The following is a 59,511-nucleotide window of genomic DNA, read 5'->3' on the forward strand; positions in this document are numbered from 1 at the left end:
TGGTATAGAAACGAGTTTGTGCAACTTCCAGTAGAAATTTCAGCTTTACTTCCTTAAATTGCCAGACCCTGGGGCTCAGCAGTGCTTCAGCCCCCTCTGTGCATGTGGATAAACTACAGGTACCTGCCCCCAAGGTTTCCCAGAGCCCACCAGTCTACCCTGGTAGTGAGCGGCGCAGAGGAAGAGGCAACAGCTGGGTTCATGAGAGCACCCACCCTAATGGAGCCCTTCCTAGTGCCAGGGACGAGGGGCCAGCACAGGGGGAGAGGGGCTGCAATGGTGGGCCTTCGCTTTGGGCATCACTCAGCAATGGGGCTCTGCTCTGTGATGGTTCAGGCTTCCTCCACAAGCATCCTGTTTACAGAGCTCCTCCCTCCCTGCCATTCCCACAGGACGTCTCCTCAGCCCACAGCAGTCCTCTGCCGGGGTCTGCTCTCCACACCCCACCTTTCAGCACCCAGCCCTTGTCTGCAGCGGTGGACACCCTCTCAGGCTGGGTGGGCAGGGCTGGGGTCAGTACCCTGTGCACAGGTCTCACTCTGTCCTGCTGCCACAGACTGTTGCCATGTTCTCTTTCCACAGAGAATGAGGCCCCCCTTCTGTCCCAGCTGGGTTCACACAAGCCCCAGTGAGGGGCTTCCCCGGATTTGGAGACTCTCCTCTCTTCAGATCCCCCCAGGGTTTCAGGCTCCATCCCACTTCCTTTCCTGTTCTTTTTTCTTCTTTCTCTTGTCCTACCTGGCTCAGCAGGAATCTTTCTTGTCCTTTTAGATTTCCAAAGGCCTCTGCTAGTGTCCAGCTGGGCTCTGTCAGAAGTGTTCCATTTCTGATGTATGCTTGATGCGTTTGTGGAGAGAGATGAGTTTATGGAGAGAGATGAAGTCCACCTCTGCCTAATCCTCTGGCATCTTGATCCTCCCATCTCTATTTTATTTTTAAGCTAGTGCAGGATTCATCAATTTTCTCTAAATCTTTAAGGATATTCACTGAGAATAGTAGGTAAGAAAACTTATTATTTGGTATCTTTCAGCTATGTCTCCTCAAGACATCCAGGATTTGATGCCAAAGAAACCAAGGGTAGAAGATTTGTTCCCAAAAACAAACCTAGGAAAATATGAAAGATTTCACCTCAGAAACTTGCAATTAATGAAAGACTCAGAACATACAAGGGCATGTGAAAGACAGAGAGGATGTTTACATGGACATAAAGAAATTGAGACAGTTACACATAATGCAGACATTACTGCAGAAAGAAATGAGCTACATAAGTCAAACTGGGAGAAACATCCAGTTCAGTCTTCAACATCTGCTGAGAAGTGTAAATTTTTCATAAAAAATTTACATCGTTTTTTGAAACATAATTGTTCTCTGAAAGGAAATGTGAAAAATCTGGAAGGTCCTCCAGTCTCTACTGTAAGTACTCATTCAAACCACTCTGAGCATAGGCTTCAATTAAACATATATTTAAATATGTCTGAAAACCAGAAATTTAAAAATGATAGGGAAAACTCACAATATAATCAATTTTTTAATCAAACATCAGGTCTTCCTCTAAATAAGAGTACTCATAGTGGAGAGAAAACTTACAATTGTAGTGAATACGGTAAAGTTTCTAATCAGTCTTCAAATCTTATTCAACAGCAGAGGATTCAGAATCCACAGAAACATTACAAGTGTAATAAATGTGGGAAAGTCTTTGGTAACTCATCCAATCTAAGTAAACATAGGAAAACCCATTCAAGAAGGAAACCTTTCAAGTACACAGAATGTGCCAAAGCCTTTAATCCGAGTTCAAATCTTAGTCAACATCGGCAAATCCCTACTGGTAGGAAACCTTATAAATGTAAGGAATGTGGCAAAGTGTTTATCTGTTTCTCAAATCTTAGTCAACATCAGCAAATTCATATTGGGGAGAAACCTTATAAATGTGCAATGTGTGGCAAAGCCTTTAATCAGAACTCAAATCTTACTCGACACCAGCGAATTCATACTGGAGAGAAACCTTATAAATGTAAGGATTGTGGCAAAGCCTTTAGCCGGCGCTATGGTCTTACTCAACACCAGCGAATTCATACTGGAGAGAGACCTTATAAATGTAAAGAATGTGGAAAAGCCTTCAATAAAAACTCAAATCTTACTCAACACAAGAGAATTCATACTGGAGTGAAACCTTATAAATGTAAGGATTGTGGCAAAGCCTTTAGCCAGCGCTATGGCTTTACTCAACATCAGTTAATTCATACTGGAGAGAAACCTTATAAATGTAAAGAATGTGGAAAAGAGTTTAGTCAATACTCAACTCTTACTAAACACCAGCGCATTCATACTGGAGAGAAACCTTATAAATGTAAAGAATGTGGAAAAGCCTTCAATAAAAACTCCACTCTTACTAACCACCAGCGAATTCATACTGGAGAGAAGCCTTATAAATGTAACGATTGTGGCAAAGCCTTTAGTCAGCGCTATGGCTTTACTCAACATCAGTTAATTCATACTGGAGAGAAACCTTATAAATGTAAAGAATGTGGAAAAGCCTTTAGTCAATCCTCAACTCTTACTAAACACCAGCGCATTCATACTGGAGAGAAACCTTATAAATGTAAAGAATGTGGAAAAGCCTTTAATCGAAATTCAAATTTTACTCAACATCAGATACTTCATACAGGAGAGAAACCTTATAAATGTAAAGATTGTGGCAAAGCCTTTAGGCACAGCAGTCATCTCAATAGGCATCTCAGTGCACATAGTGGAGAGAAATCCTGGTAATGAAATAAGTGATGGAAGAATTTTGTCCTAAACATACACTTCAGAAAACATGAGACCATTAATATAAGAAAGATATGGAATGATGTAGAAATGTGTAAAAAAAAAAATGTACAAAATGGTTTAATGAAAAGTGAAATCTAAATAAATATCAGAAAATCCATACTAGAAAGCTTTACATCAGTCCTGTTTTCCGAAGTTCCTCTTAAGGAGAAGTACTGTAGATAGTAATCCACAATTAAAACAGATGGAAAATTGATATGTTAGTGTGGATCACAAGATGAAGGGTTGATGTTTAGAAAGGTACAATTATTAGCAATGTATCCTTGTTTATATTGACATGATTTGTGATTATTTGAAAATGAATGTAATTCAGTTCTCTAATTACTCCATGATATGCTTCATTTCTAGTGTGCATGCAAACTTATGTTTTTGATGGTTGGTACCTCAAAGATGAGAGAAGCCCTTCTGTCTAGGGAGAAATCATTTATATTTTTCTCCATTAGAAGATTAAGGACACAGTAATGTAACATGTACAGTGAACATCTAAATGGAGGTGTTTGTCATTCATGTCAAACATCCCTATAGGTCACCATGATGTAAATGTTCAGGGAATAATTCCACATACTAAAGATGCAAATTATCAAGTTATGCTTTTAAAGGTTAATATAATGACAGTTCACTGAAATTTTGATGTATTTTATAATATCCACAGAAATCAGGAATATTTGACATATTTCAAATAACCTCTGATACCCTAAAATGTATGGGAAACCCTTTCCAGAAAATTTCTGTAATTATTGTTAAGCCTTCTTTCTTAAATGATTAGCCTCCATTTTGTAACCATAGAAATCACAACTCTCAGATCATTATATCAGAGGAATGAATATCATTGTTTATGGTTGTAATATGTCTTTTAATCAAAGTTAAACAGTGGACTGTAAAAGGTTTTATTCTGACTATGTGTGATGTTCATACATGTTAATCAATAAAACTGAATGGCTTCTTGTGGTAAAGTTGGTGTGAATGAATGAAGTGTTAACCTACCACCACCATTAACCTCTCCCATCTTATTTAAGGTTGCAGGGAAGAGCACATAACAATAAACTCTTTGGTAGCACAGTGGGATGGCATCTGTAACAGTTAGTTTCCTTACTGCCCTTAAGCCTCAGATCGTTTGATCATACATTTCCCATCATTTGTCCATGGTACTTTCCCCCCCTCTCTGTAACTGCTGGGACACTGTGATGGTTCTAATAAGCAGGATCATACAGAGTACTGTTGAGAGCTTCCCTGAACTGCTCCATGCTATTGCTGCCTCAGCATCTGTCTGGGGAGCAGCCAGCCTGCGGGTCCCTGAACCCACACCAGCCACTCCTGTGAGCACCTCCCCTAGATGACCCCCTTCCTTGAGATCAGCAATCTTGCTGAACCCCAGGGTCTACTGCACAGGCCCCCCTTCAGTGACACCCTCAGAGCTCACCAGAATCCTACTCCTCTTGGTTTGAATGGACCCATCCACCCTCAGCCTGGGGAGCCCAGAGCACTTCACCTAGGGTCACTTAGAAAGGCCTGAACCCCAAGTACTAGAACTTTCTCTGCCTGATTCTAGCCTTGACCTCCCTCAGAAGTTCCCATTTTAAATCCTCCCCTACAGAGAGGTCTCAGGTGTGCTGAGTGTAAGGGCTTGAGCTCTGGGTGTCTGAATGTGGGTCTTGGGGAAGAAACATCAGAACAAATGGGATATTTGCTAAAGACTCATTTCTGCACCTCAGACCTGCAGATTCGTAACTTCTTAGAGTGGGGCCCTGACCTTGAGTGATTTGTATTCACTGAAATGTTTCAAAAAGAATCTTTAGCCAAGTGGTTTCCATCTGGTTTCCCATCAGGATCATGTGACCAGTGTCAGGAAATGACCTCACTGATGCCCTCCCAACAGAGTTCTGTGTTGGTCCTGTGAGAGCATCAGTGTGGTGTGTAGGAAGTGCTCCAGGGGATTCTAAGGGGAGGCCCAAGTTAAGGACATGGCTCCTGGTCCGTTTGTGAGAGCTGAGGCCAGGCTTCAGTCCAAGGAGAGGCAGCAAGGTTGGTCTAGCTGGATCTGGACCAGGGAAGTCAGTCAGCTCACATGGTCTGTGTGAGCTGAGGGTTAGGAGCTCTCTATGGGAAGAGAACAGTCAAGAAATTAGTTCACAGGCTGGTCTCCAATTAGGAAGTGATTGTTCCTGAATCTCTTCTGAGACAGAGGACAGGAGAGGTGGCTCTTTTCAGCTTTTCAAGGTCCTTCTGTCTGTAGTTGTTGTGGTTGCAGGTTAAGGAGCTGTGGGGATCCCTTTGAAGGTGTTTTCTCAAGATACAGATGTGAATTTGCAACATAACGTTCCCAAAGAAGATGCAGAGCAGGAGGAAGAAGAGGAGGAAATGGCAGCTTCTCTGGTAAATGCCCTGTCCTGGGTCTGGGGCTGTGTCTGCTTTTCCTCCTGAAATGCCTGGACTGAGAATCTGCAAACCTTTACTTCTCTGCTTCTAATATTTCTGCCTAGGACATTTGTTACCAACTTATTTTTTTCTTTTTTTCTTATAATAGTGAAGACCGGTTCTTTAGACTACATTTCCCTTAGTCCTAGAGTCTTTTCTGCATTGTCTGTATCCTGGCTTTCTATGGAGTCTTACGAATTCTCAACATGAATTAATGACTCTCAACTGGTGAAAACATTCCCTTGGTGAGAGATCAACCCAGGGAGGCATAGGTTCTGAGAATCCTATTGGGATGTGCTTCAGTCTTGGGATCTTAGAGAAGTAGGGGAAAGTTAGTGATGAATTCACATGTAGATGCAACTTCAGACATTTAGAAAAGGCTTAAGAAAATGTCCTTAGAAATAGAATTACCTCAGCGGTCCAGAATTCCACAGAAAGTTTGGGGGAACGATGGAGAACAAAAATGTGAGACAATCTTCTCTATATTGGCAGGAAGGACTCATGCTTAACTGTACTTTTAATATACAGAACATCAGAAGTTATATATGAAGTGAAATTTGCATAGAACTGATATTTTTTCAGGAGAGATTCAGATCACTGCTAACATTTATCCCATTACACCTCATTTCCGTTGGTTCAGGTGGTTCTCTGAGATTCCAGCACTAAGATGTTCCTACTTTTTCTCTTTATCTTTAATAAAAATCTTAAAGATTTAGTGAGGAGTGTGAATAAGCTGCCACAGTTAATGAGAAATCCATGTCTTCTTAGTTCTGTTTGCTTTGGAAAAATGAACACTCACCTGTGTTTAGTAGGGGTCTTCAGTTTGTGAGTTTTCATTACTTAAGCTCAGGTCTGATTGTTCCCATTTTTAATATACTCAGCACTCATATTCAAACTCCTGCACAATTGCACTCATTTCCCAAGCTAGCAAAGTAATGCTCAAAATCCTTCAAGTTAGGCTTCAACAGTATGTGAACTTCCAGATGCACAACCTGGGTTTAGTAAAGGCAGTGGAACCACAGATCAAATTGCCAACACTAACTGGACCATAGAAAAAGCTAGAGAATTTCAGAAAAACATCTACTTCTGCTTCACTGACTACACTGAAGCCTTTGACTGTGTAGATCACAACAAACTGTGGAATATTCTAAAAGAGATGGGAGTATCAGATCACCTTACCTGCCCCCTTCTAAACTTGTATGGAGGTCAAGAAACAACAATTAGAACCAGACATGGAACAACGGACTGGTTCAAAATTGGGAAAGGAGTATGTCAAGGCTGTATATTATCACCTTGTTTATTTAACTTATATGCAGAGTACATCATGCGAAATGCCTGGCTGGATGAAGTACAAGCTGGAATCACAATTGCAGGGAGAAATATCAGTAAATTCAGATATGCAGATATCACCACCCTTATGGCAGAAAGCAAAGAGGAATTAAAGAGACTCTTGATGAAGGTGAAAGAGGAGAGTGAAAAAGCTGACTTAAAACTCAACATTTAAAAAACGAAGATCATGGCATCCAGTTCCATCACTTCACGGCAAATAGATGGGGAAACAATATAAACAGTGACAGACTTTATTTAATGCTGTGGACAGTGACTGCAGCCATAAAATTGAAATGCACTTGCTGCTTGGAAGAAAAGCACTGACAAACCTAGACAACATATTAAAAAGCAGGGACGTTACTTTGCCGACAAAGTCCGTATACTCAAAGCTATGTTTTTTCCATTAGTCATGTATGGATGTGAGAGGTGGACAATAAAAAAGTCTGAGCGCCAAAGAATTGATGCTTTTGAACTTTACTGCTGGAGAAGACTCTTGAGAGTCCCTCGGACTGCAAGGAGATCAAACCAGTCAATCCTAAAGGAAATCAACCCTGAATATTCATTGGAAGGACTGATGTTGAAGCTGAAGCTCCAATACTTTGGCCACCTTTTGCGAAAAGCCGACTCATTGGAAAAGACCTTGATGCTGGGAAAGATTGAAGGCGGGAAAAGGGAACGACAGAGGATGAGCTGGCTGGATGGCATCACCATCTCAATGAAAATGAGTTTTAGCAAAACCCGGGAGATGAAGAAATACCGGGAATCCTGGCGTGCTGCAGTCCATGGAGTCTCAGAGTCGGACCCGACTGAGCAACTGAACAACAACATATTCCAAAAATAGAATTCTTATCACATCTTTGTATTTTCTATAATATTTACAAAAATCTTATTACTAATATATGTTCAACTCTGCGCTCAACACTAGTGATAGAGATGGAGAAGGCAATGGCATCCCACTCCAGTACTCTTGCCTGGAAAATCCCATGGATGGAGGAGCCTGGTAGGCTGCAGTCCATGGGGTTGCTAAGAGTCGGACACGACTGAGTGACTTCACTTTCACTTTTCACTTTCACGCATTGGAGAAGGAAATGGCAACCCACTCCAGTGTTCCTGCCTGGAGAATCCCAGGGACGAGGGAGCCTGGTGGGCTGCCGTCTATGGGGTCACACAGAGTCGGACATGACTGAGGAGACTTAGCAGTAGCAGTAGCAGTGATAGAGATTTTCAAAAGAATAAAAGATTCAGAAGCAAGAGCTCTAATTTATGTCATATCGTCATGTGTTTTTGCCCTAGCATGTTTAAAAAACACAGAGAATCAACCAGAAATAAATTATAAGATTTAAACAGGGAAATCTATCCTTGCTTTTATTGACATGAATAATTTTTCTCTATCACTCTTAATATGTATACAGTTCCTAAGTAGTGCATGTGTGTGTGCATGAAAATGTTAACATTATATGATTCATTTTTTTCTGTTCCTGATATTTTTGCCAGTTACCTCAATTGGGTAAAACATCCATTAGAATTGTCTGTGTGCTGCCTTTGTTCTTTTTACAGAAAACCAAGCTCAGATCCACTGAAGTAAATCCAAAGCTCTACTATTTCCTGAATATTTGACCAAATACTTGAAACAATTTTGGATAGCATTATTATTGATCTAAAATTATTTATGTGACTCATTCAAGAATGAAAAGTAAAAAACTGTTAGATATATAGTATATAAATAGTCTAAAGTATTGTTTTTTTCTAGGCTTACTAATCTATTAAACCTGTAAAATCTGTAATCTATTAAACCTGTAAAATCTGTATAATGCTTTAAGTTCAATCTTAACTATGATTTCTTACATGGCTGTTTCACCTCTGTGCCATTCACAATGGCCATTTATGAACCAGATGCTGCTGCTGCTGCTGAGTCGCTTCAGTCGTGTCTGACTCTGTGCGACCCCATAGACGGCAGCCCACCGGGCTCCCCCGTCCCTGGGATTCTCCAGGCAAGAACACTGGAGTGGGCTGCCATTTCCTTCTCCAATGCATGAAAATGAAAAGTGAAAGTGAAGCCGCTCAGTCGTGTCTGACCCCTAGCGACCCCATAGACTGCAGCCCACCAGGCTCCTCCGTCCATGGGATTTTCCAGGCAGGAGTACTGGAGTGGGGTGCCATTGCCTTCTCCGATGAACCAGATATGTAGTTAAAATTCAGCTTGTTTTGGCTCCTTCAGCTCCATAGGAGCAAAAATCCTTGGTCTCCTATATTTTCACATTCTGATCAGTTTTGTATCAAAATCATCTGTGACTTTATCTAAAAGATCTAATATAACATGCTTGAATGAACATATTTTGGTAAGAAGGAGATAATTAGCAGGTATCCCAGATCTATGAAAATGCTTTGTTCATATATTTCAGATTACTTCTAGCAAAAAGTAATCATTAGGTTTTTTGTCTACTTCCTTCAAGAGGTGTTTGAACCATGGTATAATTTAATCACAAAGATTTAGTTGATATGTCAGTGATTCTTTGCATATTTTACAACTTTTAATTTTTTTCTTTACTTATAAAGTAAGATTGCTTTTGTTCTAAAGAAAGGGTTACAACCTTGATATCTTGTCTATATATATCAGCAATTTGTTAATAACATGCTAAATTTCTCAACTAAGATAAAAATGCTTATTCATTTTAATTTTTCATTAGAGTTTTTTAGGAATGATTTTTTCCATTTTCTGTGATTATCTCCTGGCTTGGAACCCATGCCAGAGTCTAAAATGGTTGCTTTCTACATGTGCACAGTCACAATCAAAAAATATAATTTAGAAGGATTCTTTTTTAATAGAACATATAAGTTGTACTCAGATTTTTGGGCAAAAAAATTTCTCTTGTTTAGCTGTTCCATGAGTTTGATTGCTTTTCAATGATAGGTTCCCGCAAATTTGTTACTTTCAATTTTGTTTTTACCTGACCTATATTTCATGAATGTAAATGACAATTTTAACTAAGTACATTTAAGACAATATGGCATTGACTTCAAATATGAATCTCCCATATATCTATTGCCAATAAAATGATACGTTTGTTTTAATATTACCCATAATCTATTTGTAAGTTATAAACTTATTTTCCTTCTTGATTATTGATCATTTTATGATTTGTTATGCCTTAGTGAGTAGTTATAGAAATAATTTTAAATTTACACTTTTTTTTCCTGCATCTTTTAAAATTTATTTTCTCTTTTTATTTTTTCAATTATTAAAGTATGATAACACATTTAGAGAAGACTTGAAAAATACAGAACAAAGTTACATACAGGTCCACTATATATTACAATTATTTTTCTAAGTAGATAAATTAAGATTTTTAATTGGAATTTCACTATCACACTTCCAAAAATTAATAGAATGAGCAGACAGAAATAGAAGGGTGTTTGTTGTTGTTGTTGATGTTGTTGTTGTTCAGCCACTAAATTGTGTCCAACTCTGGAACTCCATGAACTGCACCACTCCAGGCTTTCCCATCCTTCACTATTTCCTGAAGTCTCCTCAAACTCGTGTCCATCGAGTCAGTGATGACCTGAAAAGCACTGTAAACCGGTTCAACATAATTAAGATTTATTTTTTAAAAAATTATACAATTTTCACACAGCAGCAGGGTGCAAATTCTATTAAAGTTCCCATAGACGATAAACTAGGAGACACTGGAATATACCTAGGGACATGAAACAAGGTGCAAAAATTTCATGGTTTAAAGGGATTGAAATCATACAGAAGCTGTTTTCTTATTACTGTGGAATTATGTTAGCAATCAACATCAAAAGATACTTGAAAATAGCCCACATATTTTCAAGTGCAGTGTAACATTTACCAAGAGAGATCTTTGACTTAGCCATTGAAAGTCTCAATAATTTAAAACACTGAAAAAGCACAGAGAGGGATTGCAGAGACGAAAGTGAGAAGAGGTGAGGGAGTGACATAATTGCATTCTCTTTTCACTGTTTAAGGAACTTCCACCCCATCCTCCAGCCTGGCTCTTCAACAGTTTACCTGGCCAGCACCAGGGTAGGAGGGTTCCCGTTTCTCCACAATCTCTCCAGCGTTTATTGTTTGTAGACTTTTAGACAAAGGCCATTCTGAATGGTGTGAGAAAGTGAAAAGTGAAAGTGGCTCAGTTGTTTCCGACTCTTTGCGACCCCATGGAGGAGTCCATGGAATTCTCCAGGCCAGAATACTGGAGTGGGTAGCCTTCCCCTTCTCCAGGGGATCTTCCAGACCCAGGAATCGAACCGGGGTCTCCTGCATCACAGATGGATTCTTTACCAGCTGAGCTATGAGGGAAGTGTGAGGTGGTACCTCATTGTAATTTTGACTTGGATTTCTTTAAGATTTCATGATGTTGAAGCATTTTCATGAGATGTAAAACAATAATAACAACAACAGTGTGAGTAAAACTGACCTCTGGAGATTGGCCTCTTGACCCCCTGCCCTGTTTTGAATTCTCCTTCCAGGACCTGCCCTAGGACATCTGTTGACAGGGGTTTTTTCCTTACGTCCTCCTGGCCTGGTGAATCATCAGCACCAGGTTTTCAGTTGCAGTTACCGGAGCTGCCACAAGGAAGCAGCATTTCTTCATGCTCCGCGCTTTTTTTCCTTCGTTATTTCATTTTTATATTCTATTGGAGTAGAGTTGATTTCCGTTGTTGTGCCTGTTTTAGGTTTACAGGAACGTGATTCAGTTATACATAGACGTGTATCTATTCTTCTTGATGTCTTTTCCCATATAGGTTCTTCAGAGTGTTCAGTAGACTTCCCTGTGCTATTCAGTAGGTCCTTTTGGATTATCTAGCTGATAATAAGTAGTGTGTATATGTTAATCCCATCATTCTTTCTGGAGTTATTTCTCCACTGATCTCCAGTAGCATACTGGGCACCTACCAACCTGGGGAGTACATCTTTCAGTGTCCTATCTTTTTGCCTTTTCATACTGTTCATGGGGTTCTCAAGGCAAAAATGCTGAAGTGGTTTGCCATGCCCTTCTCCAGTGGACCACATTCTGTCAGACCTCTCATGATCCGTCCATCTTGGGTGGCCCCACGCAACATGGCTTAGTTTCATTGAGTTAGACAAGGCTGTGGTCCGTGTGATCAGATTAGCTAGTTTTCTGTGATTATAGTTTCAGTGTGTCTGCCCTCTGATGCCCTCTCACAACACCTACCGTCTTACTTGGGTTTCTCTTACCTTGGACGTGGGGTATCTCTTCACGGACTGCTCCAGCAAAGTGCAGCCACTGCTCCTTACCTTGGATGAGGGGTATCTCCTCACGGCCGCCCCTCCTGACCTTGAATGTGGAGTAGCTCCTCTCGGTCCTCCTGTGCCCTCGCAGCCGCCACTCCTTGGACGTGGGGTAGCTCCTCTCAGCTGCGGGGTAGATCCTCTCGGTCGCCAACCCTGACCTCAGGCACGGGGTAGCTCCTCTGGGCCGCCGCCCCCAGCCTCGGAAAGAATGATGGGATGGAGCCAAAGCAAAAACAATACCCAGCTGTGGATGTGACTGGTGATAGAAGCAAAGTCCGATGTTGTAAAGAGCAATATTGCATAGGAACCTGGAATGTTAGGTCCATGAATCAAGGCAAATTGGAAGTGGTCAAACAGGAGACGGCAAGAGTGAACGTCGACATTGTAGGAATCAGCGAACTAAGATGGACTGGAATGGGTGAATTTAACTCAGATGACCATTATATCTACTACTGTGGGCAGGAATCCCTTAGAAGAAATGGAGTAGCCATCAGAGTCAACAAAAGAGTCCAAAATGCAGTACTTGGATGCAATCTCAAAAACGACAGAATGATCTCTGTTTGTTGCCAAGGCAGCAATATCATGGAGCAGTGAAGGTAACTCTCATCAATACTCCTATGCAATCCATATTGTAACCATCATAATGTCCCAGTAGTTAAAAACGAGAAAATGACACACTGTACCATTTATGAAAAATATGATCTCAAGTTATTTGAGGGTTACAGCCAGTAGAAAAAAAGGAATTACTATGAGATGTCATTCTGTGTGCATGCTAAGTTGTTTCAGTTGTGTGTGACTCTTTACGACGCCATGGACTGCAGCCCTCCAGGCTCCTCTGTCCATGGAATTCTGCAGGCAAGGATACTGGAGTGGGTTGCCCTGCCCTCCTCCAGGGGATCTTCTGTACTCAGGGGTCAAACCAGCATCTCTTGTGTCTCCTGCATTGGCAGGCAGTTTCTTTACCACTAACACTATCTGGGAACCCCCATGAGATGTCATGCTACTGTGTTATTACAGATATTTTATATTCACCATCAGTCAGTCAGTTCAGTTCAGTTGCTCAGTCAGGTTCGACTCTTTGTTACCCCGTGAACTGCAGCATGCCAGGCTTCCCTGTCCATCACCAACTCCCGGGGCTTACTCAAACTTATGTCCATCGAGTTGGTGATGCCATCCAACCATCACATCCTCTGTCGTCCCCTTCTCCTCCCGGCTTCAATCTTTCCCAGCATCAGGGTCTTTTCCAATGAGTCGGTTCTTCCCATCAGATGGCCAGAGTATTGGAGTTTTAGTTTCAGGATCAGTCCTTCCAATGAATGTTCAGGACTGATTTCCTTGAATTTCCAATGAATATTCATGGAGTGGTTGGATCTCCTTGCAGTCCAACAGACTCTCAAGAGTCTTCTCCAACACCACAGTTCAAAAGCATCAATTCTCTGGAGCTCAGCTTTCTTTATGGTCCAACTGTCACATCCATACATGACTACTGGAAAAACCATAACTTTGATTGGACGAACCTTTGTTGGCAAAGTAACGTCTCTGCTTTTTAATATGCTGTTTAATTTGGTCATAGCTTTTCTTTCAAGGAGCAAGCATCTTTTAATTTCGCGGCTGCAGTCACCATCTGCAGTGATTTTGGGAGTGCCACAAAATAAAATCTGTCACTGTTTTCATTGTTTCCCCATCTATTTGCCATGAAGTGATGGGACCAGATGCCAGGATCTTAGTTTTCTGAATGTTGAGTTTTAAACCAAACTTTCCACTCTCCTCTTTCACTTTCATCAAGAGGCTCTTTAATTCTTCTTCAGTTTTTGCCATAAGGGTGGCATCATCTGCATATCTGAGGTTATTGATATTTCTTCTGGAAATCCTGATTCCAGTTTGTGTTTCATCCAGATGTTTAGTAAGCATCACTATGAACAAAGCCAGTGGAGGTGATAGAATTCCGGTTGACCTATTTCACATCCTAAAAGATGATGCAGTTAAAGTGCTGTACCCAATATGCCAGCAAATTTGGAAAACTCAGCAGTGGCCACAGGACTGGAAAAGGTCAGTTTTCATTCCAATCCGAAAGAAAAGCAATGCCAAAGAATGCTCAAACTACCACACAATTGCACTCATTTTACACGCTAGCAAAGTAATGCTTAAAATTCTCCAAGTCAAGGCTTCAGGTTCACAAGAACCGTGAAATTCCAGATGTTCAAGCTGGATTGTGAAAAGGCAGAGGAACCAGAGATCAAATTGCCAACATCCGTTGGATCATTGAAAAAGCAAGAGAGTTCCAGAAAAACATGTACTTCTGCTTTATTGACTATGCCAAAGCCTTTGACTGTGTGGATCACAACAAACTGTGGAAAATTCTCAAAGAAATGGGAATACCAGACCACCTTAGCTATCTCCCGAGAAATCTGTATACAGGTCAAGAAGCAGCAGTTAGAACTGGACATGGAGCAACAGACTGGTTCCAGTTAGGGAAAGGAGGACATCAAGGCTGTATATTGTCACTCTGCTTATTTAGCTTATATGCAGAATACGTCATGCAAAATGCTGGGCTGGATATTCACCATCAGTTATTGACAACTTAAAAAACCTGGGAGATGATAATGTTGGTATTAATCTTTATGTTGGTGGTGGAACACGTGTGTGTGCTTAGTCGTGTTTGACTCTGCAACCATGGACTGTAGCCCATCAAGCTCCTCTGTCCATGGGATTCTCCAGGCAAAAATACTGGAGCTAGTTGTCATTTCCTTCTCCAGGGGATCTTTTTGACCCAGGGATGGAACCCACACTTTCTGTGACCCCTGCATTGGCAGACAGATTCTTTACCATTGAACCACCTGAGAAGCCTGTTACTGATGAGAACACTTCATCAATTATACATGCAGTTTAATATATTAAACGCCATTCCATTTTATTAATTAACATATAGTAAGTTCACACATAGCTAAATAAAACTTTCCAAAGTTTACTCTATAATCTTTGATCAAAATATAGATTACAAGCATTCAGAAACATTCTTGTTCTTCTGATAATGATCAGAGAAATGTGATATTTGTGGTTTACAAACAGAGAGCAATAATTTAGTAAACAAAGGTGTACATTAATTACATAACCTTTCAGGGAAACGTTACACATACATTTCTTAGGTATAAGATTTCCTGATTGCTACCATGTCAAGTAAAATTTATGACTTCTAGTTATTGCTGTTATAAAAATACATCGGGATTTTAGTGAACTGCCATCTTTATATCCGCAGAAAACCATTGGCACAACTATTTAAAATTTAGAATGACCCCCTGTCTTACTTTAATACAAAGAATTATCCTCTGAACACTTACCTAATGGTGACATAGAGGGATATTTTAAACAATGACAATCATCACCTCCATTTAGACTTTCATTGTGCATTTCACATTTCAAGGTCCTTAATATTCCATAGAAAAGTAGATAAAAATTATTTCCACCTAACATAGAAGGGCTTCGCTTAATTATGAGGCAGCAAAGATCGTGAATATTAGTTTAAAAAAAGAAAAATAGTTCACATACACACTAGAAACAGAGGTATAGCATGTAGTACTTTGCGACTCCAATTATATTAAAATTCACTTTCACATAATGTCAATATAAATAAGCATACAATGATAATTGTACTGTCAAACATCTCTTGCCTTGATCCTATGATCCACAGTAAGAAATAATTTTTCTAAGTGTTTTAACTTCGGATTATTTTCTATAACATCCTGATTTAAAGTAATTCCAGAAAAGTGTTAATGACTGAATGCTATCTATGATGAATTCTTTATATTTATTTAGACCTGAGTTTTTAAATTCATTTCGTACATTTCTTACAGCATTAAACGTTCTTCCTAGTATGAACCCTCTGGCGTTTCCTGTTGTGTATGCTTAGGACAAATCTCTTTCATCACTGATTACATTGTGGGGTCTCTCTCCAGCACACGCTCTCTGATGCTGAGTGAGGTGATGGCTCACTTCAAGGCTCTGTCACATTATTTATATTTGTAAGACTACTTGGCAGTATGAATTATTTTATGTCAAGTAACATTTGAATGGCAATTAAAAGCTTTGCCTCATTCTTTACATTCGTATGGTCTCCTCAGTATGAATTTGCCTATGTTGATTAAGGTTTGAACTCTGATTAAAGGCTTTGCCACATTCTGTAGATTTATAAGGCTTCTCTCCTGTATGAATTCGCTGATGTTGAGTAACACGTGAACGCCTGGTAAAGAGTTTGCCACTTTCTGTACAGTTGTATAGTTTCTTCCCAGTATGAATTCTCTGATGACGGGTAAGGTTCGAGTGCTGATTAAGGGCTTTGTTACATTCTGTACATTCATAAGGCTTCTCCTCAGTATGAATTCGCTGATGCACAGTGAGATATGAACAACTCTTAAAGGCTTTCCCACATTCTCTGCATGTATGAGGCTTTTCCCCAGTATGACTTTTCTGATGTTGAGTACGATTTGAGCAACTGATAAAAGCTTTGCCACACTCTTTACACATGTATGGTTTCTCCTCAGTATGGATTCGCTGATGTTGAATAAGTGTCGTACTTTGGTTAAAGGCTTTCCCACAATTCTGACATTTACATGGTTTTTCCCCAGTATGGATTTGCTTATGTCGATTAAGGTTTGAACTCCGAGTAAAGGCTTTGCCACATTCTGTACATTTGTAAGTCTTCTATGCAGTATGACTTCTGAGATGTCGAGTAAGGTTTGAGGGCTTGCTGAAGGTTTTGCCACATTCTGTGCATTGGTTAGGTTTCCCTCTGGTGTGGATTTTCCTGTGTCTGTTTAGATTTGATGATTGAGGAAAGACTTTCCCACATTTATTCCACTTGCAGTGTTCCTCCTTAACATGAATACTTGGGTATTGAGTAAGTTGTGCTGACTGGTTAGAAACTTGACCACATTCACCAAATTTGTAGTTATTTTCTTCAATATGAGTATTCCTTTCTGTAATAAGATTTGAGCTTTGATAAAAGACATTTCTACATTCATCCCTTTTATCATGGTTCTCTGAACATTGAGTTCTCTGATGATTCATGAGACCTGAGTCTTGGTCAAAGTGATTCCCAGGTTCAAGGCATGGGTAGATTCTAGCTCCATCATAAACACTGTTGTAATAACTGAAGCTGGAGCTCTCGTTTAAGGCCTCACTTGTTGGATTACACATGGAAGGTTGTTCCGCATTATCTGTACTATGATACCCATTGAATGACAGTGGCTGGATAAAGACTGTCTCATTATTATCGACATAACAGATATTGGAATAGGGAGAAAATGTTTGCTGGTGGAAAAGTAATGAGCCCTCACTAAAGGTTCTTTTCAATTGATCATAGTGAGATTTTCTTCCTTCATTTTCAAATCCCTGACTTTCAGACATGTATGACTGACTGTTTAACTCATACTGGCTTGAGTGATTATTTGTAGCATAAACTTGATGACTTTCCGTGTTTTTCAAATTCCACATCAGAGAATATGTGGGTTTTTTTTTCTTAAATCATGTGTGTCCTTGCTTACAAAAACATATTTTTCTGCCAAACTTACTGACTTCAAATGGAATTTTTCCCACTCTGATGCACATCCTCGATTTCTTTTGGCAATCATGTTTTCATCATGAATAATTGTCCCAATTTGGTTACATCTAAAATAATATCCTTTTTGCATGTCACAGGTCCCCTTAACTTTGCCAGTCTTTCATTAAGTACAAATTTCCAAGCTGAGAGCTCTCAGAATTTCCCAGCACATTACACATGAATCTCCTATGCATGGCTTCTTTGGGAACAAACCCTGGATGTCCTGAGAAGATATGGCTGAAAGACAACAAATAACCGAGATCCAACTTAGTACTTTGAGTGAATATGCTTTACAGTTGTATGCAATATTGACAAACCCTTATAGCTAGATTAATGAGAGGTGAGATGCAAGGAAGATCAGAAGTAAAACTACTGGCATTATACATGTTACATAGAACAAGAAGTATTACTATCAGGCTTCTGTAAACTATACTACACCAAAAAGTTGAATACCTCAAAGAAAAATTCAATTTGTAGAAACACAGAACCCCTTAGATGTTTGCATGAGTGAATTAAAAAAATTACAACATATCTACAACTATTAATAAGACTAAAAAAGTAATTTTAAAAATCCCCGGAGTAGATGAATTCACTGGAAAATTCCAGCAATATTTCAAGAAAAACTAATACCAATTCTCCATAAGAGACTGACATGTACACACTGCTCTATTTACAGTGGATAGCCAACAAGGTCCTACTGTACTTGTTCAATGTCATGTGGCAGCCTGGATGGGAGGGAAATCTGGGGGAGAATGGATACATGTGTACGGACAGCTGAGTCATTCTGCTGCCCACCTGAAACTATCACAACATTGTTGATCAGCTATACTCCAATACAAAATAAAAGAACAGCAAAAAAAAAAAAAATTCTATGTGTTAATATATATATTAAGGGGTTTTAGCATTGATGAGTTGGGGTAAATGCACTTAAAATGTCTAAAATTTGTTCATAGAAGAAAAATTTTGGAGGTAGAAATTGGAGATTACATTTTATGATTTCAGGGACTGAGTCTGAACTTCGGAGAGCAATGTTTGAAATTTCCATTGGAAATTAGAAAGCAGGAAACATATATCTGTTCCTAGTGTTTCTGGAATTTTGTCAACTAATCCCAGGATCTCCACAACTCTCCTCACACTTTTCTGACTTGAGGCAGAGTCAGGAATTTGGAAAGGCCTTAAGGCAGACTTTGTCAGAACTGTTAGCAGCTTTTCCTAGGTCCCCCAAAGCAGCCATGTTATGCAGGTCCTCACAGACCAGGAGAAAGCTTTGGTTCTCAGTGAAAGTGAGGGAAAAACCACTGGAGCTGAAGAAGAACACATGAAGAAGAACAGGGCAGGGCAGGTCCCTCTTTGACAGAAATAAATCCAGGCTTCTCATTCTAGTGAAGCAGGCCTCCCCAAACCATCTGAATAAGTCTGGCTTCCTCTGTGATCTTTGGACCTCTTACCTGTGTCATCAGCTTCATTCATTCACACCTAGCCCTGGGATTCTTCCTTTACTCCAAAGGGGATATGCTGTTTAGAAAAATGAACATAATTAGGACTTCGGGTTTAACATATACACTCTAGTATATATAAAAATAGATAACCAACAAGGATCTGCTGCCTAGCACAGGGAACTATTTTCAATATTTGTAATAACCCACAAGGGAAAAGTGTCTGACTTGACTAATGAAAGCCTCTCCTTACAAAACTCAGTATCTCTCCTGAACACAGTTGAGTGTTCAAATTTCAAAGCCAACTAGCAGCAAAGAGACACTAGGAGGAAATGGTGTTTCCACCTTAACTGGGTTGGATTTTGCACCTCCCTCACTACATCTTGCCAAGATTTTATTAAAGATAAACAGAAAAAAATGGAACTTGATAATGTGGTAATCTAGCAGAAAACACCCAAATCGGTGACCATCAGGTGGAATGGGATAAACTGGTGTCAGGTGAGAGAAACACTCAAGAAGACACATGGTCACTGCTCGGATACTTTCGGCAAAAATAAGGAAATCTCAATGTATCTCAAAAAAATTTCAGTTTTATGCATTCTTACTCCATACATAACTCTCCTGTTGTGTATCCCTAATAGTGCATTTAAACAGCAAACCTTTCTTGCCAACATAGAGAATACTCTGATTTTTTTGAGAAGTCTCTAAGGAATTCTAGACCACTAAGGTTTACTGTTCAGTTCAATCACTCAGTTGTATCCAACTCTTTGCAACCCTATGGACTGCAGCACGTCAGGCTTCCCTGTCCATCACCAAATCCTGGAACTTGCTTAAACTCATGTCCATCGAGTCAGTGATGCCATCCAACCATCTTATCCTCTGTCGTCCCCTTCTCCTCCTATTTTCAATCTTTCCCAGCATCAGGGTCTTTTCCAATGAGTCAGCTCTTCGCATCAGGTGGCTAAAGTATGGGAGCTTCAGCATCAGTCCTTCCAATGAACACCCAGGACTGATCTCCTTTAGAATGGACTGGTTGGATCTCCTTGCAGTCCAAGGGACTCCCAAAGTCTTCTCCAACACCACAGTTCAAAAGCATCGGTTCTTCGGCGTTCAGTTTTCTTTACAGTCCAGCTCTCACATCCATACACGACTACTGGAAAAACTATAGCTTTGACTAGCTGGACCTAGTCTAAGGTCATCCTGTTTATATGTGCATTTTCTTAATCCTGCTCTAAGAGCTGAAGTTGTTTCCAGATATAAGGAAATTACTCCATTTTCCTCTTATTCACTTAAAATCCCAACACTCCACCCCATCCCAAGGGGAATTTTGCATATCGATGCCTACTCTTCTTGATCTGTCCAAAAGGGAATATTTTGAATAACTGAAAGTTGTTAATTCACACTGGGAATGCTTCATGCCCTGTAGGGAGCCTGGAGGCAGACAAGGGGAAGAGGCTCTTGGAGAGAGAAAAGTCTGATTGTGACACATAAAAATAAAAGAAAAAACAGTATTTAATAGTTGAAAACCACCTCACCAGGCAAAAATATCAGAAAAAGAGAAATAAAAATGTGTGTGTTTTCAATCCAGGGCATTTAAGAAAGAAAAAGCAGACACGGCCTCTCACCTGGATCAGCACATTTACCTGAGAAGCTGCCATTTCCTCCTCTTCTTCCTCCTGCTCTGCATCGTTTTTGCATCAAGACTGTGGATGAATCACCTCAGCGTTCTGAGATTACCCCTTGAAAGGTGCAATCCAGCTCCTTCGCCTGCTCCCAACACCCCCACAGGCAGAAGGACCTTGAAGAGTGGAAAGGCCAACCTCTCCTGTCCTTCATCTCAGGAGAGATTCAGGACAATCAGCTCCTCCGTGGAGACCAATCTAGGAATTGTTGTTGTTGTCTACACTTCTTTCTTCATATAAATCCCCCAAATTCTGCTAACACGGGATGTGTGGGCTGCGCTGACTTGCCCCTTTACAGCCCGTGCAGAGCAGAACTTGTTGCCTCTCCTCGGACTGAAGCCAGGGCTCAGCTCCCACAAATGGACCAGGAGCCACAGTCTTAACCTGGGCCTCCCCTTACAATCCCCTGGAGCACTTCCTACAAACCACACTGATGCTCCACAGGACCAAGAGAGAACTCTGTGGGGAGGTCATCGCTTAACACTGGTCACATGATCCTGATGGGAAACTGATGGAAACCACTTGGCTAAAGCTTGTTTGGCTTCCTTGATGCTCAGCTGGTAAAGAATCTGCCTGCAATGCGGGAGGTCTGGGTTGGATCCCTGGCTTGGGAAGATCCCCTGGAGAAGGGAATGGATGCCCACTCCAGTATTTTGGCCTGGAGAATTCCATGGACTGTATAGTCCCTGGGGTCGCAAGAGTTGAACACAACTGAGCGATTTTCACTTCAGTTCAAAGATTGTTTCTGAACCATTTCAGAATATACAATCCCACGAGGTCAGAGACCCACTCGAAGAGGTTATGAATCTGCAGGTCTGAGGTAGGGCCATGAAATGAGTCTTCAGTAAGTTCCCTGTTTGTTCTGATGCTTCTCCCCTAAGACCCACACTCAGGAGCCCTGAGCTTCAGCCCTCACACTTAGCACAGCTGAGACCTCTCAGGAGGGGAGGACCTGGGGGGAATTTCTTGGGGAGGTCAAGGTTAGAACCAAGCAGAGAGAGGCAGTACTTGGGGTTCAGGCCTAAGTGACCCTGGGTGCAGTGCTGCAGATTCCCCAGGCTGAGGGTGGTTGGGTCCATTGAAACCAGAGGAGCAGGATTCTGGTGAGTGCTGTGAGGGTGTCATTGAAGGGGGGCCTGTGAAGTAGACCCTGGGGTTCAGCGAGACCGCTGATCTCAAGGAAGGGAGTCATCTAGTAGAGGTGCTCACAGGACTGGCTGGTGTGAGTTCAAGGACCTGTAGGCTGCCTGCTCCCCAGACAGATGCCGAGGCAGCAACAGCATGGAGCAGTTCAGGGAAGCTCTCAACAGTACTCTGTATAATCTTTCTTATTAGAACCATCACAGTGTCCAAGGAGTTACAAAATGGGAGAGGAGATACAACATAGAATTAGTGGGAAATATCTGAAGTTATTAGAGGTTTAAAGCCAATAAGGAACTAATTTCTACAGATGGCATCTCTCTGTGCTACCAAATAGTTTGTTACGGTCTCTTCTCTGCTGCTGCTGCTGCTAAGTCGCTTCAGTCGTGTCCGACTCTGCGCGACCCCATAGACGGCAGCCCACTAGCCTCCGCCGTCCCTGGGATTCTCCAGGCAAGAACACTGGAGTGGGTTGCCATTTCCTTCTCCAATGCATGAAAGTGAAAAGGGAAAGTGAAATCGCTCAGTCGTGTCCGACTCTAAGCGACCCCATGGACCGCAGCCCACCAGGCTCCTCCGTCCATGGGATCCTCCAGGCAAGAGTACTGGAGTGGGGCGCCATTGCCTTCTCTTCTCTACAACCTTAAATAAGGTGGGAGAGGTTAATGGTGGTGGTGGTGGGTTAACACTAAATTCATTACAATCAACCGAAACACTAAAAACTATTCACTTTTATTAATTAGCGTACATTAATTTCACACAGTTGAAATAAAACCTTTTACAACCCACTGTGTGATCCTTGATTAAAATACAAATTACAAGTGTAAAGAAAGATATTTATTTTTCTGATACAATGATCTGAGAATTGTGATTTCTATGGTTTACAAAACAGAGGCTAGGAATCACTTAGTAAATTGACAAACCTAATTTTATGAGTTTTTTAGGAAGAGTTTCCCATACAGTTAGTTCTACGTTATCACAGAAGATGTTTTTATTTCAATGTTGTTAACTAATATCCATGACTTCTGTTGATATTATAGATACGTCAATATTTTAGTTAACCATCACTGAGTTCTTACAAATCAAGTGATACAACTATTGAAAATTCAAAGAAACCTCTGTCTTACTTTAATACATGGAAAGAGTCCATCATCACTTACATGACGTGACCTATAGGGATATTTGACATCAGTGACAAACCCCTCCATTTAGATGTTCATTGTACATTTTACATTACTGTGTCTTTAATCTTCTAATGGAGATTAGATATAAATGGTTCCAACACAATATAGAAGGTCTTCTCTCATCTTTGAGGTAGCAACCATCAGAAAAAGTCTGAATACACACTAGAAACGAAGCCTAGCATGGAGTATTCGAGAGTTGAATTACATTCATTTTGGTTTTCAAATAATCTCAAATCATGTCAGTCTAAACAAGGATACAATGCCAATAACTGTAACTTCCTAAACACCAACCATTCATCTCATGATCCATACTAACATATCAGTTTTCTATGTGTTTTAACTACAGATTACTCTCTGCAGTAATTCTCCAGCAGAGTAACTTCAGAAAACAGGATTGACAAAATGCTTTCTAGGAAGCCGTCTCTGATATTTACTTAGATTTGAGTTTTGATTAAATACTTTTCTTCATATTTGTTACCTCATTCCCATGTGTTTCTTGTATAAACTCTCGTGTTTTCTGGTGCATGTTTAGGACAAATCTCTCCCATCACTTGTTTCATTGCTAGGGTTTCTCTTCAGTGTGTGCTCTCAAACGTCTAGTGAGATGATCGCTCTGATCAAAGCCTTTGCCACATTCCTTTCATTTGTAAGGTTTCTTTTCAGTATGAATTCTCTGATGTTTATGAAAACTTGAGCTCTGACGAAAGGCTTTGCCACAGTCTTTACATGTATAAGGTTTCTCTCCAGTATGAATTCGCTGATGTTGAGTAAGGCTTGAACTTTGGGTAAAGGCTTTGCCACATTCCTTACATTTATAAGGTTTCTCTCCAGTATGGATTCGGCGATGTGGAATAAGGCTTGTAATTTTGATAAATCTTTTGCCACAATCCTTACATTTGTAAGGCTTTTCTCTAGTATGAATTCCCTGATGTTCAGTAAGACTTGAGCAACAAGTAATGACTTCACTGCAGTTGTTAAATTGGTCAGACTTCCCAGTATGAAGTCGCTGATGATGATTAAGACTTGAGTTCTGTTTAAAGGCTTTGCCACACTTTGTACATTTATAAGGCTTCTCTTCAGTATGAACTCGCTGATGTCGAGTAAGACTTGAGCTACAGTTAAAGGCTTTGCCACATACCTTACATTTATAAGGTTTCTGGCCAGTATGGATTCGTTGATGTTGTGTAAGATCAGTGCCACGCATAAAGGCTTTGCCACACTCTGTACATTCAAAAGGTTTCCTTCCTGAATGGATTTTCCTATGTCTAGATAGATTGGATGAGTTAGTGAAGACTTTCCCACATATATTACACTTGTTTTCTTTCTGTGGATTCTGAATCCTCTGCTGTCGAGTAAGATCTGAAGACAGATCAGAAACTTTTCGGGATGCTCCAAGTGATTCTCTCCTGCTATTCCCCGCGCAATCTCCGCGCATGGCCGCCATGCCTTGCAAAACTGAGGAAATCAAGGACAATCGGCTCACAGCTGGGCGAAAAGATGCCAAATCTGTCAAGATCAAGAAAAATAAGGATAACGGGAAGTTTCCAGTTCAATGCAGCAGATACCTTTATGCCTTGTTCATCACGGACAACAAGAAAGCAGAAAAGATGAAGCAGACTCAGCCCCCAGGTTCGGCAGTGAAGCAGCAGAAATGAACCACACACACTGATTTGAACTGGATTAAAATTTTTTAAATCTCAAAAAAACAAAGAAGAAGAAAAAGAAATGTTATCATATTCACTACAATTATAAGGCTGCTCTCCAATATGAATACTCTTGTATAAAGACATGCTCGTTAATAAAAGATATTCCTACATTTATTACTTTTAAAAACCTTGTGTGAACATTGAGGTCCCTGATATTTGTTCAGGTTTGAGACTTGTTCAACCTTATGCCCAGTGTCATTGCATGTATAGCGTCTTGCTCCATCACAAATACTCTTGTAATTATTGGGGGTGGAGCTCTTACTTAAGGCCTGACCTATTTTAGTACACATGAAAAGTTGTTCCATATTAACCATATCACGATATGTATTGAACTATAGTGGTTGGATTAACTGTCTTGTATTATTATCAACATTACAAATATTGAAACAGAGAGAATATATCTGTTGTTGGAAGACTAATGACCCCTTGCTTACCGATCTCTCAAACTGCTTATATTAGGAGTTTTCCCGCTGATTTTTAAATATCTGGTTTTCAGACATGTTTGAATTTATGTTTAATGGAAGCCTATGTTCAGAATAGCTTGAATGAGTACTTGCAGTATAGACTGGATATCTTTCCAGATTTTAGACATTTCCTTTCAGAGAATATGTATATTTCAAAAGTGATGTGGGTCTTTGCTTAAAAACATACACTTCTCTGCAGATATCGATGCCTGAAATTGTTTTTCCCAAGTCAACTCATAGTGCCTTTTTTTTCGGCAGTCATATCTGTATTATGTGAAACTGTCTCAATTTCCTTATGTCCTTGCAAACATCCTCTCTGTGTTTCACATGTCCTTGTATATTCCCAGTCTTTCATTAGATGTAAGTTTCCAAGGTGAAAGCTTTCATATATTCCTAGGTTTGCTTTTGGGAATACATCTTCTAACTCTGGATTCTTTGGCATCAAACCCTGGGTGTAAGAAGACACAGATGAAAGATACCAAATAACAAGTCATTTTACATAGTATTTTCAGTAAACATCCTTAAATATTTACATGACATTGATGAACCCTTCGCTAGATTAAGAATAAAACAGAGACAGAAAGATCAGAATGGCAGAGGATTAGGCAGACGTGGAGTTCATCTCTCTCTACAAATGCATCGAGAATACATTTGCAAATCGGACGATTCTCACAGGGCCCAGCTGAACACTAACAGAGGACCTTGGACACCTAAAAGGACAAGAAAGGTTCCTGCTTAGCCAGGTAGGACAAAAGAAAGAAGGAGGAAACGGAAGAGGCGGTATGGGATCTGTGATGCTAGTAAGGAAACTAAAGAGAGGAGTGGTCAACATCCGGGGAAGCCCGTCGCTGGGGTGGGATGGGAGCTCATTTGGGACAGAAGGGGAGCCTCATTCTCTGTGAGAAGAGAACACGGCAACCAGTGTGTGGCAGCAGGACAGAGTGACCTCTGTACACAGGGTATTGACCCCAGCCCTGCCCACCCCAAAGTGATCACCAAGGGGTGATCACCACTGCAAATAAGTGTTGGGTGCTGAAATGTGGGATTTGGAAAGCAGACCCAGGGAGATGCCTGCTCTTGGCTGTGAGATCTCCTGTGGAGACAGGAGTGAGGAGCCCTGCAAGCATGAACGCTTGTGGAGGAAGCCTGAATCGCCAGAGAAGCAGGGCGCCGCTGCTGAGTGACGCCCAAAGGGAAGACCCACCATTGCAGCCTCTCTCCTTCTATGCCAGCCCCTCCTTGCCAGGATCTAGGAAGGGCTCTCACTGGGCTCCACTTCTTATCACACAGGTTTTTATTTGAGAATGTTCTATTAGATGTTTGAATCTAAAAGTCATAACTGATATTGACAGAGAACTCATCAGAAAGTGAGGACATGTGGGCTAAAGTCCAGGGAAACTGATAACAAACAAGATAAATTAATGAAGTAGTAGTTCTTCAGAAATTAAATAAGAAGTGAGACTTTAAAGATATGATGAGAACACAGGGAACTCTACTCAGTGATCTGTGGAGACCTAAATGGGAGGGATTATCAAAAAAGAGTGGATATATAGTGGATATACATATATAGGTATAATTGATTCTCTTTGCTGTAGAGTAGCACAGCATTGCTGTCTAGAGGTAGAAACAAACTTTAAAAGGAGCATCACAGAGTTACTCAGAAATGGGCACAGTTTTCCCAGGATCCCCAGGAGATGGAAGAGCAGCCAACTCATGCAGGTTGTCACAGGCCAAGAGGAGAATTTTAATTCTCTCTGTGAATGAGCAAAGTAATCACTGGAGATGAATTCATGAATGATTAAAGAGACAGAATAGGGCAGGAGATATCCATCGATGACAGCAACAGAAATATAACCAGACTTCTCCAAAATCATTTCCACTGAAGCAGATCTTCTGAAACCATGTACAAAGGATAGATTCCTCTCTGATGCTTGGACCTCTCACCTGAATCATCTGCTCCAAACATTCAGACATACCTGGGTGTATCGCTGTTGTCTCCATTCTCCTTACATCCCAAGCATCCTTCATTTTCTCCAGAAGGGTGACCAGGTCCGGCTTAGAGACTACGAGACCTGGTCATCAGAGAAAAGAATATTTGTTTTGCTAGAGTTTCATCAGTTTCCAATCCAACATGTGTTATGCAAGAAGAGAATGCATGGTTGACTGTTAATACACCCTAGAGATGATTTTCCCAAATACTTTATTGAAAGGGCATTTACAACACTAACAAATACATTAAAGAACAGATTTGAGATTCTAGTGAAGTACTACTAAGGCAAAAGTAAGTAGTAGAAATCTGATTTGAAAAGGAGAATGGCACCCTTTTATACTACAGAACCTACAGAATTACCACTAACCTAGAAGGCGGGAGATTACATTAAGGAAGAAAAAGGTTACAATCATAATGAATCATCATGAAGTCTCCTTTCTAAACTCACAAATTCCCATTTTCCCCTAAAAAGCAGGGATCTGAAACTCCATTATAAGAAGCAGAAGATTCCAGGAGACATTCTACAAGTGAAGGGACCAAAACCATGCGGGTAGATAAGAGATTATGGAAGTTATCCTCACCCAAGGAGGCCAGGTTCCCGTAGTTCTCTAACATCACGCCCCTGTACAATTCCCGCTGACCAAGGTCCAGGCATTCCCACTCCTCTAAAGTGAAATCTATGGCCACATCCTGGAATGTCAGCCGTCCCTGAAATACAAAGTACATGTGTCATATGGCTGTGGAAAGACTTCCTAATGTGACCCAAGATGAAAACAGCAAGTTCAGAGACCTGGTTTTGATCTAGGAGAGTGGCTGGTATTATACAATAATATAATTTAATATAATATTTTTTACCATATTTCTAACCCTAAGAGAAGAGGATGAGATATGATCCACAAATCACTACAGAAACTATTCTGATCTGGAAGACAAATTGTAAAATAATCAGATCAACATTGGCATATTTATTTTTGAGTGTTGTATTCATGTGACACGGGATAAATTGTTTATCAAAGAAACAGGAAATATTTTTAAAAAGCATGCTCTGATCCAAGAGTACTGGAATGGGACAAATGTGGCCCATTTTTAACAAGTTTATTTTAACTAGCAATGTTGAAAATTGTGTTCCATTAATGACCATTTTTGAACAGCAACAAAGTAGAAGAGTAAGGGAAGAATTCATACTTAACTTTCAACTTCAAGTGTTTTAATGATTTTACAGCCTAATATGATAGTAACCTTGGCAGTAAGAATCATTTTAATTTTAGTATATATTATATATCTTTCTGACAATTTTACCAGAGTCTTGAATGTGCAACAGAAATGATGTAAAATCAATAATGTTGCTGACGCACCTTTTGACAAATATTTTAACAAACTTTCTGTAAATGGCAGAGCTTAAATTTTACTTCAATTTATGGACTCTAGACTTTAATAAAACAGAAAAATACACAGAGACAACTCTAATGAAAATTTATAGAAATTTCTGTATTTGTAAATAATACTTGATAATATTTGTAAATAAGAAAGTGTTAGTCACTCAGTCTTGTCCTACTCTTTGTAACCCCATGGACTGTAGCCTGCCAGGCTCCTCTGTCCATGGAATTCTCCAGACAAGAATACTGGAGTGGATCGCGATTCCCTTCTGAGGGAATCTTCAAAGAAAAAAACGGATCAAATCATGTCAACATGTCCTTGCACATAGACACACACTAAAATGGGGCTATATACTTAGTAATAGTAATAGAGAAAAACTGTCATATCAATAAAATCAGTATAATTTTTAACTGATTAAAAATGTGCGTAAGTTTTTGAGGATGGTATTTTAATTTTTAAAAATAGACTAGGAGGCAGACATACACAATGATATAAAATAAAGTAGAGCTCTGGTTCTGAATTTTTTAATTTCCTGAGAATCTGTATCATTTGCACAGAACTATATTTTAAAATTTAACACAGTTGAACATGAATGAGCCCTGTGGTCCTGCAGCTGTCAACTCTCCCCTGAGGGAGTTCAGGGTGGATTGAGGCACTCTGCTCCAGGGAATCTGGTGGAACAGGTCTTTAGAGAGAGAGAGATTTTCAGGAACTGATTTCATGATCCAAACCCTTGCATCTCTTTGTATCTAGAAAATCACTAAATGGTGACACCAACTCCTCACGACTGGAAGAAAACCGTTTGTAAAGTAAGAGCTTGACTGCGTTTCCCCCTTGTCAGGGAGATTAAATGAATAGTCTGCTTTAGGCGTCAGAGACGAAGCAGAGCAGGCCTCTGCCCTTGCCTCTAACCCGCCTGGACACTGCCCCGACAAAGCGACTGAGTGCCTGCCTGCGGTGAGCGCAAGACTTGCAGCACCAGATTGTGGAGACCCTGGGGGAGCCCGGCCAACCAACCCCAGGCTTAGCAACATTCCAAGTTTTACAAGACAAAGCAAACAGATGTAGCATAGAACCAGGCTTGCAATTTGGTCAGAGATTGGTGAAGTTATCAGTTTGTATCCCTCCTGGGATTATAAGCCAGAACCGAAATGCAAAGTTTGAAGTCTCACCCAATGAGCGGAAGCTCTGCTTGGGACCTTTTCCCCATTGAGACTCCAGATGTGCTGTGTCCTGGGACTTCCCAGTGCTGTTCGAGTCTGGATGTTAGTCAGAAGCCAATTTGGTGATATACCCTCTGTTGTTTTTACTTCTCTTTTCTTTTAATGTTAGCATATTGAAAGTAAGTTTGGCAATTTAAAAATAAGTATCCATATTATTTATTTGTATGTAACAAGTGATTTGTTAACAAATACTTTTAACCTGCAACAAAAGTGATTGGCAAAATGCCCCTTCACCAAAATCTTATATACTGACTTTCCCCCACTGCCACTATAAAGCAGTCTCTCAAAGCTATTTGAGGTGCTGTCTCCAGGGCTGCAGTCCTCATTTTGCCCCAGATAAAGCTTAATTCACAACTATCAAGTTGTGCATTGGTTTTAGCCAACAGTGTTCATTTTCCAAACCAGAGAGAAACTAAAAAGATACTGAGTTTCCCCATTAACTGTGATAGTTAAGCACATCCCTCACTTTTTCTTTCCAAGACTCTTGTTCAAGACAGATATGAAAAAAAAAATGAACTTCATAACATGGGAATCTCACACAAACACATAAACCATTGAACATCTGAGGTCATGGGGTAAGAAGTACATGGAAAAATGCACTATTACCACCGGATATTTTGGCAATATTATGGAATCCATGATCTGAACCTATCGTGAAAAGATGTCAGTTTTAAGCAAATTTCACTTCATGTATACCTCCCATGATCTGTAACCTAATAGTACATTTAACAGTAATTGTTTCTTATGGATATAGAGGATAGATAGTGTCTGCTACTTTTTTCATTTCTGAAAAATTCTGGACTGCTGAGTTCATTCTACTTATAAGGACATTTTCTTACTCCTGTTCTAAAGAGCTGAATTGCATCCAGATGTAAACTCATCACTGCATTTCCCCTACTTCTCTAAGATCCCAACACTGAACTACATCCCAGTGGGAATCTCTGATACCAGTGCCTCTCCGAATTGATCTCTCACCAAGGGAATATATTCACCAGTTGAAAGTCACTAATTCATGTTGGGAATGCATCATGCTCTCTAGAAAGCTGGGATACAAACAATGGAGAAAAGGCTCTGGGACACAAGGGAGAAATAGTCTAAGGAGACCGGCTTCACTATTAAAAGAAAAAATAGAGAAAATAAGATGTTGACAACAAACACCCCAGGCAGAAAAATCAGAATCAGGTTTGCAGATTCTCAGTCCAGGCATTTCAGAAGGAAAAGCAGACACAACCCCAGACCTGGGACAAGACATTTACCTGAGAAGCTGCCATTTCCTCCTCTTCTTCCTCCTGCTCTGCGTCTTCTCTGGGGATGTTATGTTGCAAACTCATAACTACATGTTGAGAAACTACCTTCAAATGCAACAACACAACTCTTTAACCTGCAACTGCTGCAGTGAACAAGAAGAAAAAGTTTTCTCATTTCTCTCTCTCTTTTCTGAGCTCTTTTCTGACTTTCTGTGTTCCTGTAGTGGGTAATCAAGACTAACCTGATATGCTAATCACATCCTGCGTTTGGTGCTCACCTTTCCTGCAAGCTCGTTGCAGACCACCCCAAGAGTTCTTCTCCTTTCTTCTTGCGTTACAGAGAGCAGGCCTCAGAACAATTCACGGGAGACAATAATGAACCCTCCAACCGGGCTACCTGACCCAGCCTCTGAGGGTTTCTGAAATAACGCAGGAGGAAGACCCGCATTCAGGAGCTCTCACGCTCAGCACACCTGAGACCTCAGGAAGGGAGGATTTAGGGCGGGAACTTCTAGAAACAAAGAATGTCAGCCTGATTCCCTGGGGAGGGGCTCTTTCTAGGATGGGTGTGGCCTGTGCTGTGCCCTTGGAGGAGTGGAGGTGGGAGATGACTGCTTGGTGGGAATCACCTGGGGGCCTTGGGTTCTGGAAAGGCTTTGCTCTCAGCTGTGTGGACTTAGTATCTCAGTCGTGTCCCTCTTCGCAACCCCATGGACTGTAGCCCTCCAGGCTCCTCTGTCCATGGGACTTTTCACACAAGAATACAGGATCAGTTCAGTTCAGTCGCTCAGTCATGTCCGACTCTTTGCGACCCCATGAACTGAACCACGCCAGGCCTCCCTGTCCATCACCAACTCCCAGAGTCCACCCAAACCCATGTCCATTGAGTCATTGATGCCATCCAACCATCTCATCCTCTGTCGTCCCCTTCTCCTCCTGCCCTCAATCTTTCCTAGCATCAGGGTCTTTTCAAATGAGTCAGCTCTTTGCATCAGGTGGCCAAAGTATTGGAGTTTCAGCTTCAACATCAGTCCTTCCAATGAACACCCAGGACTGATCTCCTTTGGGATAGAATGGTTGGACCTCCTTGCAGTCCAAGAGTCTTCTCCAACACCACAGTTCAAAAGCATCAACTCTTCGGTGCTCAGCTTTCTTTATAGTCCAACTCTCACATCCATAATGACTGCTATGGAAAAACCATAGCCTTGACGAGGCGGACCTTTGTTGGCAAAGTAATGTTCTGTTTCTTAATATGCTATCTAGGTTGGCCATAGCTTTTCTTCCAAGGAGCAAGCATCTTTTAATTTAATGGCTACAGTCACCACCTGCAGGTGATTTTGGAGCCCAAAAAGATAAAGTCTCACATTGTTTCCATTGTTTCCCCATCTATTTGCCATGAAGTGATGGGACCGGATGTCATGATCTTAGTTTTCTGAATGTTGGGCTTTAAGCCAACTTTTTCACTCTCTTCTTTGACTTTCATCAAGAGACTCTTTAGTTCTTTGCTTTCTGCCATAAGGGTGGTGTCATCTGCATATCTGAGATTAGTGACATTTCTCCTGGCAATCTTGACTCCAGCTTGTGCTTCATCCAGCACAGTGTTTCGCATGATGTACTCTGCATATAAGTTAAATAAGCAGGGTGACAATATACAGCTTTGACGTACTCCTTTCCCAATTTGGAACCAGTACATCATGTGAAATACCAGGCTGGATGAAGCACAAGCTGAATTTGAAATAGCTCAACTGGAATTCCATCACCTCCACTAGCTTTCCTTGAAGTTATGCTTCCTAAGCATCCAGATGAAGCACAAGCTGGAATCAAGATTGCCAGGAGAAATATCAATAACCTCAGATATGCAGATGACACCACTCATGGCAGAAAGCAAAGAACCTCTTTAGCAGAAAGCTAAAGAGCCTCTCGATGAAAGCAAAAGGGGAGAGTGAAAAAGTTGGCTTAAAGCTCAACATTCAGAAAACCATGATTATGGCATCTGGTCCTATCACTTCATGGCAAATAGATGGGGAAACATTGCAAACAATGTGAGACTTTATCTTTCTGGGCTCCAAAATCACTGCAGATGGTGACTGCAGCCATTAAATTAAAAGACACTTGCTCCTTGGAAGAAAAGCTATGGCCAACCTAGACAGCATATTAAAAAGCAGAGACATTACTTTGCCAACAAAGGTCTGCCTCATCAAGGCTATTGTTTTTCCAGTAGTCATGTATGGATGTGAGAGATGGACTATAAAGAAAGCTGAGCACCGAAGAATTGATGCTTTTGAACTGTGGTGTTGGAGAAGACTCTTGAGAGTCCCTTGGACTGCAAGGAGATCCAACCAGTCCATCTTAAGGGAAATTAGTCCTGAATATTCATTGGAAGGACTGATACTGAAGCTGAAACTTCAATACCTTGGCCACTTGATGTGATAAACTGACTCATTGGAAATGACCCTGATGCTGGGAAAGATTGAAGGCAGGAGGAGAAGGGGACAACAGAGGATGAGATGATTGGATGGCATCACCTACGCAATGGATATGAGTTTGGGAAATCTCCAGGAGTTGGTGAGGGACAGGGAAGCCTGGAGTGCTGCAGCCCGTGGGGTTGCAAAGAGTCAGAAACAACTGAGCAGCTGAACTGAACTGATGAAGCAGGATAGGGGCGCTCACTCAACATCAGATCTGCTGGTGCCTTGATGTAGAACTTATTATCTTTTAAAACTGTCAGAAGTAACTGTTTAGTCTTTAAGCCACCAGTCTATAATATAGCAGCCTAAAAGGAGTAAGACAACTGGGATAAGTAAGCACTAATTAAGTAAAATACAGTGTGATGATAAGTCTAATGAAAGTACACTTGTTAGGTTCCTGGGTGTGCCAATTTAAAACTGTGTTTATGAGGACTTCCCTGGTGGTCTAGTGGTTAAGACTCCATGCTTCCACTGCAGGGGGTATGAGTTTGATCCTTGGTTGGGGAACTAAGATCCCACAAGCCATGTGGCACAGCCAAAATTATTTTTGCTATAACAGATCATAGAACTCAGAGAAATATTTATTGAAGCTAACGTTTATGAAAGGATATGGTAAAGGTTATTGATGAATAGCCAGATAAATAGATACAGAGGACAAGTTCTGGAGGGTCCCAGTTGCGGAGCTTTGACACTTGTGGATTTGGGCTGCTTCACCCTCCCAGTGTGAACATGTCTGCCAACCTGGAAATTCACCGAACACTCCCAGAACTGAGATTTTATGAAGGCTTGCTCATGTAGGCATGATCAATAATTAGTTCCATCCCTAGCCCCTTCCATCCTCTCTGGAAGACGAAGGGCAGGGTGAAAATTTCAAGCTTCTAATCATGGAAATCAACCCTGAATATTCGTTGGAAGGACTGATGCTGAAGCTGAAGCTCCAACACTTTGTCCACCTGATGCGAAGAGCCGACCCATTGAGAAAGATTCTGATGCTGGGAAAGATTGAAGGCAAAAGGAGCAGGGGGTGGCAGAGGATGAGATGATTAGATAGCATCACCAAATCTGTGGACATGAATTTGAGCAAACTACAGGAGATAGTGAAGGATAGGAAAGCCTACGTGCTGCAGTCTATGGGGTTGAAAAGAGTCAGACATGACATAGCGACTGAACAACAACAACAAAATCATGGGTTGATCTTTCTAGTGATCAGCCTCCACCCAAGAGCCCAACTCGAGTCACCTCAATAGGACAAAATATGCTCCTAGGTGTAAGTGAGAATGGGGTCCGGCTGCTCACCGGCTCAAAAGCCAATAAACAGGCCAGGCTGGTGGAAAGGAACGTTTGCTTTATTTTGAATGTCGGCAACCAGGGGTCATCCAAGAATGGGCTCCTGTCCAAAGGCTAACTCCTCACCCCCGTAACCAGTAAGCAAGAGCTTTTATAGATGGAGGGAGGAGGCTACACGCACAAACAGCAGTCAGCTCTGACAGTCATCTTGAAATTGGTCTTTGGTGGTCTGACCAGTGTTGTCTTGATTGTTTTAGGTACAGCTAATCTTCAGTCACAAGATCAGTTTGTTTCCATTTCTTTGAGGTCTATTCTCAGAATTGAGGCAGCTGTTGTCATGGCTACAGTCTTGTTATCATGTACTTAACTTCTTCCACCCGGTGGGGGTTTCAGTCTCTACAGGACAGCTCACAGGATATGGGTCAGAATATTGTTGATAGCCCTTGAGAAGGAACTAAATGTCCTTGACTTTGCTTAATGACCAAACTGTTATTATTTAGTCTCATTGGACTGTTTTCCTTTGTTTCTGCATTTTCTCACTTCTCTGATTAAAATTATTCTTTGGCCAACATTTTTTCCACAGACAAAAAAGGCAATCGGAGGACACAAGGAGAATAACCAGAGGGTCCTGTTCCATTTCATATTCACTAGTATACTAGGAATTTACATGGTCTTACAAGCTCTGAGGATGAGATGGTTGGATGGCATTGCGGGCTCGATGGACATGAGTATGAGTAAACTCCAGGTGTTGGTAATGGACAAGGAGGCCTGGCGTGCTGCAATCCACGGGGTCGAAAGGAGTCAGACACAACTGAGTGACCGAACTAAACTACAAGCTCTGTGCCAGGAAGCGAGGGGGAAGAGACCAATATTCATATTTTCAATATTTTCATGTGTGTATGTGTATGTGTGCTCAGTTGTGTCCTACTCTTTGAGACCCCATGGACTGTAGCCTGCCAGGCTCTTCTGTCCATGGGATTTTCCAGGCAAGAATACTGGAGTGGCTTGACATTTCCTACTCCAGGGCATCTTTCCAACCCAGGGGTTGAACTCACATCTCAGGTGTCTCCTGCATTGGCAGGCAGATTCCTTACCACTGCACCACCTGGAAACCCCAATTGTCTCACACGATGCCAAACCCAGTAAAGAAATATCCCTGGGAGCAGGAACCAGTCATTACAATTTTTAAAGCTCACCATATGATTCTGATGTGCAAAGTCAGGTCCAGTTTATTTTTGTGCTTATCAAGCTATGTATGAAACACCTAGAATTGTTAGTAAGACTCAAGATATTAGTTTGAGAGTGATGGCTTGTGGCTAAGGATTTGTATTTCTTACAAGCTACAGTCCCTGGACTTCACTGCAGGTACCAAGATCCTCTTTACTCAAGAGAATTTGATGAAGAAAAATATAGAAAATTAACTTGAGGTGACAAAAATCAAAACACCAACAATATACATTCTATTTCAGAGCATTTTATTAATACTTAAAGAAATCAATCAAAAATAACATTACAATGGTTTTTGATAACAAACTGTACAAAGTTAAGAAAATAATTGCCCTTAACCAAGTGAAGAGAACTTCCACTGAAATTCTTCAGACATTTTCCAAAATCATAAAGAGGTCTTTTGCCCATTTACCCATATTTTAGTCATTTACTCATCCACACGGATGAATTTCATAGCTTTCTATTGACATTATAACACAGGTTCTTTGTATTCCATTTCTTACATAGCTAACTTACAAAGGACTACCGATGATAATTTCACAAGCTCCATTTTAAATACAACATAAATTTACAAAATGTCAAGCCAGTGTTTGTCCCTCGGTCCCCAGTCATGTCTGGAGTTCCAGAATCTGCACAGGCAAGTGGCAACTGGAGCAGTGCTGATTCCGCGGACTCAGGGACGCCTCCATCTTTCCAACTCTCCGCCACTCCGTCTCATCCCAATCTCGCGAGACTTGAAGTGGAGCCTCCCTCCATGGGGGCGAGGGGGAGGGTCACACGGTCACTCAGGGGAGAAAGAGATGAGGACACCCCTGTCCCTCAGATTCCTCTCTGATGTGAGGATTCTGACCAACGAGTGTAGACTTCTTGAGAGGAGGAAGCACCTGAGATTGGGAGCTTGGCCAGCCCTCATCCCATCTTTTAAAGACAGTTCTGTCTGGCTGGAGAAGCACTCATGGTGGGGATTGGAGACACTCCAGATCTGTTTGGGTTTTTTTTTTTTTTACTTAGTTTTAACTGGAGGATAATTCCTTTACAAGGTTGCGTTGATTTCTGCCACACAACAGTCAGCCATAAGTCTACATATGTACCCTCCCTCTAGAAACTCCCTCCCACCTCCCCACCCCATCCCACCCCTCTAGGGTGCGACAGAGCACTGAATTGAGCTCCCTGTGTTCCAGAGCAACTTCCCACTAGCTATCTATTTTATACATGATAATATACATGTTTCAGTGCTACTACTCAATTCGTCCCCCTGTCTCCTTCCCACCACGGGGAACACTGCAGATCTTGACAGGGCTAGGCCAAGCTGAGTTGGGTGGGGCCTGCAGGCATGAAGGGGCTTTCCTGGGGGCGTCCGGTGGTTAAGACTCCACTTTCCCAATGCGGGGGGACGAAGGTTCATTCCCAGTCAGGGAACTAAGATCTCACATGCCGCAGAGTGCAGCCAGGAAAAAAGCTGGGCATCAGGGCTGGTGTCTTCCTGGTCACATGGGTGCTTGTTAGGATCCAAGTCCAGGTGTACTGAGAGGACGTGGGAGAGCCTGGCAGGCCCACAGCGGGTGGCTGAGAATGGGGCTGGAAGCTGTAAGATAGGCCAAGTCTTGCCTTTTGGTGAGATATTCTGGCAAGTCTGCACGGGGATCTAGGAAGCCCTCTCAAGTCATGCCAGGATGCTATACTGAGAGTTCTGGGCACACGGTTGGGCAGCACGTCGGGGGCTGGGCTTTGAACCCACATCAGGACATTAGCCTTGTGACCAGAGGTCACAGACACAACCCAGGGCAGGCCAGGTGGAGTGGAATATCCCACGGGACACCATCAGGCCTGCTGGCTCTTGACTTGGCCATGAGAGGGGCCTCCAGGCAGAAGGTCTGTACAGCTGGGTGGGTGAGGCAGTAGCATCCACCTTGGTGTCTTGGGTCCACAAGCACTCAGTTCAAGGGCAGAGTCATCTCATGTTGGGGATCTGGGCCAGTGGCTGACCCATGAGGACAGGGCCTAGGACAGGTCTCCTCTTGGACGTTTGGACAGGCATCGGCCGGGTGGGTTGCTATGGGAGAGGGAACCTCATTAGATACCTCGGGAGTCAGAATCACCTAACTGAATGCAATACGGCACTGATCGTTTCAACCATATTGTAATAGAAAACAGGAAGATCATAAGCAATTCAGGACAAATGTTGTATTAGCTGGCAGACTAATACAATATAATTATAGATATGTAATATACATATAATAAAATAAAATGAAATACAATAGACAGAAAATAAATATACGTTAGGAGTTTTTTTCTACAACATGAAGGAGAGGAACAACCCAATTAGACACAGACAACACATACAAAATTAAATTTCACAGAAAAGACGTGCAAATAAATGGTCATTACACATTTGCAGAGAAATCCACCTCAGAGGTGGTCAAGGGGAAAAATTACAATACCAATCTGAGGTTTTTGTCCATCAGTTATGGCCATGAAAACTTCCCTCATAATGTCTGTTGTTAAGTTCAATGGTAGAAATATTTTCCTATGCAGTGTGGAGAATGTCAATAGCAACTATCTTTTTGAGGAAAACTGAGAGTAAATGCAAGTTAAAAGAGGCCTCATCTGGACTTGAAGTCAAAGAAGGTATCTGATAAAACACTTTGCATGCTAAAATCATCTCTGAATATTCATTAGAAGGACTGATGCTAAAGCTGAAGCTCCAATACTTTGGCCACCTGATGCGAAGAGCCAACTCATTGGAAAAGACCCTGATGCTGGGAAAGATTGAGGGCAGGAGGAGAAGGAGCGACAGAAGTTGAGATGGTTGGATAGAATTACCAACTCAATGGACCTGAATTTGAGCAAACTCCAGGAGATGGTGAAGGTCAGGGAAGCCTGGCCTGCTACAGTCCATGGGGTGGCAAAGAATCAGACACGACTGAGCCATTGAACAATAACAATGCTGAAATGCCTCCACTAGCTTTTGCTGGCCTACTTGTACAAAAGAGAGAAAAAATTAAAATAAAGTGGGACAAGAATTTTGGATTCCCCGACCCATAGTATTAAAAAAAAAAAAAAAAAAGGAACCTGAAAAATATAGAAAATGAAATCAAAAAACAGGACACCTAGCGGCCAGCCAGGGTTTAACATGACCTTGCACACATGAGAGGCATGAAGTGAAGTGAAGTCGCTCAGTCGTGTCCAACTCTTTGTGACCCTGTGGACTGTAGCCCACCAGGCTCCTCTGTCCATGGGATTTTCTAAGCAAGAGGACTGTATCACACAGAAGCGCAAGGGGATGGAAGGGAGAAACAGAGCAGGGGGCTTGGGCAAGACTCACCCTCACGAAGGCGCGCAAATCCTCAGGCTCCTGCCAGGGTCTCTGCCTCTTCCCTTGGTTACTCACGGGGTGGGTCTGGGGAACAGCATTTCTCTGCTGCACCTCTTGCCTGCAAAACAGTTCATGTTAAATGTCCGGATGCCCCCACCTTTCTGTCCTCACCACTGACCAGGAGCCAAGAGCAGCCCTGGAGCCCGATCCTAGCCCCTGTTTGGGGGCGAGGAAGGCAGCCAAGGTTCTGAGACCTTTGCAAAGGCAAGTCCTTCCACCGCTTCAGAAGCAGCTTCCACTCCCGGGAAGCGCCTCTTCCCCTCCTGGGGTTTCATCCTTGAACACTCTCAGGTGGTTCTCTCCATCCTTTCAAGAGAGCTGCTGGCCCTTCCCCCATTGTGATTCTCAGGACTAGAATGAGCTCTGAGGGTCCCCCCCACAAATCATGCTGAATTCCAGGATTCCTCACCTCGGTTCTGGTTCCTGCTCTCTGACAGCCTCATTAAAGAAGGTTGGAGCCTGGACTTCCTGGGGTCTCCTCGGTTCCAGATTCTCCTTCTTCTTGGAGCCCAAAGGCTGTGGGGCAACAGCCCCAGCCCAGGACTTCATGGGGCACCACTTGCTGGTGGCCAGGTGCCCAAAAGCACCACAGTTTCTGCACTTCACCTGGGGGTGGGGGAGGAGTGTGGAGTTAGCAGAAATTGCAGGCAATCTTTTTTTTCAAATAATGATTTATTTTATAGTTTTTTTCAACTTTTTTTAAAGCCACACCACATAGCATGTGGGATCTTCGTTCCCTGACCAGGGATCAAACCCACACCCCCTACATTGGAAGCATGCAGTCTTAACCACTGGACCACCAGGGAAGTCCCCACAGGCCAATTTCAAAGGTTAATACAATTGACTCCTCGACGGCATGGGTTGAAATGGGGCAGATCCATTTACACTCAGATAGTTTTCATACATAGGTACCGTAGGACGACCACATCCAAAGTTGGTTGAATTCTCAGATGGGGAACCAACTGAGACCAAGTATAATGGACCACAGGGCTGGCTCTAAAGTCATACTGGATTTTCCACTGACTAAGGTTTGCTGTTTCTAATTCTCACATTGTTTCAGGGTCAGCTGCATAAGGACAGATTTTTGAAGTTGGATATTGATTTGGGGTAGAAGACATGGACCAGAGCTGCCAGGAAATTTGAGATACTATAGTGCAAGGAGATCCAACCAGTCCATCCTAAAGGAAATCAGTCCTGAATATTCATTGGAAGGACTGATGCTGAAGCTGAAACTCCAATACTTTGACCACCTGATGCAAAGAATTGACTCATTTGAAAAGACCCTGATGCTGGGAAAGATTGAGGGCAGGAGGAGAAGGGGACGACGGAGGATGAGATGGCTGGATGGCATCACCGACTCAATGGACATGGGTTCGGGTGGACTTAGGGAGTTGGTGATGGACAGGGAGGCCTGGTGTGTTGCAGTCCATTGGGTCGCAAAGAGTCGGACACGACCGAGCGACTGAACTGAACTGAACTGATGGTGCTGCCCACAGAGCATTTTAGAGAGAGATCAAGGAGAAAAGAATCTAGTGTCTCAAGGTGATAAAAATGAACCAGATTTTTGCATTGGACAAACACCCAGCTTGACATGACACTGAACAGTGAATAAAGTTGCTCCTCAGAGGAGCCGATGGGTCGATTGTCTTGGTGAGGATACTACAAACCAAGCCAGCCTTGGATAAGTAAGAACATCTGAGTCATAAGACACAGATGTTTCTGAGTTCTCTGGTGATCCAGTGGTTAGGACTCGGCACGTTCATTGCCCCGAGCAGGGGTTCAATCCTTACTTGGGGAACTAAGATCCTGCAAGCATCTCCACAGTAAAATCCACTCTCTGGCATGCATGCAGACACCCTGGTTCTTGAAACATCCAAGCTTCCACCTACATTGTTTTTCTCATCTGAGAAAGTAGTCCTCCGCTCCACTGGTCCCCTTGGTAGCATCTTCACATTCTGAGCCATAGTGGGTCTCTGGGGTGATTGGTGAATGTGGCGACTTTTTATCTGCCTCACCTCCTGGGGCTTCTGGGCATTCTTCCTCAGGAGTTGACTGTTGGATTTTCTAGTCACAAGAAAAAATAACATAAACACAGAGACCCTGATGGAAAAGACCCTGATGTTGGAAAAGACTGAGGGCAGGAAGAGAAGGGGACGACAGAGGATGAGATGGTTAATGGCATCATTGATCCAATGGACATGAGTCTGAGCACACTCCAGGAGTTGGTGATGGACAGGGAAGCCTGGCGTGCTGCAGTCCATGGTGGTCGCAAAGAGTTGGACACGACTGAGCAACTGAATCACAACAAACATAAAGACAGAAGCCCATCATACCCCTACTTCTGAATGAATGAGGGACTCAGTGATCACTAAGGCACATTCTCTCTGAGTTGGTCTACTCATGAATCCGTGTCCCATTCTGTGAAATGTGTCATCTTTTTCCACCATTACTTAGTTCCAGAGTAGGACACTGCCTGAGATAAACCCTCTTATTAACAAACAGGGAAATTAGATTTGCAACCTTGAATGCCTGGTTTTGATGACTTGGCTATGATCAGGGCTACTTCTAATGTTTCTCCCTGAGAATTTCAACATAAACTTGGGCCTGAGTTTTAGCTTTTTAGCCAGGCACTCCCTCCAACATTTAAGCATCTACCAATACTTATTAGAGCCGAAACAGGCAGTCAACAACGATGGAATTTTTCCCCACATATTTTCATAAAACTCACAACTTTCACATAACAACTTCTTACTGAGAAAACCTGCCAGTTGTTCTGACAAAGCTTTGCAAAGATTTGACATGTAAATTAATGAACACCTATGAAATTTCAGACATGACCCAAACCACCATAGGTCAATGTTCAATAGAAGCTTTTGCACAAAGCTGCAGATGAACAAGCAGTCTGAGGGTGCTTGCACATGCTCACATATATGTGCAAACTCACATCAGGCTGAGGCTGTGCAGTGCTGAGGGACACACAAGTCAAAAGTCTATGGTGGGGGGAGGGGCTTCCCTGGTGGCTCAGTGGTGAAGAATTCGCCTGCCAGGACAGGAGACACGGGTTCAATCCCTGGTCCGGGATGATCCCACATGCTGTGCAGCAGTGAAGCCTGTGTGCGACAAATATTGTGCCTAGAGCCCGAAAGCTGCAACTGTTGAAGCCGGAGTGCCCTAGAGCCTGTGCTCTGCCATACAGAAGCCCACACACACTGCTTGCCTCAACTACAGAAAAGCCCGTGCAGCATCAAAGACCCAGTACAGCCAATAACTAAACAATTGTTTTAAAGTCTACTGGAGGGAGGAATGATTGGGATTGACACATATACACTATTGATACTATGTATAAAATAGATAACAATGAGAACCTACTGTATAACACGGGGAACTCTACTCAAAGCTCTGTGGTGAGCTAAATGGGAAGGAAACCCAAGGAAGAGGGGATGTATGTATACATGTGCCGATTCACTTTGCTATACAACAGAAACTGACCTATTGTAAAGCAACTCTACTCCAAAAAAAATTTTTTTTAAATCTATGCAAGCAGAAATCTACAGCTACATCTGTGCCCTTGGGAATCCCTCCAGGCTCTACCCACATCACTGTCTGACGTCTGACCTACCTCTCCTCTTGGACTCCAGGTCTCTGTGGAGCTCCGTGAGGCTGGTGCACTGGAGGCTGACATTTCTTATCGGGGACACAGTGGGCAGTCGGGTCCTCTCCTGGCAACAGAGGGAACCGTAGCAGAACCTCCACGGAGGCATCAACTACCCATTTCTCTGTCATCAAGTCGAGCTGATGGAGACAAAAGAGAGCCAACATACAATCTGAGTTCTGCACCCAGGAAGAAGCCTTGGGATTACGGAAGATGAAAAAGACTCCCAGTTTCCTAAGGTCTTTAATGCAATGTTGGTCTGAGTGTAAACATTCTTTCCTCCAATCCCATAATGAGTTTTCTCGTTATCTCCAAGCAGCAGGCAGCAAGGGGTGAATGTGGGATGTTAAGGGAATACTGGGGATCCCCAAGTGAGAACTGAAGAGCCAGAGCCGTAGCATGTTGGTTCTCTTTAGTCTCCATCAGATTGAAACCTGATTTTTGATTGAGTTCGATTGACTGAATTACTGGTCATGTGATTGAACTCAATCTCCAAGCACACTTTCCTATGTGCACCCATGTTGTTCATCACTGAATTTCACCCCTGTGCACAGGAAAGCCTGCCTTAGCACTGACACCAGAGCAGAAGTCCACCTTAATCCTCAACATCTTACTTGCTGACCTAACACATCGAGTACTTACATCTTTTTCTGGGATCCCGATCTCCTTTAAGAATGCTTTACCCTGTTCCATGGAAAGTTTGCTGGGGTCCATCGCAGCTGATTTTACCCCAGAGATTCTCTTTCTCTGTGGAGTAAAGAAAATGAAATTTTATTTTAGACATTGAATTTTAGACATTCCTAGAACCTCCCACATATAGGAACAGGACAGTCAAGTCTCATTGCTCTTCTCTGCCTACCATCTCACCTGCTACCTTTTATTCAAAGTACATGTACATATTCTTCTACTAGGAACAGAGTACCAAAAAATGAAAAATAAGGTGATACTATGTACAATAGCCAAGACATGGAAACAACCTAAATGCTCATCCACAGATAAATGGATACAGAAGATATGCCAAAAAAGAATGAAATAATGCCATTTGTAACAATATGGATGGACCTAGAGATACTCATACAAGTGAAGTAAGTCAGAAAGACTAATATCTTATGATTTCACTTATATGTGGAATCTAAAATATGACATAAGTGAACTTATCTATGAAACAGACTCACAGACATAAAGAACAGATTGTGGTTGCCAAGGGTGATGAGGGGTGAGGGAGGGATGAAGTCAGAGATTGGGGTTAGCAGATGCAAACTATTATATATAAAATGTATAAACAACAAGGTCCTACTGTATAGTAGAGGAAGCTATATTCAATATCCTGTTAAAATCATAATGGAAAGGAATATGAAAAAGAATACATATAAATTTATATAACCCAAACATTGCACTGTGTACATTAACACAACATTGCACGGAAATTTTGAACTTCATCTAAAAATTTTGACCTTCGGAAGTATTTTGTGAATCAGCACTGTGCTAGAAATTCTATCAAAGAATTAAATAATCCTTACCTCAATGCCTGAAAATGGACCTCTGCAGAGTGTCCCCAATCTCCTAGTTTGCTGAGGACAAACTGAGGCCTCCAAAGAGAAGAGAATTCTGCTTTTGCCGTCTGTCCAGAGCCACTCAGATATGTGGACACTGGGCAAAACCACTGGAGACAGAGCGGTTACCTGGATGAAGAGAGAAGAGACCACTGACCAGAATTCCTTCTGCTGGCCTTTATACTGTCTTAGGACCCCCTTGGCCATGCCCGCCCAATAACACCATCTCCTTCATCTAATCACGTGACAAAGCCCCGCCTACCTAACCAGATTGGATAGAAGGTTGTATTGCGTTTTTACCATTCTTTCACACTCCCATTTTATTTCAAAGTATAAAACTGAAAAAAATACAGTCTAGTTTGGTCTCTGCCATTTCCTATGACTTAAGAAAGATACATGTATAACTATTTCATTTAAACAATTTAGTGAAAGCGTTAGTTCCTCAGCGCTCTCGGACTCTTCTGACCCATGGACTGTAGTGTGAGGCTCCTCTGTCCATGGGTTTCTCCATGGGAGAATACTGAAGTGGGTTGCCATTTCCCTCTTCAGGGGATCTTCCCAACCCAGGGATCAAACCCATGTCTCCTGAATTGCAGGTGGATTCTTTACCCTTGAGTCTCCTGGGAAGCCCCTCATTCAGGGAACTTCTTTGAAAAGATGGAATGGGTTGACTAAAAAATTAATAGGATCTAATGGAAATACAAATAGATTGCAGTGCGAAAATATCCTATTCCACAAGCTGTCATAAGAAGTAAGTAAAATTTACTATAATGGATTATATTAAGAAAAAGAAAAGACAGTTCTGCCAGGAACAGGAAATAAAGGGTCAGCACACGGTATATCTGATAATGGGACTGGCATATTTGATGGTCTAGAATAAAGTGTGTTTTCCTCTTCGTATTTTCAATGACCAATTTCAAGTACTGAGGAAGCACTTGCCAAACACAAATTAAGTTAGAATAACTCATCTCTGGCACTTCCTGGCAGTCCAATGGTTAAGACTCTGCACTTCCACGAGAAGAGGCCAAAAAAATAAAAATATAAACTAAAATTTCTAAAAGGAAAAAGTAACTCTGGCCTCCACCACAGCCCCTGATGTGCGACTCCATTTTGCTTACAGGTTTATGGTCAGGGTCCTGAATTTCAACCAGCTCCAAATATATTCTGCTAAACACACTGGATAAAAATAAATGCTGCTGCTGCTGCTAAGTCGCTTCAGTCGTGTCCGACTCTGTGCAACCCCATAGCCAGCAGGCCACCAGGCTCCCCTCGCCCCTGGGATTCTCCAGGCAAGAATACTGGAGTGGATTGCCATTTCCTTCTCCAATGCGTGAAAGTGAAAAGTGAAAGTGAAGTCGCTCAGTCGTGTCTGACTCTTCGCGACCCCATGGACTGCAGCCTACCAGGCTCCTCCGTCCGTGGGATTTTCCAGGCAAGAGTACTGGAGTGGGATGCCATCGCCTTCTCCAAAAATAAATGAGTAACTCAATATTTCATTTTTTAATTTTTTTTATTTTTTTTAATTTTTTGGCCTTCTCCCATGAAAGCACAGTCTTAAACATTGTACCCCCTCGCCAGACCCTTCTGTTAACACCATCATCCTAATCTAATCAAATAGTAACAAAGCCCCGCCCACTTCTCCTGATTGGATGGAATGTTCCAGCGGTTGTTAACCATTCCGTCACACTCCGAATTACATCCAATGTGTAGAAATGAAGAAATACGACATAAGTTGGTCTTTGGCATTCCCTATGATCTTAAAAAGATAGACATATGACCGTACAACTTTGCGATTATACACTATGTTTAAAATACTTAAGCCTATGTTGCCAGTGGGAGAGGATCTGCATGAGTGGGGGAGGGGGGTACATGGAAATGTTTGAGCTTTCTGCTCATTTTTGCTGTGAGCTAAAAACTGCTATAAAAATAGACCCTGTTTAAAAAAAAAAGCCTTATGCATTAAAAATATTCAGGGTCCTGAATTTAAATCAGCTGCAAACTAGTTTTCCTGAGTACACCAGGATAAAGAGAAGTTAATAACTCACAGTTTTTAAAAGCCTTTGCTCAAAGACAACAGGGCTCTATTAACTGATAATCCAACCCCCCACCCAACACACACACACACAAATCAGCTTTTCAGTAACGATTCTTTAAAACGTTTGACTTTCATCTAAAAATTATCATTTTGGAATATTTTGTAAATCAGGCACGGTGCCCAGAAATGCTATTTAACAATTAACTAACTCTCACCTCAACACTCAAATTGGTCCTCAACAGACTTGTCCCACTCAACAATTTCTCTGAGGGATTCCCTGACCTCTCAAGGAGAAATCAGAACTAAACTGTGTCTGTGCCCTCTGTCCTGAGCCGATCAAATACGTGGACACTGGACAAAACCACTGGAGACAGAGTGGTCACCAAGATGACTGGAGAAGCAACTGCAGACTAGAATTCCTTCTTCTGCTGGGCTTTATACTGTCTCAGGACCCGCTGGCCATGTCCTCCAGATAATCCCATCATCCTAACCCAATCACCGATCCCACCCCCCTGATTGGATGGAATATTTTATAAGTGTTTACCACTACTTCATACTTTTCACTTTCTTTCAAATGTATACATCTGAAACAACGTGCTACAATTAGGTTTTGCCAATTTCTATAATATTTAAAACCATAGCTTCCCTGGTGGCACTAGTTGTAAAGAACCTGACTGCCAATGCTGGAAACCTAAGAGCCGAGGGTTCGATCCCTGGGTCGGGAAGATTTCACAGACTAGGAAATGGCAACCCATGCCAATCTTCTTGCCTGGAAAATTCCACCGAGAGAGGAAGCTGGCAGGCTATAGTCCACGGGGTTGCAAAGAGTCAGAGACGACTGAAGCAACTTAGCACACACATACACATGATATTAAAATAATACAAGTATAGGTATGTAATTTTTATTTATTTATTTAATTTCATCTGTTTTGGGTCTCATTGCTGCATCAGCTTTTCTCCAGTTGAGGTGAGCAAGGTCTATTCTGTAGTTGTGGTTCTTGGGCTTCTCATTGTGGTGGCTTCTCTAGTTGCTGGCAGGGGCTCTAGACTCGTGAGCTTCAGTAGTTTCGGTGCTCCAGCTTAATTACTCTTCCCACTCCACACCACCACCTCGCCCCATCCCCACTCCCGGGCATGTGGAATTTTCCCCTGCCAGGGATGGAACCTGCCTCCCCTGCATTGGCAAACTCTTAAACCACTGGACTGCCAGGGAAGTGTGTGACTATGTAATTTTAACAATATATTTTACATCTTAAATGCCGTGGTCGGAGCACAGGATGTAAAAAGGATTTCCAGATCAAGTATTTCAGAAGGGAGTCAGTTTATTAAGAAGAAACAGCAGAGATAATGAGGGCACTGCAAGCATAGCAGGCTGACCTCCTGTCAGACCAGGGAGAGTCGATGCTTTTCCCAGGTTAAGAGCAAATTTTTATAGTCTCGAGACAAAAAACTCCTGCTGAAAGGGTAGCATAAGGGGACTGGCTAGGGCACTATAGGATGAGCACTGGGGTGGTTATTTTTCCCTCATATGGGGGTCAGGGACCTGGCTGATATGAATCAGGGAAGCTCTTGGGAAGAGTTATAGTGGGGCTCAGTCAGTTCCAGAGATGACTGTGATTCGGGCTCAGCATCTGTGCCCTTGGCATAGGGCTCCACATTCCCCCCTCTTCTTAACAATGAGCCAAATCTTTGGCTCCTTAACATCCTGCTCATATCTAACTGACTGACTGTCCCCATATTGGGTCATGGGGACCCAGGTCATTGGGGAAAGGGGCGGTGACCACTCTGGCTTCTTCAGGCTGGGCAGGGGCAACGTGGGGGCCTGGGTCCCAATGCCCATTCTCTGTCAAGGTGCGTTTATGGAGGTAGACAGTGTCCACGGAATGATAGGGTGGCTTGTTCCAGCGTGTTCTGTGTGCAAAGCAGCTGGTATCCTTGTTGTAGCATCACCTGGAACTGAATCCTTTGAATCTGTTGGGAGATGGAGTTAGATAATGTGTTAGTGCTGCAGGAGCCAAACAATGAACAAAGGCTATCAGAACTAATGGTCCCAAAAAGGGCAACTGCCATGTCCAAGGGCTTTAGGCTTATAGACGAGATGAGGCTCAAAAGCCAGCTAGGGCTCTGACTGCTCTCCGTTTATTTATTTATTTATTTATTTATCAAAAATATCAATCATTTCATTAAAATGGGTTCATTCATACATACACCTTTATCTCCTTAAATATGAAAGTGTATTGTTAGTCAAGCCTTCATATTTCTCATAAAGACCCAGGCTACTCAAGGGTAGAGACTGTAGAACAAAGGTGTGTGTTTTAGCTCTCGGTCATGTCCGACTCTTTGTAACCCCATGGACTGTAGCCCGCCAGGCTCCTCTGTCCATGAAATTCTCCAGGCAAGAATACTGGAGTGGGTTGCCAGTTCCTGCTCCATGCTCTCCGTTTAAATCCTCTTTCAATCTGATGCTTTTCTTTAGAATTTGAAGATCTTCTTCAACTGAGTTGGAGGTACTAAAACGAAAGCAGCAAGTCTCAGTTACTAGCACACAGACACAGTTGGCCTCAGCTGGGGTCATAACATAAAGGACTCTTCTATTTTGTACCTTCACTAGGGATCCCAGGACCACTGTTTTGCCTCCATGACCTTCCAAGATTCCTGGACCAAGACGGTCATATTGCGAATGCTCCTCTCCAAGAGGGATATGCCTGCAAACCAGAAAAACTATGGATTATTTCAGGCCTTTCAAGAACAGGGTTATCATGAGCATGTACCACCACCATGCCTCTAGCAATCAGTGGTTCCTCTCTGTCTCTCCTGAACAGGTCTGAAGGCTTCCTCGAGGAATGATCCAGGATTGGGAATGTTCCCTGAGGAGGCAAGTCCTTTGGAGTCATAAATGGATGCCTCTGGGACCCCAGGAATAATCTTTGCAGGTGCCCCTCCAGTACATGGGAAGATCTATATATACCTCATTATCACATAGAAATGAAAATCCCATGCCCCTTAAGGATACCCCCTTTGTGTGTCCCCAGAGCCAGATCTTGACTTGTTGGGGGCTTTCCTCTGGAAATAGGCTGGGATCCCAGGGTCTAGGATTACATTGTGAAGGCTGAACTCCAAAGAAATAATCATCTATACACAAAGGGGAGAATCTGGGTTCTGACTCATTATGAGGGTAATGGGGGATTGGCGTGACAGATTTCTGAATATTATTGGACTATATCATGTTTGGGGGGAGAAACTCGTTGGGAGGATAAGCTGTGTAGGAGTTAGCAGTCACATCGATGTCTTCATACTTAGTTCCCAGGGTGGAGCTGTTTATTGGGAGGTGGTCTTCATAAACACAGTCCTTTGTTGCATTTTCCCCAACTTTCCTAACACAAAGTAAGGTTACCTTTATGTATATAAGGTTCCTTTCCTTCTGACCAGGGACCCCATTCCAGGCAAATCTGATTGAAATTGAGAGTATAGTTACCAAGAGAGTCACTTAACCAGCCCAAGATATGTCCCCATCCATACAGGTTTATAAAACAAAGTTGTGTCTTTCCCAAGAGCTTGGAGGTGGTGGCTACACGGCCAGCTAGACCTGAGGCAAATGAGTAAGGGTCCACCTGCTTTTGACTTCTGGGGAAAAGATAATCCTTCCCATAATACTGGCCTGATAGACTGTATAGTTGTTTGACAGAGAAGGGGACAGCCAAGAGGTAGAGTTCCTCCAGGTCTGGAGTTCCCTTGGTGGATATAGAACCATCAGTTGTACTAGTTAGTTTTGCAACCTGATTTATAGTGAGTGTCAGTGGATGGTGGGGATGTGGAGAAATAAAAGGAAAAAAGCAGAGTCCAGTAACTATAAGGAAGAATGTCATATTCGGGGAAGCAGAGGCAGGGTGTGAATTCATTTTGTGACGATACGCAGAACAGGTGGGCAAGCACAATGAGAAAGATCAGGAGATACAGCAGGCCTATTGAACTAAGACTCTATAGGGTCTAAGTTCAACAGCTGATGGACTTCTTGTGGTGAATAGTCTTGAGAGTCCCCTAGGAGGACTTTGTCCCAGGTTAGTTCTAATATGTATTTTCTCTGGTAGTGTAGGGGCCTCAGGGGTAACTGAGGTTCCAGGTAATTTATGTCTTACAGGAGTGCCCAATAGAAGTCAAACCCAGAAGGGGAAATAAAAAGCTGATGAATAGGGGTGCCCAGGAAGAGCAGCTTTAGGAGTAGTCTTAAGGTGTACACGATTATTAGTAGGAAGTGAGCTTACTGGAGTCAGATCCGGGCCCCTTCTGAAATGCCCAAAATGTCCTAGTGAGATGATCTCTGGAATACCAGGGGACCAAGTCAATACCAGAAAGGGTGATAAGTGCCAACAGAAGAGAAGTCACTCAGCCAAATGCAAGGAAAATGGCAAAGGTGAAAATCAGTTTTTCAAGATCTACAAACGTAAGGAGGGGATATCACCGGATTGTTTTCTGAAAAGGAAACAGAGGTCTTCCAGAGGGTTCACAGCTGTATGCAGGGGCCCGTGATCATTCTGTTTCGTTGGATGTTGTTCCTCAGGGGGAGGAGCTCTTTTCAGTCTGGTTGTGTGAATCCTGGGGCTGAAACCTTGGGCCTTTGCCGCCGTGGGGGAGGTCATTAGGACTTGGTGTGGCCCCTTCCAGGTCGAGCTTAACAGCTTCCGGTCCTGTGGAAGAGGTGTAACATATACCCAATCACCACCTAGTAATCTTTCAGATGTCTCTGAGAAACCGAATCAGGTTTGGGACTGTTCTGGTCTTGATATTTCCGTATATTTTTTAGGGTTCATCCTAACACTGGGAGATATTGAGCCCAATAGAGAGTTTCTGGATCGACCTGGAGAGCTGTCCTCAGAATGAGTCTTCCATATAGGACTTCATAGGGGTTCAGGTGGTCCTAGATCTTGGGGTTGTTTTGGTTCTCAAGAGGGCAATGGGAAGAAATCAACTCATGTTCAATGAGTCTCCATGAGCTTTTCTTCTCATATAATTTTATTTATTTTTGTCTGGCTCGTGTTTAACTGGGCAACTACATGGAAGGCATAGACTGAGTGTGAAAATATTGTCAGAAGTTTCCAGAAATAAAACTGTATTTTTTTATTTCAGATGTATTTTTTATTCCTGGTGGCCTGGGAGTGACCTTTGAGTCATCCCAAAGAGTCCTTCCCGGTTTCAGGGAATCACTGAACGGTGAGTCACTGGGTTGGTTCTGAGAATTTCTTTCCTGTCTTTTCCTGCCCAAGTGGAATTGTGTCTTGTCCCAGGGTTTTTCCTTAGCAATGCTATTAACAGAGGAGACTTCCAAACGATGGGACAACTCCCCACAGATTCTAGATCTGATGGGGTGTTGGGACTAAACACAACAACAGCAGATAGACATAGGATATCTTGGCGGTTTCTTTCCTGTTTATGGCAGAATTCTCTTTTCTTTTTCTTAATATCCATTATGATCATATTTTTTGCCATCTGTGCAATAAGATATTTTTCTGTTGTTTGTATTGTATTTCCATTAGATTCTATTTATTTTGTAGCTTACCCTTTCTCTCTTCAAAGGCGCTCCCCAAGCAGAACATGACTGGGCATTTGTACTCCCTCAATCTGAATTGACTTCCAGTGGCCTAGGAGTTGCCTCAGAGTCATCCCAAAGAGTCCTCCCATATTTCAGGAAATAGCCAAACAGTGAGTCATCCAGCTGATTTCAGGAATTTCTTTCTTTCCTATCTTTTCATGGCCAAGTCCCCTGGTTCCTTGTCGCAGTTTGTGCCTCAGCAGCGTTATTACCAAAGGAGGCTTCCAAGCTCACTATAGGACAATCTCTTACAGTCTATACTCCCCATTAGGTCCTAGATGCTGTTGGTCCCAAAGCATAGCAGTGGGTTTCAGACAGCAGAATTCAAACCAATGTTTGTGATTCATTTGTGTCAATGCACTGGACTGTTTGGTTTTAATTCCTGAGCCTATGTTTTTCTTTCCTTTATCAATGCTCCCGTGAACACATTTGGGCAATCTCCTTGCTATTATAAACAGAAAATGAGGAGCTGAATTGCTAAAACATCTTTTTCATGAATCTTCAGGTTTAGTTCCTGTGAACTGGTTAAGATAAAACACTCTAACTTTAGAGGAGAATCTCCAGTTCCCACTTCATAGTCATACTGGGTAACTTTTGAATTTTTGCTTGCACATGAAATCATGGTGGTGTCTTTATTCATAATTACTTTGTTATTAGCAATGCTGTATACAATGTAACATAATATTCATCATTCAGTTCAGTTCAGTTGCTCAGTTGTGTCAGACTCTTTGCGACCCCATGAACCGCAGCACGCCAGGCCTCCCTGTCAGTCATCAACTCCCGGAGTCCACTCAAACCCATGTCCATCGAGTCGGTGATGCCATCTAACCTTCTCATCCTCTGTCGTCCCCTTCTCCTCCTGCCCTCAATCTTTCCCAGCATCAGGGTCTTTTCAAATGAGTCAGCTCTTCACATCAGGTGGCCAAAGTATTGAAGTTTTAACTTCAGCATCAGTCCTTCCAATGAACACCCAGGACTGATCTCCTTTAGGATGGACTGGTTGGATCTCCTTGCAGTCCAAGGGATTCTCAAGAGTCTTCTCCAACACCACAGTTCAGAAGCATCAATTCTTTGGTGCTCAGCTTTTTTTATAGTCCAGCTCTCACATCCATACATGACTACTGGAAAAACCATAGCCTTGACTATATGGACCTTTGTTAGCAAAGTAATGTCTCTGCTTCTTAATATGCTGTCTAGGATATGAGTTTATTAACCTGTAAATTGTTTTTTCAATTTTTTTCCAATTGATTGTGAATCACTTTCCTTTTGTTTGGAATTGATAGAAAAAAAATTTTTATATGTGGCTACAATTTCTTTCTGAATAATGTGCTTCCATTTTGCAACTGGTTTTAATGATATTTTCAGACAGACTATACCACTTCATAAGTTACAAGAAGTAATTTTAATGTAGGAACTTTGTTTAAATCCTGGCTCAAAAACCGACCAAACAAAACCCCAATAAAATGTGTTTGAGTATATAACGACTTGCATTAAAGTTTATCAGCTCCATTTCCAACCCAACACCCACCCAAAGGAGAATTTTGAAAGTGATGATTCAAGACTGGAAAAATATTGAACAAGCTGAAATTGTCTAGACGGTAAACAAAAATTCACCTTATTGTCCTGTATCAGGTTCCCCAGTACAACTTCGAACAAGGCTCCTAATCTCACGAGAAGAAGGCATAATCCAATCAGCCAATAGGAACAAGCCACGCCCCCTGAGGGTCTAATAAAGGGCAGGTTTATCCAGCCAGTCTTACTCCGAACTTCTCTGAGAGCAGACTCTTCGTTTGGAGCTCTAGATGGAATCTGGCACAGAAGACCTGCACCCCCACAGCCCTTCCATGGAACAACCCACTGATCAGACCCTCTCTCAACAGGACTCTTTTGAAGAAAAGAGCTCTGATGTGGAGGAGAAACTCTCTGAAGGGAAAGGTGAAATAGTCTCTTCCCAACTCCAACAGAACTCCATGGAAGAAAGGGGCTCAGATGGGGAGGAGAAACGATCCGAAGAAAAAGGCAAGACCTTCTCTTTCCACTTAGACAGCCACGTCCAGAGGCCAGATAGGAACCTAAGCTTTTTGGTCTGGGACAGAAAAGAGGAATGGAATCAGGGACATCTAATTTGTGGATATTTTATTTGGAGATTGGTGGTAGGAGACGAACCCCAGTCCTATGAGGGCTCTGAGTACTGTGGCGATGATCCCCCAGAACCGTATGGCTCTGGTTCGCATAGGACGGGTCTGCGGGGCCTCAGTTGAGATATTTGCCCAAACATACAGGGGAGGGATGGACTAAACACTTAAGTGTCCCTCAAGGAGCTCAGTCATCTCATTCCCTCTTTTTTCCAGGGTCAGAGCCTGAGATGGATGAGAAAGAGAATTCGAAGGAAAACGAGACCCAAGACGGAAACAGGCGCACTGCTCCTTCAGGTAAGACTTCATTTTTCTGGAGAAGAGGGACAGGACATGGGGTGCCTCAGTCTCCCTGGGCAGGGAACTAGGTGAGCTTTGGCCCCCAGGCCTTGCCCATCCTGAACTCTAGGATGCGTAGCAGGCAAACCAACTTTGGTCGCCATCTTGGCTTCTTGTGTGTCGGGGATCAATCAGCTAGGTTGCCAGGTGCCAGTTGCATGCAGTCACTCAAAACTCTCACCTGATCCACAGATTCAGAACGCGGTTCCAGTTCCGAGAGTTCCAGAAAGCGGAAGATGGATTCCAGGGACCACACCTGCGATGGAACAGGTAGGATCTTACTTTTGGGTCTCGAGGTGTGCGAAGAGAAAACGGGTGACCTGTCCAGGATGTGGGCACAAAGGGGGTTGTCCAACGGCTGAGGGCGCTTAGACTCTGGGATCCAGAGAGCACCTGAGCGCCCAAGATGGGCATAGCATCACCTCTTTCTAGAGCTGAAGGTGTGGCGCAGGAGAGGTGGGGTGTACCTGAAGGTGCGTGGTGAGGTCCCTGGAATGGGGGGTCCTTGGGAATTGATGTGGCAGGTCTCTCACCCACATGCTTTGTCCGTAGGGGCCTCTCCAGATGAACCCAGTGTGACTTCGGAAAACAAGAAACGGAAGGTGGTTGAGTCTGGCCGCAGCAGCTCCAGCGAAGAGACCCGGGATGCTCGCTCCAGGAGACCCCACCGGAGGCGCCCTGGACGCAGCAGGAGGCCCAGATCCAGGTCCCCCGAAGACCAGCCGCCTCCGCTCCGTAAAAGCCTCGTGACCTTCCTGCGATATATGTCCGAGGCCGTTTATCAGAGCATAGTCCACATGCAGAAGCAGCAGGGCTATTCCCCGCAGTGCTGGCAGCGGCTGGTCCAACTCCGGGGCCCTCTGTGGGCCGCGGCGCAGACCATGTACACCATGGCCAACCAGGCGGCCTATGCCTTCCCCGCCGAGGGCTGGCTCTCCCCGTCCCCAGCACAGGGTACCCGAGGGCCAACCAAGGATGGAGGAGAAGGACCAAGCTCCGAGGCCAGACCACCTCTTCCCTAGAATGTCAGAGCGTCAGAAGCAGCTTGATTTGAACCAGGGGGACCCAAGCCTGCTCAGCAGAGACCGCAGCTCTGACAGTGAAAGCCAAGCCTTGAAACCTCCTAGATTCTCCAAGATGACCAGCAGGGCCGACTGTTCATCACAAACCTGGGGTAGCGATAGGAAAGGAACTTGAGAAATGGACTCAGAATGGTGAAATCTGGGTTTCCTTGAGGACTCAGATTACAAAGTTTAAAATTCATGCTAGAAAATGCATGTACTTTGAGTATCTTGGAAAAACCAATTTGGTGTATTAATAACCACCACCCTTCCTGCCTACCTAACCCCTACCCCCGCACTCCCAGGTCCCTTGCCTCTCTGGAGGGCTAAAGCTGAGGTGCATGTACCACACTGGCATTATTTTATAATGAGAGCAAATATCAGGATGTAATTCATATGTATTTGCACACTTTGAAGTGTAGCACTGGAAACATATTAATATGCTCCCCCTTTTTTTTTTCTGAAAAAGCACTAGATCTTTCCTCATTCACCTCCAGTACATGGAGGCAGATATTCACAAAGCTTGAATAAGAATCTGTCTTGGGAAATGTTTATAGTTTTCAGTTTGATGAAACGACGGTGATGCCACCACATATTTTTGTTTAATTTAGATAAAACCTGAGTTAAGATATATGAAAAGGTTTCTTGACCTTGTGTGTTTATTCTTATGTACCTACTTTTAGATTTTCTCCTAATTCATAGATTTCAATTTGCCATAGTTTCATAGAGGATATTAAATCTCATATATATATTGTTGTTGGCTTTATATATTGTTGCATTTAATTCCATATAGTTTTGATTTGCATTTTATACTGGGATGATGTAGTCTCAGCATATAAATGTATATAATTTTTATGTAACAAAAATGAAATTAAAGTTTAAGAAATCTATTTGAGCCTTTCTCGTCTTATTTCCATATCACTTAGTGACAAAGTAAACAGTAATGTTTTGGGGGAAGGAAATGGCAACCTACTCAAGTATTCTTGCCTGGGAAATCCCATGGACAGAGGAGCCTGGGGACTGCAAGAGTCAGACACAACTTAGCAACTAAAGCACCACCATGGTGATGGAAGTTAACTATAACGGTAATAAAAAAGAAATAGTAATAACTCAGAGACACGCACACACAAACACAGAGCTCAAATATATCCACATTGTTAGGCAACAGAGCTCCAGAACTTTTTTCACCTTGAAAAATTGAAACTCTGTACCCATTAAATTACTCTCTGGGTCTCCCTCCCCTCAGTCCCTGGTAACTACCATCCTACTATTTCTGCTACTATGAATTTGACTACTCTAGGTATTTCAGTAAGTGAAATCGTATGATACTTGTGTTATTGTGACTGGCATAGTTTGCTCAGCATAATGTCCTCAAGGTGCATCCATGCTGTAGCGTGTGACAAAATTTCCTTTCTTTCTAAGGCTGAATGCTATCCCTTTGTATGTTTCTGTCACTCAGCATAATGCCTTTGGTATTCAGTCATGTTTTTGCACAGAGTAGGAGTTTATTACTTTTCACTGCTGACTGACATTCAGTTTTACAGATTGACTAGTGGTCGTTTATCTATCCACCATTTTTTGGACATTTGGGCTCCTTCCAGCTTTGGGGCATGCGTGTGCGCTATGTCGCTTCAGTTGTGTCCGACTCTTTGTGACTCCGTGGTCTGTAGCCTGCCAGGCTCCTCTGTCCATGATATTCTCCAGGCAAGAATACTGGAGTGGTTTGCCCTGCCCTCTTCCAGGGATCTTCCTGACCCAGGGATCAAACCCAGGGATCTCTTGCGACTCCTGCATTGGCAAGCAGGTTCTTTACCATTAGCGCCACCAGGGAAGCCCCCTGTTTTGGAGACAATATAATAATTCTATAAACATGCCACACAGGTCTGTTTTTGGTGAGGTAAATTTTTTTGACTTTATTTTCATGGGTAAATATTTAAGATATTCTGCAAACAGTACCATTTATAGCATTCATTCTTTAGATTAAAATTTTAGACTCCATCTGAAATGAGGTCACAGTTTCACAAACCATGGAATGTTCACAAAACAAAACTTTTGAGCACTACTAATATACCATGAAACCCCAAATTTTCATGAAAGCTGCATCAGTAAACATCTGTCAAAACGGGAGAACGGAGATGCTACTGAACTAGTCCCACATGAACAAATGGAGGCTTTATTTGTTCCCTCTCCTGATGCGATGATCCTAGAAGAGACAGAATCCATTCATAAATTTTAGGAAAATTTATTCTGTTTCCAAGCATTTACCCAGATAGCCTAGGTTTATGGTAGAGTTGTCAGAATAGCTCTGGGGCAGTGTGGAGGGCAACCGTGAAAATTTCCAGATCTTATCATTGTCACTCTGATCTAGATTAGGCTCTTGGAGTCAGTCACCCTACAATAAACTGATCACATAAAGGTTCTTGCCTCCCTGCTTTGGTCTCAAGATGCCTTCTTGTTTCATTGGGCACTTTTCATTCCCTCTGACATCCAGTATAGTGCAATCACATGAGATCTAATCATGGCTGTCTGTGGGAATTGACCTGGCAGGTCTCATCCACAAGACCAGAAGAGAAATTTATTTCCTGTTTACTTTCCATTTGCATTTTCATTTGATCACATATGTATCTGATACACAACTATAACTTGATCTTTGTCTTTCCCAAGCATTCTTAGAAATTCTAACACATATGTACATACTTTTAACACTAAATATTATTTTCTGTGAGTGCAAAATGTTTATATACATGTCATTATGCTATCTAATTTTGTATCATGACTTTTCTCCCAATTGTTTTTGAGAAGATTTTCTTTTTACACATGTACCTCTAGTTCATTGAGCTTCACCACTGTGTAATATTCCAATTCTCTCATAACCTGGTTGGCTTTTCTGGGGTCCAAGTTCCTATTCCAAAATTTTGTATGGAGCCCCCACTCAAAGTTGCCTTATTAACATAATAAAAAAAACATGTCTGTCATTCAGGAAACTCCAATAGTGTTTTTTTATTTTTAATTAAAGGGGAGTTAATTTACAATGTTGTATCACCCCGCTCTGGTGTAGAGCACAGTGTTCAGTTAGCGGAAATTCCAAAGGTTTTTGAAGTTTTGCACAAAGCCTTGGACAAAGGAGATATGTTTATTCTCAACTGATAAATCATTCATAAATATGCCACAGTGCATAAGAAAAGTTAATAAGCAGCAAAATCTACAGTGGAGATAACAACAGTAATAGATGATATTTGGGAAGTGGAAATTTCTATCAAAATGGTCTTATTCTTCAAATCCAATAGCCTGATACAGGTCAAAGAAAAAAAAATTTATACTATATATATATATATATAGTTGAATTCCTTCCTAAAGCTTCTTTCTCAACCACCTGACTGTAGCCTACTTCTTGCGCACAATCTCTAGAGGCGTCCCTTGGACAATGACACATTTAGGGTTGAAATTTTTCCTCACTTAGTTTCTGATGCCTCCAAGTGAATGGGAAACAGAAGTTTAAATTATGCTCTGGAAGGAAAGTGAAGTCAAAGTTGTTCAGTTGTGTTCGACTCTTTGTGATCCCATGGACTATACAGTCCATGGAATTCTGCAGGCCAGAATATTGGAGTGGGTAGCCTTTCCCTTCTCCAGGGGATCTTCCCAACCCAGGGATCAAACCCAGGTCTCCCATATTGCAGGCGGATTCTTTACCAGCTGAGCTACAAGGGACGCTCAGGAGGGAAGTGAGTACAAAATCGCACATTCCCCATATGCACAATTCTGCATTTCCTGTCACACTACCAGTTTCCATCACCCGCTCTAAAACTCAAGCTTTTGGTTAAGTAAATAAAAAGCTGTGGGACTTCCTTGGTGGTCCAATGGTTAAGAATCTGCCTTCCAATGCAGGGGACAAGGGTTC

General features: G+C 42.3%; 3 protein-coding genes and 1 pseudogene across 3 annotated transcripts; 3 read left to right on the forward strand and 1 right to left on the reverse strand.

Moving 5' to 3' along the window:
* Positions 1 to 1,040: 1,040 nt before the first annotated feature.
* Positions 1,041 to 3,779, forward strand: LOC145515115 (uncharacterized). Its single transcript, XM_081514751.1, has one exon. It carries the CDS (start codon positions 1,060 to 1,062, stop codon positions 2,764 to 2,766), a length of 1,707 nt encoding a protein of 568 aa, XP_081370877.1. The 5' UTR covers positions 1,041 to 1,059; the 3' UTR covers positions 2,767 to 3,779.
* An 11,078-nt stretch (positions 3,780 to 14,857) lies between these two features.
* On the reverse strand, positions 14,858 to 24,330 carry LOC145512899 (uncharacterized). The gene is made up of 3 exons (XM_081507614.1): positions 23,876 to 24,330; positions 23,531 to 23,797; positions 14,858 to 16,283 (listed from the first exon to the last, which is right to left on the reverse strand). The coding sequence occupies exons 1-3, from the start codon at positions 24,328 to 24,330 to the stop codon at positions 15,944 to 15,946; spliced, it is 1,062 nt and encodes a 353-aa protein (XP_081363740.1). The 3' UTR covers positions 14,858 to 15,943.
* On the forward strand, positions 24,329 to 24,541 carry LOC145515178 (large ribosomal subunit protein eL38 pseudogene; annotated as a pseudogene).
* Positions 24,542 to 53,830: 29,289 nt separating this feature from the next.
* LOC145515157 (uncharacterized) lies at positions 53,831 to 56,252 on the forward strand. Its single transcript, XM_081514887.1, has 4 exons — positions 53,831 to 54,097; positions 54,430 to 54,510; positions 54,745 to 54,822; positions 55,105 to 56,252. The coding sequence occupies exons 1-4, from the start codon at positions 53,881 to 53,883 to the stop codon at positions 55,572 to 55,574; spliced, it is 846 nt and encodes a 281-aa protein (XP_081371013.1). The 5' UTR covers positions 53,831 to 53,880; the 3' UTR covers positions 55,575 to 56,252.
* The last annotated feature ends 3,259 nt before the right edge of the window (positions 56,253 to 59,511 follow it).

This window comes from Giraffa tippelskirchi, chromosome 7 (genome assembly GCF_054371585.1).
Source record: "Giraffa tippelskirchi isolate mGirTip1 chromosome 7, T2T-mGirTip1v1.2.pri, whole genome shotgun sequence".
Taxonomy (NCBI): domain Eukaryota; kingdom Metazoa; phylum Chordata; class Mammalia; order Artiodactyla; family Giraffidae; genus Giraffa; species Giraffa tippelskirchi.

Coding starts and splice junctions, on each gene's coding strand:
- LOC145515157 (XM_081514887.1), top strand. CDS start 53,881: ATGGAATCTGGCACAGAAGACCTGCACCCCCACAGCCCTTCCATGGAA. Junction 54,098..54,429: donor GAAACGATCCGAAGAAAAAG/GCAAGACCTTCT, acceptor TCTTTTTTCCAG/GGTCAGAGCCTGAGATGGAT. Junction 54,511..54,744: donor CAGGCGCACTGCTCCTTCAG/GTAAGACTTCAT, acceptor CCTGATCCACAG/ATTCAGAACGCGGTTCCAGT.
- LOC145515115 (XM_081514751.1), top strand. CDS start 1,060: ATGCCAAAGAAACCAAGGGTAGAAGATTTGTTCCCAAAAACAAACCTA.
- LOC145512899 (XM_081507614.1), bottom strand. CDS start 24,330: ATGGCGGCCATGCGCGGAGATTGCGCGGGGAATAGCAGGAGAGAATCA. Junction 23,798..23,875: donor CAGCGACTTCATACTGGGAA/GTCTGACCAATT, acceptor AATTCATACTAG/AGAAAAGCCTTACAAATGTA. Junction 16,284..23,530: donor ACTGAAAAGAAACCTTACAA/ATGAAAGGAATG, acceptor AAAGCCTCATAC/ATGCAGAGAATGTGGGAAAG.